Below are 72,089 nucleotides of genomic sequence, written 5' to 3' on the forward strand. Positions count from 1 at the left end.
ATTTTCCCGAATTTTTTTTTATTAAATTTTCTACTGTTATTGGGGACTTCGTCCCCATATAACTTTTTGTAGAAGATAAGATGCACACACATGAAAGCAAGGTCCAAAATTTAGAAAATGACCTTGTTATTTTACCTTGACACCATTATTCTTTAGGTGGACCAATGACCCCAAATCAAAATACCCATAATGCACCATTTGTGTTGATTATGAAAGTAGAGGGCCATAGAATAAATGTGTAAATACAATGGAGTTATTAAATGTATAAAAAATATTAATTTTTCAAAGAACTTATTGTGTGAAAAAGGGACTCTTTACCGCGAGGAACCGCATCACGAAACGATTTTCGGGATGTGGTAATTTACATAAAAAAATAAATCACACTTCGTACCCCGAAAATTTAACCACACATGTGAAAATGTCTCAGCTTCGAAACGAGCTATCATACATATCCAAGTTTACAATATGGACTGAGCTAAAGAAGAAAATGTTAACATTAACGCCGATGGAAAATTCATTAAGCATACTGACCCAGATCTCTATCACTTAGGCTTCATGGGTGTATATACCACTCATCTCAAATACTAAAGGGGAAATAACTGTCATATAGAGTCTCGTTATCGTTTCCACTAAAATTTGATCAAAACATTTTGAAGATTTAACGAACCATTTGTGAAAATAAATTTATCAATTTCTTTAACGGTTGCGGACTTAAACTTCCTTGTTGTTAACAAAACAAAACATGATCATACACCTTCTTTGAATACATGTATCCGACTTTAATTTCTATATGCATTAAAAGAGCATAGTCCAGTCCTTTACCAGTAACACACAATATGTCCTAAAACTTAATATGTCCTAAAACTTAATATGTCCTAAAACTTAATATGTCCTAAAACTTAATTTGTTGATTTAAATTTATGAAAATTATAGCATCTTCATACATATAACTCATATCTTATTTCGTTCATTGCAGGTTTGCCTAATCACCATGACGATAATGAAAAGACAAGAAGAACATATCGTTATAATAAATCTCAAACAAAACTTTATACTTGTAAAGCATTATTTTCTGCCAAATCCCAATTCATCCGAATCTTTGTCTACTGATTTTATCGGGACTAAATAATGAGGAGTTGGACAAAGGTAAGGGAACATGGGAATGACGGGGAAGAATGTAAGAGATTGTAAAGAGGGGATTGGACATTCACAAATATGTCCAATCCTGCATGGTTCGACGTGTGGCTGTGAAAAAAATCCTTAGCATGATTTCATTGATTGCCGTTTTCTTGTTTTGTACTATATTTGCTTTTCGTTTATTTTGTACATAAATCAATAACACGCCGTTGATTTGGTCGTTTGAGATTGTCAGATCCTTTCATAGCTTGTAATGTGATATGCGTTTTTTGTCATAGTGAAATGCCCTTGGTGTGATGTATATTTGCGTCTATGTCATTCATGTCTCTAGTGGATACTTACAACATTCGTTATAATACCATATCTTCTTATTTTGATTGTATAAGTATGTGACTGGCCATTTTCTGGACCATGTCAATCATATTAAATAAAACTACAGTTTTTAATATTCACCAGCACTATTCACATGCATCGACCAACGTTCACTTATATACCATTTTTTTTTCAGAACATTATATATAATAAAATCATTGGTATGAAGCTGTGGTTATTGGTTTTCTCAGATGTTAGTTCCTGTTCATTGACTGAAGGTCACTTTAATTTGTGGATTTTAATATAGCATATGTATGTAATACTTGTGTCTGTCTTTTCAAAACAACCTAAAAAATATGGTGAACACTTTTTAATAACCAGTATTCTAAATGAACTTTTATTAACACACTTTGATGATATTAATGTTTTAATATACTATACGTTTTGCAAATTGCACCCTCACAAGTCATGTTATTTGTTTCCAGATGCGTCTTAGACTCTTTATAGAATCATAGGTGTAACGGCTCAGGAAAAAGTTTAATTTATCAACCACACGCGGAAGGTCAGAAGTGGTTTTCCCAACTAAAAAGCCTAAGACTGATATTCATTATATAAATGAAATACCCTTGAAAGGAACGATAAATACAAAAAATAAAGAATTATATTAAACGGTAAATTATGACGTTGTGATTTGTTTAACGCCGTCACGTGGTGACCCTTTTATGGATCCGTTTGGGGTTAGTAAAGTTCATATATGGTACATTCCGTCGCGTCTACTGTTTATGGTGGCGTCATCTATTGATGCTGGTGTATTTCATAACTTGTTTTCTGCAAATCTCAGCAAAAAAGTCCCTCGTGCGATAAATTAGTTAAATGATTCACTTCTCAACTCATAAGGACCATAGAGGGTAAGTGAAATCCAAATGAGATTTGGCCTTACGCCTCACCCCCTATTGATTTTCATAACCTCTATGGATCAGAACGGGGTCAGTAGCAAACCATAACACTTATAGTAGGTGGTATATTTTTTTTTCTAGTGATGTGTATATAACCATTTTTTTGTATGGCAATCGCCAATGGTAGTCAGCAGGGTTAAAGAACATCAGTTGTTCGACCTGTTAGTCAAATGCGTTTTGTTTAAATATACTTTTTTACTTTTTTGGTCTTTTGGAAAATGTTGTTTGTGCTGTTTTACACCTTTCTACAACGAAATTTGTTTTACATGCACACGTATAAAAATTGCGGTTTTTATCCAACGCAATCATAGGTTTGAACGTAGTTTTCAATTTAAACTCGTTTATATTTTTTCGTTTGGGCTTGTATCATATTTTCTCTCCGGTTTATATGATGCGTTCATCCTATATTGACTTTTAAAATTCAAGAGTCTATTTTAAATGAGGGTACATTTTATATGGCCTTCCAAATACCGTTTCGATCCCTAACATCACTGAAGAGACATTTATTGTCGAAATCCGGATCTGGTGTACAAAAAATATATTGACACCTTATGTTTGTGGCATAACATCGTGGCCACAATTTAATTATTTTCTGTTTAGTATTACATTTACATTAAGATCCATTTTGTTACATCTTGTGATCAATTTTATTTGGCAATCGCCAATGGCAGTCAACAGGGTTAAAGAACATCAGTTGTTCGACCTGTTAGTCAAATGCGTTTTGTTTAAATATACTGTTTTTCACTTTTTTGGTCTTTTGGAAAATGGTGTTTGTGCTGTATTTAGACCCTTCTACAACGAAATTTGTATTACATGCACGCGTATAAAAATTGCGGTTTTTATCCAACGCAATCATAGGTTTGAACGTAGTTTTCAATTTAGACTCGTTTATATTTTTTCGTTTGGGCTTGTATAATATTTTTCCTACGGTTTATATGATCTGTTCATCCTATATTGAATCTTAAAATTCAAGAGTCTATTTAAAATTGAGGGTACATTCTATATGGCCTTCCAAATATCGTTTCGATCCGTAACATCACTGAAGAGACATTTATTGTCGAAATCCGGATCTGGTGTACAAAAAATATATTGACACCTTATCTTTGTGGCATAACATCGTGGCCACAAGTTAATTGTTTTCTGTTTAGTATTAAATTTACATTGAGATCCATTCTGTTACATCTGATCAATTTTATTTGGCAATCGCCAATGGCAGTCAGCAGAGTTAAAGAACATCAGTTGTTCGACCTGTTAGTCAAATGCGTTTTGTTTAAATATACTTTTTTCACTTTTTTGGTCTTTTGGAAAATGTTGTTTGTGCTGTATTTAGACCCTTCTACAACATATACATTGAGCTGCAAAATATTCAAGGCAGCTAAATTAAAATGCAACATAGACATTGAGCCGCAAAATTATCTTATTTTTAAGGCAGCCAAGTGCAACATATACATTGAGCTGCAACAGTTTTTTATCATCTACATCCGATTTCACCTGGATAGATGCACGCTTGATAAAGCTAGTTGGTCTAGAGAAATATTGCGTTTATTTTCATCATTTTGTAAATATTTTTGCATAAAGATATAAGACTGCGAAACATGTCGCTAGTGAGTTGCGACACCGACACATGGTATCGGTCAACCAACTCCGTGATGGTGGCAATCAAACTGATGACTTATCAATTTCATTTATTTTCTTCATTCTATAAACTCTATTAAGGATGTTTGCGTATCATGTTTTGAAATTTTATCAGATTTTTCTAAATCCTGTGCATGCTGTGGGTGTTTTTCCATTTAAATGTCTTAACAAATTTTGCCCATGGACCCCCATATTTTTTATATAAATCTTTTACATGTATAATTATAAGCCATTTGTAAGACCATATAGATAAAAAAAAATGTTTTAAAAACCTATTTATCATTTCTAGAAACAGAAAAAAATGTATCAAAAATTGGTTATATCCTTATTTCCATTTTCAACACAGATTACATGTGTTAAAATTATTAGTTGTCATTATTGAAATCTTAGCTTTGTTCTTCCATAAGACAACACAGTAGTACTTGTCCTTATTAACATGTGATTTATCATTTATACGAATGCGTGATATATATTCTCCTAATTCCTTGATTATTGATGTTGATAATATTTCACGGTCATGTAGCATGGACACATTCTTGTCACAATTCAATGCATATCATCATACACTTAGGAACTTCCATTTGTGGTAATTGATTGTACTTTAGTCGAGATATTTGGTTTTAAACAAAAACATAAAGATGCTATATCTTCGTTTGAATTGTACTCCGGATGAATGTTCTACAAAGAGGACACCTTCTTATTTTTGGTGAGCACTGTGCACAAGTCACCAAATGTCCACACGGGAGGAATGTTACACCTACTTTTTCGTCTAAACATATTTTGCAGGTATAAAGATCTTTCATTTTTTCTATCTCTTTTTGTAGTTCTTCTGGATCATCATCAGCTTAAACAGAAAATTTATAAATGTTATATAATGATATTATAACCGGTTAAGTGAAAGGGTCAGTGAAATTTTTTTGTATAAGCGTAGACCACAACTAAAATAGAAAATGGAGCATGCAAAGAAAATCACTACTAACAGTTTTTCTATGTTATGATGTTATGCTATTGTTTCAGAAAAAGGGAGAAGGTTTGGTACCATTAAAACGTTTAATCCCGCTCCAAATGTTTGCACCTGTCCAAAGTCAGGAATCTGATGTTCAGTAGTTGTCGTTTGTTTATGTAATTTATACGTGTTTCTCGTTTCTCGTTTTTTTTATATAGATTAGACCGTTGGTTTTCCCGTTTTAATTGTTTTACACTGGTAATTTTGGGGCCCTTTATAGCTCGTTGTTCTGTGTGAACCAAGGCTCCGTGTTGAAGGCTGTACATTGACCTATAATGGTTTACTTTTTTTTAATTGTTATTTGGATGGAGAGTTGTCTCATTGGCACTCACACCACATCTTCCTATATCTATATACTCAACATACATTAATCTTGAAATATTCATAATGACATTTATAATTTCTTACATAATGTGAATTCATTTAAATACGTTTTATACTAATTTTCGTAGTAACAGGAGAACAACGATTATAAATTTTCAACGAATTACAAATTTTTCAAAGGAATGTAAGCAGACTTTGCCAAAATAACGTAATTACATATCCACGAATATACAAATTTTCCACAACCACGAAAATCGGTACCCACAAAAATAAATAATTCCTCAGTAATTATTTGATTCATACCTTTCTTTGTATCGTCAGTTTCAACAACTCTTGCAATCGACTCTATAGTTAATGATTTGATCTCTGTTCCACGTGATTCAGGACTATCCATGCAAGGTTTAGACCCATTATATTGACTATTGGCCGCTTTATGGTCGTTTCGAGAGGCTAATTCAGTTGCAGTCATCTCAAGCAAGGAGGTGACAAGATGTTCAATCGTAATGGAATGCCAACCTAAAATATATTTTTATTATTTTACATGTTCTCTTTCGAATCAAAGATTTAAGCCATGCCTAGCTATATCTATTCATGATCAAGGAATTATATTGTATTATCAAAACCCCTCGGTATTTACATTTAATTGACATTGTCTCTATCAATGCTATCGACGTATTTATATTTTGGGATAGAAACAATTCATAATCATTAATCAAAATAAACAAATAAATATTCGAAACTTTAAAACACAATTTGTTTCACTCTTTCTTTTTGTTTGTTTTTTTAACTGTTTCGTATTCTTTATTTCCTATTCTCCTTTGCATAGTGCTTACTGCTATTGTTTAGCTTTAGTGTCTTTAACTATGTTAATTTCATTCGACGAAAACTATATTGAAATTCAAATGTACTGTCCTTTAAATAAATACGTTGCTTTAAGTATTTGGAATAACCGTATTTCTAAAAGTGTTGCGAGGGTCTATTTGTTATTGTCTGCGATATTCATTTCTACCAAATATTTACACAATCCCAATAAACAAAGTTTGCATTGTGTATGGCTTTTACAAGCTCACAATGATATGCATAGAACATACCTTTTGAGAATAAATCTCACTTATACTTATAATAATGTACAATAATTCGAGATATGTTTTAATTCAATATGTTTCGATTTCTGAAGAGGAATATGATGCAACATCCACTAAGAATTAAGAGCAGGTAAATATGTCGACCTGTAAATTAATTACATTATGTGTATTTCATTGCAATAAAATACCTGTTGTTTCTATGAGCGACATCATGCATACTCTGACAAGTTCTTCGTCTTCGAACATCTTTTCTGAAAGAACATACTGTGCAGCTGCATGCTCAAGTGGATTTCGAGTAGATTGTGTTGGGTCTACAAATATAAGATAAATTATAATCGTTGTCAGCACGAGTAGCAATCCGCATCCTCGTCATGCATTTTTAATCATCACAATGCTCTTCAACTGTGTACTTTATTTGTTGTTTTTTTTTACATTTTTTATTCAAGCGTCACTGATGAGTCTTTTGTAGACAGACGCGCTTCTTGCGAAAATATAAAATTTCTTTTCTGGTATCTATAATGAGTTTATTATTAGCAAAGAACAACTTTGTTAGATAAGTTTGTTATCGTGGACGCCAAGTTCTTGATTGCCATGCTATCTTACCACCAGTAAGTTAATAACTGACTTTGACTACGAACAGAGAAGTGTGGCAGTAATGACATATACAAATGAAAAGGGTAAATAGTTATCAAAGGTACCAGGATTATAATTTAGTACACCAGATGTATTTTTAGATTGAAAAAAAAAGTATAAGTGTTAGATATCGCCGGTTCAAATTTTAAATATTTCAACTGAATAGGCATTTACATGCTTAACAGATTGAGACAATCTCAAGTTTTCCTTAAAACTATTTCTTGGTTAAACATAGTTTAAAATGTAGAGAAAAAAATTTGCAAACATGTTTTGTTTTATAAATTTGCCGTTTGTGCATAATTGATTGGTTGTATTTTTATGAAACCTATGCATTGAATATGTAATTAGTATCAAAAGTGACCTCCTGTAGACCACAGAGTGTACATCTAATAAATGTATACATACACACTTTTCATTTAGAATAAATATAGTTTTGTCCCCGTTAAAACCGTGGTCGTGATCCAATGAATTTAAAAGCCTGTGTTTCATAGGATAATCGTTAAAAAGGGAAAACTAAGAACATTAAGTCTATTTTATGAACTTATAGAACTGTTTATAAAATAACTTTCGTAGTAACAAGTAACCATTGAAATAAAGTCCAATCTTCAAAAACAAAAATGAAATTAAAAATACACTTGAGGATGCATTATATCTCTGTTTTAAAAGGGCAAATTGGAGTTACAACTTAGTACATTCTCATGAATGAAACCATTTATAAACTGACTTCCGTATGAATGGTGCATTGTTGATGTAAAACATAAAAGTACCTGTTGGTTCTAGTTGAAGTGGTTCATTTTGCATGTTTTCTCCATCCTGAAAGAGAATAAAAGTTTGATTATGCAAATGTTGAAATCAAAATAGCAATACTTTAACATCTTACACAATATACAGAGTCAATGAACCATGACTGAGTTACATGGCTAAAAAATCTCCATGTAAATGAGATGTACCAATGCTTATACAACTGCATACCTAATACCAACATGACCATTGCCTCATCATAATTAAGTTGTTAAGTAAAATATAAATATAAACATTAGCTAGTAAACTATAGATAAGTTTCAAAGTTCATAAGAGGGGATGGGGCTATATAATCTCCATGTACAGATACTTGCAAATGCCGTCAAGGCGAAACAAAAAACAGCATCTGGATTAAAAAGCAATTCAATTAGTTTTAGAAATTGTAGATGAATCAACAAATATGAGTTAAAGAGTTAAGGTTCATTTTTTTAAAAATATGTATAGATTAACTCATCATAGATACCAGGACTAAATTTAGTATATACGCCAGACGCGCGTTTCGTCTACAAAAGACTCATCAGTGACGCTCGAATCCAAATAAAGTACGAAGTTGAAGAGCATTGAGGACCAAAATAGTGATGTCCAAAGCGCTTTTTGGATTTTTGTTCAGAGAGGACACTCAAAATCATATGAATAAATTATAAGTCAATGATGTCTCAATTGGCGATATGAACAACATCAACATTAAAAGGACAGCCTATATTAATATAAGGTCAACAAAAATTTACAAATGTTATTGGGCACATGCGTTACCTGTGTACTAAAATATGAATTTAAATCAATTTAGAATCAATAGAAAAGTTTAAAAGGACTGTCGATGACTGTGCCAGTTTATTCATCAGTTCATTCGCAGACTCAAAACACGAATGAAATAAAGTTGGAAAATGACATCATTTGCAAAATATTGTAACATGTGTAATTATGGATTATAACCTATCCCTCTCCACATCGTCACAAGCAACATTTAAGATACTTATATAACATGTTTAAGTGTTCGTTCGTACCAAGGGTACAGATATAAACCTATATTGAAGAGAGACATGGGATAATCTTTGTATTACGCAACTAGATTCAACAAGATACACATTTTTATTTGCTATTACGAAGTTCCAGAATCACAGTGTCATCAGTTTCATTTTTTTTCCTGTTAAAACTTTACTTCTTAGCCATTATACTCGATGCTGACAACACGACAATCGTATCTACAATGATCTATCCGTCAAGAACGATATGATGTCTGCCGGATTACGTAAAAAAATGTTTTTTGGAATTTACTTCGACATGGATTTAGCAACATTGAATTCATCATAGCCATACAAGAGCAAAACAGAGAATTGATTTACAAACACAGTAATAATAGTGTGGTTGGTTGAGTTAAAAAATCAAGAATTATTGTAACAGTTAAAACTGTAGGTTTATCAGCACATTATTCGTGTGTATTTTATAACAGTCTTTCGTATACTATTTACCCAAAGGATAGACTTATCCAATCGATCTGTTTTAAAGCAGACTGCAAATCGACTTTCGAATATAACTTGATATATAAAAAAGAAGATTTGGAATGATTGCCAATGACCTAACTCTCCACAACAGACCAAAATGACACAGAAATTACAACTATAGGAGACCGTATGGCCTTCAACAATGAGCAAAGCCCATACCGCATAGTCAGCTATAAAAAAAACGAAATGACAATGTAAAACAATTCAAATGAGAAAACTTACGGCCTTGAGGTTTGATCTACATTGCGAATTGTATGTTTTGAAAAAGTTTGAACTAGAACCTTTATTAATAATCAGTTTGCAAAATATCACATTCATTTCTAATTAGATTTTCAAAAAAAAAATATGAAACATTCCGCATAATGCATTTGCTACATGTACATTTTTGTTTTAGTAATGTAAAAGGTATCCAAAATTATTTATGTTTAGGTATTTGGCATGTTATTTTGCATTGCACTCATGTAAGCATTGCTTTTTATGACATACCTAGTAAACATTTTGTCAAAACACGTCAATCTAAACTTAAAACTCAACTTTATGATATATTATGTACATATCTTTATAATCGCACAAATATTCAATTGAATTGTACTTTATATAATTCAAAAATTAACACTTACGGTGTTTAGTCCTAACATTTGTACAACGGTATCAATGAATTCTTTTCCTTTCCGTAAAATGAGATACTGGCATCGTTGTGACCATCGAGCATGTTCGACCCACACATTATCATTGTCTTCCCAGTTCCTTAAACCTTACAAAATATAAATATCAGTTTTGCTAAACATACACAAGCAGATGAATCGATATCAGGAAATGTAATACTAAAATATATTTAACATTTGCACAACTAAAAATGTAAGTCTCATAATTTTATAGGTTGTGGTTAGTGTTGTTTTTAGCATATCCAGTTTTTTTTATTTTTATTTTTCTTCCAAATTGTACGTGTACTATACTGTAATGCGTTACTGATGGGTCTTTTGTAGACGAAACGCGCGTCTGGCGTGAATATAAAAATCCTATCCTGGTATCTGTGATGAGTTAAATATAGGCTTATATGTTTCCTTACAAATGAAAAACTCTTACACAAACATTTGTTTGGTACAACAATGTTATATAGTTATACAGTGCTTGTACTTGTGAAATTTATTATAGTCGCCGATAGCTGAAATTCGTGGCGGTTATCGGTAAAAATAATCTAAACTATCAACCACGTTCACTCATGATATAGTTTTTCACATTTCATTCATAAATCGTCAAGAGAAAAACCACTACTGACCTATCTTTTAAGTGATTGCACTGTGATAATCCTGACCTTCACATTTTTCAAGACGATTTTGAATGGTGGAATACGCCATTGCTTTTACCGGAAGTGTTTCCGTGGAGTTCAATTTCATAAAATTTGCATAAAGCGCGGGAAATCTTATTACATCAATGAAAAGAACATTTCAGGAAACTGCGTAAATGACGAATGTCATATGTAAACAAATGATCTTCATAGAAACGAAGATGGCGGAATAACAATAGAAAACTTTCTGGAAAATGTGAAGGTCAAGATTATAACAGTGTGATCACTTAAAAGGTAGGTCAGTAGTGGTTTTTCTTTTTGCGATGTACGAATGGAATGTGAAAAACTATATCTCGAGTGAACGCGATTACTAGTTTAGATTATTTTTACTGATAACCGCTACGAATTTCAGCTGACGGCGACTATAGGTAATTCGAATGTACGAAATCAGGTATCAAAAAGGTAAGGAAATCAATGTCTTGACTTTTAATTTGTTCAAATAGGATTTAAAGACTTCTTTGTAATGTAACTGAAAATGGATGGACGTTTGTAATACACTTTAAATTTTATTGCCTTTCTCAAATAAAACATTTTTATCAAAAGCCGAAGGCCTAAGATTCTTATTATTCCATTTCTATCTACGTCAAAGCGGTATGAAAAGATATATCGTAATACTTGGACTGTTCATCACACTTCTCACAGTAGTAGTCGATAGCTTGAGTATTTAAATGACAATTGGTTTTTATTCAAATAGCTAGTACATTAAAATGTGCGTCAAATGAAGATTTTACGGATATCTCAGTCTGTTTTTCCTGATAGTATTGTTCTAATCTAAATAAACCCCAATACGCTGAACATGAATAACATCTAGCACGGTCAACCACAAATAAAAACTGTTGTTTTAAATTCAAGAATATCTCTTCAAGTTATTTTGTTTTAACTTTTAAAATCTTTACAATTCCTAGTTTATTTTTTTCAGGCAACAGTTGCTTAAGGTCAATCAGTACTTACCAATGCCACAATGAAAACATCTCACACAGTCTTCAAAATCTAAAAATAAAAACAATACAAAACTAACATTTGTAAGCTTAAAAATTCCATCGATCGATTGATTAACTTACATGAATAAAAAAGGCATATAGCTACAAATATTATTATCTTACCCCCTATACATTTCTAGGAATTTGATTGGTTAAAAGCGTCTGCGTGAAGACCGTGTATATTTGATATTAGGTTAGTAAGGAGGCGGGGCTTATTTCATACACGATTAGTAGTGGAGTTGCGTCCTTTTGTATTTCATATTAGGTAGAAGGAAGGCGGGGCTTATTTCATACACGGTTAGTAGTGGTGTTACGTCCCTTCATAAAACAATTGGAACTGAGAAAAAATCGTAAAGGTTTCAACAGACGAAGGAATTGATGATTAAGATTGAAATAAATTCATTAAACACATTTAAAACTAACAAGTTGTTATCGTTGGCTATTGTTCTTGTAGGATCAATGAAAGTAGTTTATTAATGCTAACAGTATTGAAGACTGGCTTGCTCATTTTGATAGATCACAAGACTAAATTTTACACGTTAAGATAGTCGGTAAGATAAATTCGTTACATAGTGTGCTAGTGACCTACTACGGTATATATGGGGTCAGTAAATTCCATATGGGATATATGTGGTCAGTAAATTCCATATGGGGATTCGAGCTTCACTCTCACCCCATATGGAATTTACTGACCCCATATATACCGTATTAGCTCACTAGCACACTATGTAACTAATAATGTAAACACATATATAAGAAAGATTTGCGTATATGTATATTTCTGCAAAGCTGTAGGGTTTATATATGTCCGTTGTTTACCGAATGTGTTAGGTGAAATACTATATTAAATGTTCATTAATTTTTCTGAATTAATATTGTAATCGAGCATTTACAAGTATCTAAATTATGAATATACCTTTTTCATCATATTCATTGGAGCATTGTACATTGTAAAATAGGAATACTCACGGGTGAAGAAAAATCCGCATTCAGCGAGATCATAAGGATGAAGGAAATTCCTGTTTGCTGGCCAGTCAGAATAAGAATCTCTCCTTTTTTGCAGTGGCTCGTAATTTGGATATTTCATTTTCACCAGTCTTCCGTCGTATTTAAAAGTTAATTGTTCTTGGTTGCTTTCCAGTAATTCGTTCTGTTTTATCATCGGTTGGTGGCTTACAGAAGGCACATTATTACGTGGATTTTGAGTTATACCAGAGAAGTATGGCATTTGCTCTTCGGATTCTAGAGAGAGAAGGTTTAAACTATCAGTTATGTTTGTATTGCCGTCGACTGATATTTCTCTCGTATAAGTTGGTGGGAACATTTGCCTTCCGTTCATAAGTGATGACTCGTGAGCTCCCGTTCCTTGTGTATCGCTGTTTTGATTGTTTGATACGTCATATTCTCTTCTTACAACATTGTCAGTCTGAGAATAACCTACCCCTCGAGATAAACCATACTTTTCAGAAATGTATGGATATACTTCATTTCTATATGCCTCCGAAGATGTTTCTGTTTGTTTAGCTTGTCCTATGGTTCTTGACTGATTATTAAGGTGTTCTTCGTTGTTATTACTGGACACAATCAAGTTCGCAGTAACTGCATCATGTTTATCATCCGTACACACGATCGACAAATCTGAAGACATCTTCCCGTCGCAGATATGGTCTGTATTCCCATTTGGTTTCCCTATAAAATAATTACATTTTAGCTATTTAAAATTGTTTACAGAAAAGTAAAATCACAAAAATACTGAACTTAGAGGAAGATCAATTGGGAAAGTCCATAATCACATGGCAAAATCAAATAACAAAACGCGTCAAAAACGAATGGACAAAAACTGTCAAATTCCTGACTTGGTACAGGCATTTTCAAATGTAGAAAATGGTGGGTTAAACCTGGTTCTATAGCGCTAACCCTCTCACTTTAATGACTGTCTCATCAATTTCCGATATTTTTTTACGATATTACAAAACATATGTTGTTCGTTGAAATTGGTGCGTTGTTTGTGCATCATTCAAAAATTAATTTTGTATCCTTATGTAATTAGTGGCGTGATCTATACATAATATGACTGTTACGTGTATCAACAAAAGTGCCTCTCGAAAACGGGAACATACAAAAATAACAAGGTATTTGATACATGTCAAAGAGACAGCGAGGAAACGACATTAGCGCCAACATACACTAATATTCTACATTTTAGTACAAAAATAAAGAAGTCGTTTTGCAGAAAATAAGCCATGAAGTTTATATTAACTCTAAACCCAGCTACCAAAACAATGCTACTAGGACTATCACTTGTACGGATAAGAATGGTGAATAAAGTGTATTGGGATTAAGCAAGGTTTTCTTATCTGTGCCTGAAGAAAAACAAATGTGTCATAATAAAAATCATAACATACCGGAAACAAAATAAGATATGAATACAAGTGCACGTGATAGCACCTAAAAATGTAAACAATACCATTTTGACAACCTTTTTGCTCATAATTCATACTCAAAGCTAAAATTATGAAATTAATGTCTATTCTACATTTTCTACAAGCAAACAGTAATATAAAATGTGAGAACTTCAAAAATCATTTTTCTCAAACCAAAAACAAAACCTGGAGCGATGGTAATTCAGTAGATCTTTCATAAGTTATGTAATTTTACTACATGTAAATCAGGATGATGAAAGCAAACCTGATCATAGACCATTTTCTATTTGGTGTGTATGTCTAGTTTAAAATGTCCTTAAACATTCAAAATAATACTTTTTATTCCTAAGTTTTGGTCTCTGAGGTAGAAGATACGAAGTGTGTGTTTACTTAATTTGTGCTTTAATCACAACATCATGCAAAGTTTTATACATGTTATAGCGAATTGTCTTTTTTTTCCTTCTTGTCATGAGCTTCTCAAGTAAAAAAGTAGTTATATACCCTTCGCTTTAACATATTTAGGTTTAAGCAGTCCTCAGAAGTACCAATATATTGAAAGTTGCTTTCATTAACAGGTAGCATCGATTCTTGTAGACTCGAGTATATGACAGAATTATACAGTAATCGACACTTTTGCACTGAGATAATGTAAATGATACATAACCTTAGCTGTATTTGACAAAAAAAAATAGATTTTTTTTTATCCTCAATGATCTTTAACTTCCAATTCAATTTGGTCTTTTTAACTATTTCTTATTCGATCGTCACTGATGAGTCTTTTGTAGACGAATCGCAAGTCTGGCGCAAATACAAAATTTTAATTCTGGTATCTATGATGAGTTTATTACTTTGTTAAGGATTACGATTTTGTAATTTTAAATTAGAAAATCAAAAAGTACATGAATCTACAGAAAAGAACATATATCAGGTTTTTAAAAGACATTTTTTTCTGTCAAGCAATAGCATTTGGATTTTTTAAAATTTTGTCACGCATATCTGCACATTGGTTTCAATATTCCAATAATGTATTTAGCACTGATGCCAATTATGTAATTATTTTTGGATAAGGATGTTGCTCAATTTTTTTCAAATTTTTTGTATGCCAGATATGTTAATTTCAACGTGTGACATCACAAGATCCTTTTTGCACAAAAGTGTCAAAATTATATTAGCCTGCTATTATCAATAAAATAAACATGATATTGTGCGTTTTTTTTTTAATCTATTGAGCTTTTCCTATCTCCACCTTTCAAGATCATCAAGTATTCTGCGATACTGGCATTATTGCGTTTTTGTACTTAAAAAATACTCTTTAAAGCAAGTCGGCTTTGGACGCCTCTATCTCTGATGTATTTGGCTTTTTGGGAGTATGCATTTTTTTGCATTCCGAAGCTGCTTTTAATCATTAAACCGCATTCAATCGTCAATGCAAAAATAATATATGATCGTAAATGTTGTTGTGGATTTCACCAGTATTTAAACGCTGTAATTTATTTGTACTAAAGTAATGGTTATAACACCCTCTGGTTAAGCGTAACATTTTTTATTTGTCTTTACTGTTCAGGGTCTCAATTGAGTATACTTTCATTTGTTTATTGGCTTTTCTTTGTTTTATTCCAAAGCGTACCAGCTGAAAAATAGTTGTTTCCGACCAGAAAACGGCAACATTCCTTATTTGTATTTTGTTTTTATGTCGAACATAATGTATAACATTGTAACTCTTTCTGCTATCACACTTTAAGAATACTTTATGCCTTGAATACATTTATCAAAACAACATTAAATTATGATGTGTTTTTTTCTAAATAAGGAAATTATTAGCATTAATCAAATATTTACATAATCAGAAAACAAAGAAATATTAAGATGATATCAATAATACATATTCATCAAAAGGGTAATGAATTCAGTTCAGTAATGACAGTTATTTAACAAAAAACGAAGAGATATGAAATAGGCATACAAAAACAGCAACTTACATAATGACAAGCATATATATGAATTAATATGAAACTTCTATACATATTGACTAACATAGCAGACGCTCAGTGGGAATTAATATCTATTTGTGTAACATGCACAAGACCAACACAAATTCAATACATTTCCATTAATCGATAATTTCAAATTTTTAAAAAGTAAAATAAATGTTTATAAATAGGAGGGAGTTTTTAAAATTAAGGATTCAGTACAATACTCATTTTCGAGAAATTTAGAGTTCTTTCTACAATAATGTTACATATTATTACTGGATAAATTATTACAAAATGTATTCATGTAATTCAAATATATTAAGGGGGTAGGCCTAGGTTCAGGGAAATAACCCTTTAATTCAGTAAGCGTTTGTAAAAGTCAAGTTCATCAATGTATTTAAAGCATTTACCTGAAACCGATTGAAAATAATCTATGTATCCTAGAAGCTTAGAATATGTTTTTGAAAATGGTTGACACAAACGTACTGATAATTTTAAGAGTTATTTCCCTTAACCTAGGTCTACCTCCTTAAGGTATCATGATCAAATTGTATGCGATAATTTTTTATTTATTTCAAAGAACGAATTTTGATCACAATATTGTAAATTAATGTACAAAACTAGAAATCAGTTCTTATGAATATTTTGCATAGTACCACACTTTATATACACGTTGCACAATCACACCATTCCTCATACATCATTACACATTTCCCCTTACACCATACAACATAACACCATACACCTTCCACCATTGCACCATATGCCATCGACCATTACACCTTACACGTTTTTAGGAAGTTTATACCATCCAAGGGCTGTAGATCTTTAATTGTCTAATTCAAACATGCACTTATAAGACTTGTGTTGTTTTATATGATATTTTTTTAATTCATCATTGTAATAGAATAATTGTGTTTGAAATTTTACAAAAAGTGGAAAACATTAGTTTCTTTCTAGGTATCTGACATGAATTGGTCACATATTTCATTTGTGTTAAAGTTATCTCCCCTTTGAAAATAATATATACTTTTTATTAAAAACAATTGTATAATTGTTTTATGAATAATTAATAAATGACAAATAAGGTTATTGAATCATTTCTATTAGTGGGATAATAAATATGAATTATTAATAAATTCTAAGATTTAATATCCCCTCTAAAAGTACACCCACATATAATTGAAACTTAATTTTATTTACTCGAGCTTACATACTTTTTAAAAACTAACACGATTTCATTTGATCTCAATATAGAATTAAAAAGTAGAACGATTTAATCCACGGTACAATAAGTGGAACATTTTAAATTACGAAACAAAAAGTAGATCTTTCCTGAAAGTATTATGCATCTGTAAAGAACACTTACATTATAAACAAGAACATCAAAATGCGCATAGCACATTTGGTACAACTTAAGTAATTGTGATTTGACATGAATTATCTTGTATAGGATCATAATTGAAATTAACTGTTTGAAAACCTTTAAATTTTCGAAACAGTAAGGAACTTTTAAACCAGAAATGAATAAATTAAGCTGTATTTGGCAAAATGTTTTTTTTTTAATTTTGGTGAGTCTTTAATAGACGAAACCCGCGTCTGCTGTTTAAAGAAAACATCCTAGCATTTTTTTTTCAATTATTCCCGGTCCGGCTGATAAAGATACCATCTTGTCCCGTATTGTACTTTTGGTCGTCGAACTGCCTAGTTGCAATAATACAGCCCCATTTTACACTACTACCCGCAGGTTAATTTGTACATTTCAATACAGATGTTTTGTGAAACAAAGTATGTTAACCTTTCTCTCTTTATTTCTCAGTGTAATAAAATAAAAATGTACGTTAGTTAAGCAATAGTCCTATTTGTATTGTTCGTGGGTACCTTTTAAAAGCCATATATTACGCTCACAAAAATTTCCTTTCAGAGCTTATTTTAGCCCGATGTAAATTTCAAAATAAATTAGATGGATAGAGTTTATGTGGCATTTCATTTCAACGATTCTATAATAAATATACTAATTTAACTATGATACTTGACCGAAAATGGTACGTTCTATACCAAATAATTGAATAATAACATGATAAAAAAAAGTAAAATCACAAAAATACTGAACTTAGAGGAAAATCAATTTGGAAAGTCAACACGGCAATTTCATATAACAAAACGAATCAAAAACGAATCGACAAGAACTGTCATATTCCTGACTTAGTACAGGCATGTAGAAAATGGTGGATTAAACCTGTTTTTATAGCGCTAACCCTCCGACTTTGATGACAGTCTCATCAAATTCCGTTATATTTACATTGATGCGATAACTAAACAGACACAATAAAATCAATAGCCAAAATATGGGTACATCAGTCATCATCGTATAACAATGATAAATAAGCTAAATAATCTATATTCGTTATTATAATGTTTTGGTTTCGTAAAATGGTGTTATTATACTTTATATAACACATCGACATGCTCAAAATATAAACTAACCCATTTGTGTGAAATCTTTTGAATAACCCGAAGCTTCAAGTGGTACCGCAAATTTCTTTTTTCTAACATGTTGGCAGTTTGAATAATGATTATTGACGTCTGAATAGTCGCTGTTGGGGGTCCAGCCTTTAACACGATTACTACAGGAATAACAGACCAATTCATCGTTATTTCCCTCCGAATAAAACCCATATTCCGCTAAGCGTAAAAGGCTTATTCCGAACACAGGGAAATTGCATAAAGTCGACAGTCGCAAAAGCTCGCTTTCCATTTTTTTTTCTGACGCCAAAGTATGACCTTCTTCTTGTCCTCTTGCTGGCGCATTTACTGTTCCCCCATTTTCCATACATCTTGTTGGTATTAGCGAATCGTCTTGATGTTGTCTTATTGTCGCTAGATTGGAAATTTTTCCATAAATAGGAAATACGGTGAAGATTTGTCTTGGCTTCAAAGGCTGTATATTTTGCTTTAAAAGGGACTTTAAACTTATATCTTTTTCAGTATTGATGGTTTGGAACTGTTTTCTAGGAAAATGAGAAATTAAAAGATGTACATGTTTACCTGTTAATTCTGCAAATAATTTAAATACAATACTTGCAAGTATCTGTAATACTTCCATTGATGAAATCGAATATAATAAAACAAGTACAAAAGCGAAAGATTGCTCTGCAATCTTGAAATTAATATTTGTCGGATGGCTACAATGGATTTCGACGTCACGCAAGAACCGATTAAAACGTCGAGATAGGTGGAATATGAAACTATGCAAATGAAATATTTTGACAATGAATAGCAGTACCGAGAGAACATTCACTGAAGCTGCGTCCAAGCACCACATACAATCAATCGGAGAAACACTTAAAAACGGAACTCTTCTGTTCCTTTTCGCGTTCAAAAGAATATCAGTTGTGTGACCTCCAATTATTTGCACTTCTTTAAAACAGGGAGTAAAAGTATGCATCAAATTTGAATAACAAAAACGATTTAAAACAATATTTTTTCTGCGACTTGATATATCCAGCCAATGTTGTTTAGACTTAATAGACGAAAGTGTTATCCATTTATTGAACACAAAATGACTTCCACTTTTACAATGCATTGAAAAACGATTTCCTATTTTCTTCCGGCAAATGAATTGAAATTCACATTTTTCAACACATATCAGAAGAATTGAATTGCTGCATCTACATCCTTCCAAAGAATATGTAAGGTTAACAAGTCTCAGTTGCACGCAGTAAATACGTAGATGCGGGTATTTGCAAATATATAACAAACCCATCATGCTTTTACACTCCTCAGCTATGTTGTTATGTCTGACAGAATAATAATGCCGCTAGTCAATATATAATATGTAACCTTGAATATGATAAGTATAACATACATACATGTAATACAAAATTCCCAGTAATATACAATGACCGACTTCAGATCAGTTTAAAGTAAGTTCTATTTTTATACCGAATCTATTTATATAAAGTGGGAAATCATGAAACCCTAAATACATTGTACTTGTTAAGTCAGGTGTACACGGTTTTTAAAAATAACATTAATTCAATACAAACAAACTCTTCACAGTTTATGTCAAGTCTAAATTGAAAACAACGTTCAAACATATGATTTCAAGAATATCTTGCATTGTTGGGCTGATGTTTAGACGAATAATATATGTATATATTATATAACTGTTGAAACCAATCTAATTTTTTAAACGAATTGTTTTTATTACATATGTTGGGATTTATACAAGACAGTCAGCTTCAAATGTAGCGTCCTATCAAAATATAATTATATAAAATAACATTAATCAACTTTAAACATATTTGTATATTGGAGTTAAGTGTTATTCATTAAAATAAATTCGGAATATAGATCAGTTATTCAGGAAATGCTTCACATTAAAACACTAGGTAAAAACACTTACAAATAATTAAAAAAACAACAGAAATGTCATAGTTTATAATAATTGTAAGCACTACCAATTGTAGTCCTTTAAACATACAGAATATTTAGTTTTGAATAAATTTTCCCCATAGGCAGATTTAATTCAATTCAATTCAATGCAATTTAACATGTTCAAATCTTTTTTGCCATGATAAATGATAAAACTACATATTTTATAGTATGTGACATTACAAAATGAAAATGAAAAATAATAACAAAATCATTAATATACATCAATATACACAATAAAAGTAAATATTTCAAGCGTCCCCTGTCCTCAGCTCGATAGACCATTTTTATTCTGTATTTAGTCAATACTTCGGTTGTATCATGTATTACATTTTATATGTATATTTTTATGTCGTAGTTCTTTTTGCATTACCCTGCCCTTTTCAAGTTGTTGTTAACTGTTATCTGAGATAAATTTAAGCTGTTAACTGTTTTCAACCCACTTTGTTAACTGATATAAACATTTTTGCATTTTTTTTAACTGTTTTTGCTAAAATCGAGGTGTTGTTAATATGTTAACGGACCCCTATTGCCCCCCTTCCCCTTCTTCCATATTTCCAAAGGCGGATTTAGGGGGCGGGACAATTTTAAACGTGTATCACTAAAGAATGCATTTATAGATAGTTCAACGTAGGCCTGTACGGAAATCACAATGTGGTTTGGGAGGGGGGTCAACAATTTCGTGATCATAGTAACGTTATATAAATTAAAGTATCTTTGTTTTATTAAGCGTCCTTAATACCACTGCGATATTGACGCCAACAAAATAAAACGTTATAGTATTAATTGCGTATGTGGCTGGTTGATGTTTACCCTTATCGGTTAATAAACTTTGTCTACAGGTCGAACATGTCTGAAGAACATGCACGTAGAACTTTTTAATGTTATATGATTACTGTCTATAAATAGCAAAATAAATAGTTTTGGGACTTCCCAGTATTTACAATCGATCGGTCTATTTGAATATATATATATATAGTCATATTATTTGGAAAGTTTCATAGATTAAATTTATCTACAAATATATCGTTCTACTTTTAATTCAAGACGACATAATTTAAGTATACTGCTTAATTTTATTTTCTGAATACACATGATACAAGGGTGCTATTGTAGGTGGGGGGGGGGGGGGGGGGGGGGGGGGGGGGGGGGGGGCTAGAGAGGGTCTCATCCCGATTTCCCGGTTTTAATATCAGAAAATCCCGAAATCCCGGACATATTTTGTTAAAATCCCGATCCCGATAAACAAGAAATCACCATTTATTTATTAAAGAGGTCGTCTACTATTTTAGGTAACGAATAGACACATCTGACACAACTTTTAAAGGAGGCCATCCTGGTAAACTTTGAAAATTAAACCCTCTGAGTAATGTTGTTCTTAATTATTTGCTTTCAATTTGTGCATTTTGACCAATATATTCAGTACGTACATTTGAAACACGTCAAGTTGGGGTATTTGTTTTCTTCAAAATTGCAGAATGCAATAAATATTTTTATATGATATTCGATTACAGAGAAGACTGTGTCTGTGAATTATCTGTGTAGTAAGGCCAAGAAAAAAATACATGTGTTTCAGGTAGCATCCCCTAAAAATTATGATCGGTAGGAAAGCAAAATAGTTTTTTTTTCAAACGTTTTTGACTGGTTCATATGGGAGAAAAATTCTGACTTTATAAGTGCTTGTCCGCATAACATCCACAAACCTTTTAAGAGTAGAGTTAGATTATAGGTACTTGAAATTAGGGTAGATATATATAGGGGTACCGGAAACATATGTGTTTTCGTTAAGGTCTTACATAATCTTACTCTAATTGAAAATATCCAAATCAAGTCTAACTTTTGGGAAGAGTTGTAAAGTGGCGTTATGTTCACGGACAAACGCGAAATAAATTCCAATTTCACGATGAACGAAAAATGAAAAAATTGCTTGAACGTTGCCGTTTTTACCAATTTCACAGTGAAGCACGAACTTTTTTCACGGAAGGTTGAAATTAAAAATGTCACAACACGTGTGCACGGAATAAAAAACCTTTACCACCCTGTATACTGATCCTGTAAATGGAGCTTGGACATTTATCATGAATTTTGGTTAGCATTTCATTCTCGTACAGTGGATAATAAATATGGCACTGGCTACGGTTACTTTAAACTAGAGGCTCTTAAGAGCCTGTGTCGCTCACCTTGGTCTATGTGCATACATGTATTAAACAAAGGACACAGATGGATTCATGACAAAATTGTGTTTTGATGATGGTCTAATAAAGCTGACAAATTACTTATAGTATTTTAAAAGAAAAAAATTAAACAAGGAAACTAATGAACCATGCAAATGAGGATAGTAAGGTCAAATGATACCTGCCAAAGATATCTATTCACCTTACAATCATTCCATGCACCAACTATAGATATATATTTCTTACCGATTAAGAAAAGCATACAAAACAACCAGGCTCAAGCTAGCAGCCTACAAAGCATAGAAAAAAAAAATTAAAACTGAGCAATGAACCTTGAAAATGAGTTTAAGGACAAAAGAAACACACTGGCAGACTGACATATTCACCGTAAAATATTTACATATCCAAATATAGTTGACCTATTGCATTTATTATTTTTAAAAAAAAGACACAAAACTGTGTCTTTATTCACTGAACCGTGAAAATGACGTCAAGGTCAGATTACACCAGCCAGGTAGACATGAACACCTTACAATCATTCCATACTCAAATTATAGTAGAACTATTGCTTAGTTTCTGAGCAGCTGTGTTTCATGTGGACTTGCCAACGAATACTTAACCTTGTTCATTGATCCATACAATGAGGTCGAGGTCAGATGAAAACTGCCCGACAGACACGAGGATCTTGCAAGGTATGCACATGCCGAATATTGTTATCCTATTAATCATAATAAGAGAGAAATTAAAAAAAAAAATACTAAAAATCTTAACTTTTTTTTAAGCAGACAAGGACAGACGGAAACTTCCTAACATAAAGCATCTATATACACAATATCAATAATCAGCTATTGAGGAGCTAGTTAACGCCACCGCCGCCGGATCGCAATCCTTATGTCGAGCTTACTGTATAAGATATGATAAAAACAAACCAACGACTTGCTATCATGTTCGTAACAGTTGGCTGGTTTGAACAAGTTTTTCTTAAAATGGCTGCTGTTTTAACTATTAACCAGTAAAGTATGGCTAATCGCACAGTCTTCAACCGTACACGATATTGTGTCTGTACTTAGTATAGTCGTCCGATAGTACAAATGTATGTGCCTTTGTTTATAGTATAATACATGTACGTCTTTCTTTTCGCACGATTTGGTTGGTGTTATTGAAATGGTTGGTAAAATTTGTACGATCCAATAGTTTTTTATTGTAATTTGTGTTTTTTTTAATGTATACGATAAGAACAAACAAATACCAGAGAGTTCAGGAAATACACATATATCTGTTTTTCGTAAATTGTATTGTTATGAATTAGGCAATTACTTTTCTCGTTTGAATGTTCCTCATTTTTCATGTCGCGGCCTTTTCAGCCGACTATATAATATATTGTATGCGTTTTCTCATTGTTGAAAATCACACGGTTGCCTATTATTGCTTACATTTACTTCATGCGAACTGTGGTGAACATCTGTCTCATTTCCAAATATATTCATACCACATATTTTTATTAATAAATTGCTGATATGTGATAACAGCTTCCCCAAATAGTACTATTCTAAATTACAGATGACGAAAAAATGAGAAATATCTTGAGATATTAAGTTATTTATGGTAGTATTATCATTGAAAATATGTAAATACAAATACATCGTATGAAATTGTATTATATTGTGAGATCATGTGAACCAGATAAAAATTACATAACATTTCCGACAACCTCTAAATATAGTTTTGCAAATACACATTACGTAATTGTATTACTCAATGTAATATTAGTAATAGTGTCACGAGTGATTATTTGAATTTATTAATTTTGTTGGTTTAATAATCCAATGGTTTACCACGTGTTATTCTGAACTTTTAGTTTCATTTCATTTTTCTTGAAATTATCATTTGCCAGAAAATAAAATAAACACTTAATCAAGATTATCATAACATGTAAACCACTAAACAATCTATTAGTCAAATATGGGAAGTTTTAATGCCTCCTATTTGTACTGATATGGTAGCTTGGTTCGACTCCAAAACTATGTTTGCCAGTTTCCCAGCCGACGGTCAGTGGTTCTGTGGGGACGCTCCATCTTTCTTCAACATAAAAAAGCTAGTATCCATGAAATAGGAAAGAAATGACTAAAGTGGCGTTTAAGACTGATAATGAATAAATCAATCATTGTATTCAGACGTTTCACACACAGATGTTATTTTTGTTAAACAAGGCTATTTTCATTTGAAATTGAAATGGCAATTTGAGTTTAACAGCACCGTATCATGATGAATCCGGATATGACTGTAATATATGCCGCTAGACATAACTCCTTATTTTTGTTACATTGTAATACCTAAATGAATCGAATGGTCACGCGTAATCGGTTGTCCAGAAATATAGTTCCTGTCATTTTTTTATGTTTGTAAACTTTTAGTACTGTGTTTTTTTACATACACAAATTTATGGCTAAAAGTTTGTTTTTTTTTATAGTGAAATAACAAGTAAGACAATGTTGCAAGCAAGTATACAACCATGCACGAGGTGGACAATATCGTCACCCAATCCTGCAATGTTAGCCAGTAATAGTGGAGATCTATTAGTAAAATTAGTCCACTAGTAACACTAACAACAGTATACTTTTATACTGTACAGTATAGATGTTAGAAGTTATAGAACGTAACAACGTACAATATATATTACTCAGTACAAACACGAATCTTTTCCGGGATAATGTTAACAATGTACTTGTTGTATTACCCGGAACAACGAAGGAAATCACTTCTGTGGTAAATAGTTATCAAAGGTACCAGGATTATAATTTTGTACGCCAGACGCGCGTTTCGTCTACATAAGACTTATCAGTGACGCTCATATCAAAATATTTATAAAGCCAAACAAGTACAAAGTTGAAGAGCATTGAGGATTCAAAATTCCGAAAAGTTGTGCCAAATACGGCTAAGGTAATCTTTGCCTGGAATAAGAAAATCCTTAGTTTTTTCAAAAAATTAAAGTTTGGGAAACAGGAAATTTATAAAAAGCGACTACATAATTTATATGTCGATTTTTGAAATAAAACAAATGTTAATGGAGTAATATTACGATATTGGTCGTTACAAGAGACATCTTTTATCGTTAAAAACTACTCCTTAATTACTTTTTTATTAACGAATGGTTGCTATTCTTAAAAGACTTATTTTGCTTAGAATCATAAAATGTTGATTTATTTTGTAACACCGGCTTTATATATTTTTGTTGGCTTTAGTCTAATAGATATATACCTCAGCCTGAAGCTAGGCAATAGCTCTTTGGCCAATAAACATCAGACCCACAACTGCATGAACTATTTTTTCCTTTTAATACCCTTTTTTAGGGTCAGATTTATTGGATAAAGTTGATGTAACGGAACAGAATAAGCATAAAGGACTTTTACATAACAGTTGGATACCTGCATGATGGATTGGATATAAAATAACCATTATCATATGACATATATTAAAGATCGACATATTAATGTGTACTGTTAAGCATAGACTACTTTTCATTAGCAGTTATTGACAATTATCTGTATGTTGCATGCGCATACTATGTACCTTATTTTGAGAGTATTTTCATGTGCCATTATATTTTGTACTATTTTGAGCGCTGATAAAGAATATCATAAAACAAAAATGTCTGTAAAAAAAGTTCTTTAAGATATAGTTTTTCGTTTACATGAATTAAGACGCATTTTATTGAAAAAGCAGTTACAAATACATATCAAACATAAACCAGGATTTATAAATGTTTAAAGCTATTTATCACTCGATTTATCTTTTAATATTCTATATTATTAGTATTGGTATCTAGGCTATACCTTTCTATCTTTTGGAAATATGCATACCCAGAGTCACGTGTTATTTGTAAGTTTTCAGCCGCCATTTTTTGAATTTTGAAGCGATCAAAGGAAAGAATTCTATGATTTATTTGCCTCAAAAGCATGTATTGGTAAAAATATATAGACAAGCACTTAACAGGGGTCGATACTGACATGGTTTAGCATTACTGTTTTATGATAAACGTTCTAACTTTTCAAACACTCTCAAAAACTGGGAGCAGATCCTGTATTGCCTATTGGCTGTAATGAGCATATATCGCACAGGTACTTGTTTCTATCCAGAGGTAAGTCGACTATCCATAAATAGAAGAAGGTGGCACTGGATAACAATTTTTTTAAGGTCACAACAGTTTCCGCTTCGGACTCGTTTTCCTCCCTTTACATTCTGTATCTGTATAAGACTGGAAATGAACTCAAAATACTTAGTATCCATGAAGTGGGTGTGCGCCACTGATTTTACTAGTCACACGATAGAACTGCATTAAAACTTTCCACAGTTTTACAGTTCACAGATATAGGAAGATGTGGTGTGAGTGCCAATGAGACAACTCTCCATACAAATAACAATTTAAAAAGTAAACCATTATAGGTTAAAGTACGGCCTTCAACACGGAGCCTTAGCTCACACCGAACAACAAGCTATAAAGGGCCCCAAAATTACTAGTGTAAAACCATTCAAACGGGAAAACCAACGGTCTAATCTATATAAACAAAACGAGAAACGAGAAACACGTATATATTACATAAACAAACGACAACTACTGTACATCAGATTCCTGACTTAGGACAGGTGCAAACATTTGCAGCGGGATTAAACGTTTTAATGGATCCAAACCTTCTCCCTTTTTCTGAAACAATAGCATCACGGCAGTATTTGGTAGTAAGTTCCAGTCGATGATAGTTTTGTGGAAAAATTGAATGTTGATACATGTCAGTATTTGCTGATAAGAGTTTTATTTGTTTGACGTTTGAAGTTCTGGATGGTCTAGTATTAAATTATATGTGATGTTCAGTGGGGATGGCTACCAGGTCGTTCACTATTTTGTACAGTAGTACCAGTCGTTGTTCGCGTCTTCTTTCCACAAGAGGTTTCCATCCAAGGTCCTTCATCATGGAGGTGACACTACTCGTACGTCTATAGTCTTTAAAAACAAATCTAGCTGCTCGTCTTTGTATGTTCTCTATGCGGTTTATGTCTTTTTGTAGATATGGGTCCCATACAGTGCCTGAGTAATCTAATACTGAGCGATTAATACAAAAAATCTATTTATATGGATAGTCGACCTTCATGTGGATGAAACCATATAGATAGAAACAAGTGCCTGTGCTCTGAGATTACTTTAACACATAGTGTTATAGTAATCTCAGCTGTGCTGTATCGTCTGTACAATGTCAATGGCCAATGCTAATGTCAAAATTCTCTTTAGCTTAAAATATGCATAAAAATCATTCAATAATAAATACCGTGAATCAGGAACGTATATATATGTTACAGTAAATAGGTGAAATTAGGAATTACATGTAATTACTAAAATTTAGGAATTACATGTAATTCCCGATGCACTTAGTAAATACAAGTAATTCCTAAAACTGCCCAGTAATTACCAGTAATTACTGATTTTTAAATGATTGTTTACACCTATTTACAAACTGTTAAAACAATGTAGTAATATGGTCAACTGATCAAAAGTTATGGTAATACTAATTAGAAAATCAGTGAGTATTCAGCTATCAAAATTTTAAGGGTTTTGCAGAACCCACTGTCTCGCCTACTTTTGCTGTGAGTCGCAGGCCCAACAAAAATAGGAAAAACATATTTATAATTTTCCTCTAGATACTATCTTTTGACTAGTTCTGTAAGAATCTTCTATCAAAATTTGTTAAAAATTCAGAGGATGGTTTATGAAATCTAAACTTTAACTGCAGAGTGTATGTTATGTTAACTGGAACAAAATAGTCCGTTTAAATAAGTAATATACGGATAGTTTTTTTTACAAACTTTATTTCTAAATATTAATAATCTGTTTCTCTAATGATTATAGAAAAAAAATCCAATTTGAGAAACAAAATGTTCCTTCAAGGGCCTCACATTCCTGATTTCTACGTCATACATTAACGAAATTGATGCGCAAACACTTCATTTAGGCATTTTAGGAATAAATGAGTATTAGTATAAATTAAAGAACATTTTTTAAAAATAAAAATTTAATAAGCGGAAACAAAAATTCATATATATGATAGTAGATAACATTCCAATCATATCTCTAGCTAGAACTATTTTTTGGGTAGTAAAGTTCACCAGTTGTAAATTTCAAAATCACATCGACACATGTTCAATGGCAGAATTAAAATTCAAACTGAGTTATTATTCCTGGGAACTGTCACTCTCTATAACGTAACGACAACGTTTGGTTGTTTGAGGTGATGGTGACAACGACGGTAAGTTTGACATTTTAATGTTAAATGTCCCTCCATAGATTGGTCCTCCAATTAGACAACTTAGACCCGTTGGCGCACCCGCTATATTTCCAAAAGAAACTTGATTTTCTGATCTAGACCGCTATTTTCTGTACATTTTGAAATTCGTTTTGCCCAACCGGGTTATTGTTAATTGTGACCGTTCTTGTAGTTTGTGACGATTGCATATTTTCATTTTTATCCGCCAAGATGGTCCTCGAAATTTCATGATGTTTCTTTGAATTTAGTTTGGAATAGGTGGAAATACTCTGGATATTTTTGTGTCCAGATATCTGAAAGAAATGAAAAGATAATCATTAAAGGACAACTATTGAAGGTTCTGCACTTGAAAAACTTAGATGTTCAGGTTTGATTTGTGTTTTGTCATATAAAAATCATTCAAACAGTGTTTTAAAACCTCTCGTACAAAATCAACGCCCACAAAGTTATATATAGGGCACATTCCAAATCTATATCATCAGAGACATGTAAATATTATAGTTTATGAACTATATTGTATAATATGTCTCTGATATCATAAAGGAAACTAGAAGCATGTATGTTAGTGTGTTTTGTCGTTCGAGATTTGTCATATAATTGTTTTGGTAAATTGTTCTACTATATAAATAAGGTCGTAATTTTTTAATTGAATCTTTGCCTATTTTTTATGTTGGCTGTATGGTTTTGATTCTTCTCATCGTTGGAGGCTCTTTGATTGACTATATATAGATTCTTATATTGGTACCAGTGGATTATCGGATTTATCCAATCGAGATAGTTAAATTATTGAATTCTAAAGTCGTAGCTTTGGATTGCTATCTCGTTGATATCATACCACATCTCTTTTTTTGTTTATCCTGCAAACGGCCAACTATTGTACAAATAATAGGTAACGTTACACAGATAAATTTTTGCAATATTTACAACATGTATACATAAAGTCTTCTGTTTGTGTTGCCCGCTTCCAAAAGGACCATGTTGATCAAGCAGTAATATGGGTATTTTTTGTGGGCAACAGTATATTTTGGGGTTCTAACGGTCTGTTTTCAGAGGCGATGAATTAGATTCAATCAATTAACGATCAAGTACTTGTCGGAAACATTCATGACAAAAACAATATCTGCACATGTATTTATACTTTGCTTCGAAACGATGGAAAAGTTTAACCATCCTTGCTTTTTGTCTGTTTTTGAAATGGTATAAATAAATTTTCTATTTACCAACAATGTACATGATGTGTATTGTATATATTTCATGTATTTATGTTACTGAATTTGATTGTATATTGATGTGTAGAAATATTAACTAACTTCAATTTATTTTAATACATATTAAAGAAATATTTCTTAAATAGTAAAAGAAAACCAAAGGGTGTTCCTGTCTGGTATGTCATTTTGTGCTGCGCGTTTTATTTACATGCCAGTACATATGATGTGCTGTTTTGGAGCACTTGCTTTCATCAGAATTTTAACACGCTCTACACTATACATCACAGAATTTGCAGTTCTAAGTACAATGTACATGTATTATATCGTATCATAGACTTGTATCATAGACATATATATATATTTAGTATTAACCTGTTTAATATGATTATGCTCAAATTCTGCGTCGTCAAGTTTTTGTAGCATAAATCTTCTTGCAGAATGGTTTGTAAGGCGTCTATTGCCTGAGTCATTTTCACTTTCATCATTGTCAACGTCTTCTTACTTTGAGTTATCCCTATTATACATGTATGAACAAAAACAATTACAAATTTGAAACAAATTCATGTTCTATACATGTCACAGAAAATAATTGTTTTATTCATTACCTTCACCTGGCTGTTGTTCGTGTGTTTCTTTGTCAATTGTATTCTCCAATTTATTTATATTGTAGTCCTGTGGTGTTGATATTTCACATGGCTATAAAAGGGGAGGTTTGGTATGCCACAAAACCAGGTTCAACCCGCCATTTTGTCCTTTAAAAATGTCCTGTACCAAGTCAGGAATATGGCCATTGTTATATTATAGTTCGTTTCTGTGTGTGTTACATTTTAACGTTGCGTTGTTTGTTTTCTCTTATTTTTTAGTGTAAATTCACATTGCGATAAGACGTGTCACGGTACTTGTCTATCCCAAATTCATGTATTTGGTTTTGATGTTATATTTGTTATTTTCGTAGGATTTTGTCTGATGCTTGGTCCGTTTCTGTGTGTGTTACATTGTAGTGTTGTGTCGTTGTTCTCCTCTTATATTTGATGCGTTTCCCTCAGTTTTAGTTTGTTACCCCGATTTTGTTTTTTGTCCATGGATTGATGAGTTTGAACAGCGGTATTCTACTGTTGCCTTTATTTAATACATAAATGCAAAGAAATTTACCTGCAGCAGTTGCCATATTTTTCATAAATTTCATAATAAGCGAGACATACCCGCACCCGGAGGCGTCCTTCAGCTGGCCCCTTAACAAATATATACTAGATCAGTGATAATGAACGCCATACTAATTTCCAAATTGTACACAAGAAACTAAAATTAAAAAAATACAAGACTAACAAAGGCCAGAGGCTCCTGACTTGGGACAGGCGCAAAAATGCGGTGGGGTTAAACATGTTTATGAGATCTCAACCATCCCCCTATACCTCTAGCTAATGTAGAAAAGTAAATGCATAACAATACAGCCCTTACTGCGGCCAATGTATATTTGGTATATAAAGTTGCACATTGTCTGTTTTTAAAAGAATGGTGTAAAATACTATGTTTAATAAATATGAATTGTTTTCTGTGTTTGTGTTGACCAGTATTGCAAGTACACCTAGAAACTAAAGACTTGGTGTACTCTTAGTTAAATTTTTCCTTATATGGAAGTTTTTGATTAAATACCCTGAAAAGACCACAAAAAGACTTTTTAAAGGCTTTTTTAAGCAGTTTGATACCAAATAAAACAACAATTATGTTGCATTATACTAAATCTGTGTTTTAATTACTTGTAAAGTTCAAAAAATGTCATTGAAAATCACTTTGCAGAAATTTCTGTTACCCCAATCAGGATGGATTCTTCGCCAAAACTAGACAGCCAGAACTAAAGTAGAAAAAAGTGCCAAATATGAATAAATAAGACTAAGTATAACCAAACTTTGCATTTCGAAGATTAAAGTAACAATTTTGAGTATTTGAAAGCAATTATTTAACATAAAAATCCAATTACAAACATTTCAACAATAGTTTCCTAGATGAAGGACATGTACAGTGGAGATCACTTCTTACCTCTCATTAAATCTGTCAGGAGAACTGTTCTAGAACAGTACGGAGAACTGTCAGCCTGACACCTTTTAGTCAGTTCTAGGTTAGAACTGTTCTAGCTATTTATACCATATCTAAAACTTTAGCGCACCCTTATTTTCTCTCTGTATCCATAATAATGAACCGTCACTAGAGTGACTTTTTAAGTCAGTTAGTTTGTGATGTTTTTTTTTTAAACAAAACTATTTTACGGCATCATCCAACACTCACATGACTGATTCATATACTTTATTTTAAAATAAAAAGTACATGTATGGGAAGTTCTCTTCTTGGAATAGTATACTGTTAATCATGTTAATATAATTTGATGACAAATGGAAGAAGGCAAAGAAAAATGCATGATTTTGTTTGTAGCCGAACGTCCAGTGGCAAATGCTTCATTCATGTTCAGCTAAAAAAAATGTCAAAGGGAGGTAATCCATTTTTTTCATATGATTTTATATACATTATGAGGAGAAATATGTGCAAAATGTGATGTAAATGGGGAGAATATTTATGCCTTTCATTGATATCATAACTCTAAAGTGTAATTTCGATTGTTTCTTTCAATCTGCACACAAAAACATAATACCCCATGCTCCCTCTCACAGTACACTTAGTGTATCCTGGATAGCCGCAGCTAAGATAGAAATTTGTGTAAAAAACAATTTCAAATGGTTCCAAAATCCTTCCGTTACATTTAAATTTACAGGAATCGAGTTTGTTGATTATTGTGTGGCCTTGGACAAGTACAGTGAAAGAGTGCATATTTTCCTATAGGGGTAAATTCAGTAAAAAATCTCCCATTGACTTTAAAGCTAATCTATGTATGGAATTAAATTTATACCTGATTTACTTTTGGAAATAGGAAACTTTCATATAACATTCATGAAAGTACAAATGTAGCCCTTTCTTTTGCACTAATAAAAACATAGGGTCATGCGGCATTTTTGGGCATTTACATGGCCTTGTTTACAAACAATGTAGATTCGCACTGAATTCCTATACTGACTCCCATTACTTTTCAACCCTGTAGTAAACAAAATTAGTACATTCGGCATTTTTTTTTTTTTTTCAACTCTAGTTTTGATCCATTTGCCAAAAAATATTTATTACAAACATTATCTACCAATCAGAAGAGCATTACACTTCAGTGTTATAAAGAAAGCTCTCCCCGACATGGGCGGTCCCTGATGACGTATGTGTATTTACTGAATTTACCCCTTCACTCATAGTTTCATTTCAAAGGTGGATCGAGTTCCTATTGCGTTCGTTTTCCGTGTCTAAATGTCTCGTTTTGTACAAAATTAACTCGGTGCGGGGAAATGAAATACTGAGAGTTCGTTCTGACCAAAGAAACAATTGTTGGCAGATAACAAATTGTATCTTCCGAAGCACATGAGTCATCCTCTGGTTTTTTTGTTGATTCATGTTGCCAAGTCCTTCGTTTTCTGTATAATTTTATATTGTGTGGGTTGTTTTTTTTTAATTGTAGTTTGTATTTTTGTCTTTTATCTTTTGATCATGGTTTTGTAACAAATATTTTCTGTCATTTATTATTGAGCCTTTGGTTTGTACTGTTTTTATGTTTAACACCAAACAAAAGAACGCATTTTAAACCTGAATGTTTTCTTCTCCTATTACCACCTGTCGGTTAACTTATGACACTTAATGTCTTATTTTGTCAATTATGTGACACATTCATCGAAGTGTTTAAATGTCAAACGAGTCGGAATAATTCTCCATGCCCAATTCTTCTGTTGTTTAATGTTTCACTTAAGGTCATATCATATGATTGTGATGGTTGTGTTTTGTAAATATCATGTCATGCTGTGATCGTGTTGATCTCCATTGTATATTAATTGTGCATGACCAGCCGAAATAATCTTACGATATATAGTTAAATGTAATCAATCACGTTTTTTATTCATTTTGTCCATCTATTTTAAGCTTAACATTTTAAAACAATATCAAACTATATTTTAGGATCAAACCTTTATTTTTTTATTGCATACGTCATTACAACAGTAAATGACAAAGAAGTTATTGCGTTTAAAACATGTTTTTATATCATACTTACTAAGAGATTGATAAATCAACTAGATTTATACAGAAATACAAATAATTCAGATACATATAACACTTCGTAAAATGTACACAAAAAAAATAATAAAAAAACTTACATATACATAAACATAATATTAAGTACAACAGACCATAGTCAAAGCTTGTTTTGCTGTAGGATATCAAGTCAAGACAAATTTTCATTTATTTAAATTCATGAAATCCCAAAAATAAAGATAAAATGACAAATTCATATCAAATGAATAAGTCACAAAATAATGCAAAGGTTTGGAGACAAATATGTCCATTTAACAACCATTTTAATACATATAGACTTTTAAAGAAAATACTAAGGACGATATGCCTTTACCCCTACAAACACATGAAAATGTACAGGATTAATGTATCCCACTTTATACCAAGCATAGTAATGATAAGAGGCTCCAAGGAGCCTGTACGTGTTGCTCACCTAATATTTTCACTTACAATTAATGTATTAAATAATGCAACAGATATACTTTTGCTTTAGTTTCAGAGATGTCAGTCAAAAACTCAATTTCCCCCTATGTTCTATTTTTAGCTATATCTGTCATTATGTTTGGCAGGCAGAGTCATTGGACACCTGTTTTAAACTAGATACAATAATGCTGTGTGTGGCTACGGTTTGTTGAATTTGTCAGTTGTTTCAGGAGAAGACTTTTGTAAAAGATTACAAAAATTTACAAAAAATTGTTATAATTTACTATAAAGGACAATAACGCCTTAAGGGGTCAATAGACATGGTCATGATGACTTTTTTGGATAAGTATCTTACTTTGCGGAACAGTATTGCTGTGTACAGTTTATTTCTATTCAAAAATTCAAGATGATAGCCAAAAACTTTTAAATTTCCTTAAATTACAAATTTAGCAGCAACCCAACAACGGGTTGTCTGAATTGTCTGAAAATTTCAGACTAGATAGATCTTGAACTATTAAACAATTTGACCCCCATGTTAAATTTGCTTTAAATGCTTTGGTTTGAAGAGATATAAGCCAAAATCAGCATTTTACCCCTATGTTCTATGTTTAGCCATGGGGCCATCTTAATTGGTTGCCTGGGTAATCGGACACAGTTTTTAAACTAGATACCCAGATAATGATTGTGGCCAGGTTTGGTTAAATTTTGCCCAGTAGTTTCAGAGGAGAAGATTTTTGTAAAAGTTTACGAACGAAGGACGACGACAGATGATGGATACCAATTGATGAGAACAGCTCATTTGGCCCATTGGACCAGGTGAGCTAAAAAGTAAACTCACAAAAATACTGAACTCCGAGGAAAATTCAAAAGGAAAATTTCTAATGGCAAAATCAAAAGCTCAAACACATCAAACGAATGGATAACAACTGTCATAATCTTGACTTGGTACAGGCATTTTCTGCTTAAAATTGTGGATTGAATCTGGTGTTAAAGCTAGCTAAAACCTCTCACTTGTATGACAGTAGCATCAAATATTATGTTATTGACAACGATGCATGCGTAACAAAACAAACAGATGTAATAGGTAAAAATGTCAAAAATACAGCAGTCAACATTGTGTTATAATCTTATCACTAAAAAGACCAAACAAAATTAATACAAATGTATGTAACAAAAAGGCACAAAATGGCATAGACTAAGCGTAATAGCAAATTGAAAGACAAGAATAAACAAATTTACCACAATACAATAACACAATGATGGGATGTATAAGTACATAGCCACGTCATATGTGTTACGAAGAAACAAAAATTGGCATATAGACAAAGCACAATACATGTAGCAAAAATGAAAGACAAAAATACGAGAATATCATAAACAATAATGACAGGATGCTGTCTTTCATTGTCTTTTTTGAGCATTTAAGCTCTTTCGCAGTTCAATTAACAAATAAATTGGAATATCAATATGCATACATTAACCATAAACATACTAATATTTACAACAAATGAGAGACAAACTAATAGCGTCTTTTGCTATATATATATAATTAAAACAAAAGATTTTACTATGCTTTTTTTTTTAAGTAATAAAAAGTATGGGTCACCGCTATTTTTCATGGTGCGAGTCGTTCAAAATTGCCAAAATTTGCTTACATTGTTGATGAAAAAACCATATTTGTGTTCATAAAAAAATCTATAGGACATAATTTTGAAATAAAATATGAGAAGATAGGTTTTATAATATATTTTAAAGAAGTTCGCTACTCAGATTCAATTAACAAGCTTTTCATAGCACTAGTATATATTGTTAGGGGATTAATAAAGGAACCAAAGGAGCCAAACAAAATATATACTAGGTCAATGTGCTTGTTTTCGAGATATAAGCCATTGAAATTTTGGCGGGAAAATAATCTTTCTTGATTTTTCAAAGATTTATCATTGACAAGTGTAAGCTCTCAAAAACTTATAAAAATAACAAGGATTGTATAACACGCTTACAGAAGGCTTATCATTATACATAAAAGATTTCTAAAAAGAAAAATCGGGGTCAATGGGCAATTTTTTTTTTAAGGCCTTCGAATTCAAAAACCAGAGGATTACAAAAATCTGACAAAAATTCCAGAAGATGACAAGCAAACATCCTTAAGAAAATGGACAGAATAATTGGTGTCACCGAACTTGTTTTCTTGCTACAAGATGAAATGGTCCTTATATTTCCAGCATAAATTTTTTGCTAAAAGAGTTATCTCCCCTTAAATGGCCTATTTGAATAAAAATTATGAAAGCACAAATATTTGGTATTTGTTAAAACTTTTTCGATAATGTAATGAATCGCTAAGTATTCTTTGTATAAATAAACATTGAACCAATATATTGCAAATCTGTCTTTGAGAACTTAAACTTGACAATGATAAATCTATGAAAAATCAAGAGAGGGTATTTTTCCTTTAAAATTTCAATGGCTATGGTTAGGGATCTACCATTTAATTTTTATGGAAAAGGGGGGGGATAGGCAGGACAGGGATCGAGTTTTGACTAAAAAAACGGCACACTGAAACACTTTGATAAAAAAAAATGCTGGACCAAATAGAGTGAAAAATAAACAAGCAAGACAGAGCATACTACTAAAAAAAAATGCAGGACAACATGTTTCATCCTCCGTAAAAATCAAATGAGAGCTCTTTTAATGTAAACAGTATATCTTTATTTTCCAACACAAACAATGGTATAAATCGTCATCTAATAAGGGATTTATCAACTTTTGTATTTGTATTTTTGTATTTATCGCCTCCTTACAATTTTTATTCATCTTCTAATGTTTTTTGCGAAAAGTAAACATAATTTGTACATATGTTTTTATTTTGAGATTATTTAAAGAATCTAATGTTGATTTATATGTTTGTTTAATTTACTGGTGGATAACAGTTAAATATATCATATACTGTAGATTCAATTATTTTCGTGGGTATTATTTGACTTGGTTTGAGAAAAATTACCTATTCGTGGATATTTGATTTTAATGGTTTTAGCAAAGTCTTCACTCATTCCTAAATAAAAGGAGTAGGTTCAGTAAGACCCATTTTTGCCCCAAAATATAGCAGTTTTAGAAAATTGTGAATATGTAATCGTTAAGATATTTATTGAAAAGTAGAATGCTTCTGCTACATAAATATGGGCTGTTTTTGACAATACAATGCATATATATCGATTACTAGCATCATTAAGTCGTGCTAAGTTACTGAAATCTTCACAATTTGATCATTTTAGTTAAATTTTAGACGGTTTCCGTCTGAAATGAAAGTGGCCGCATTCGTGTTCATCCATAATATTGAAATGTAAGTTGTATTTTATGATAATACATAATATATATAAAAGTTGAGGATGAACACGGATGCGGCCACATTCATTTTTGACAAAAACCATCTGAAAAGTGACGATTTTTGGCATATTTGATAGATTTTTCATATTTAAGCTTGAATCGGAGCGTTTTTAATGACGTAATCAGTTAAAATCTTTCCCATAAACTATTTGAATCAATTGAAATAGACACTTAAGTGTTTAAAAAGCGTCTTAAATTTTTCGTTAGATGAACTTGAAAATTGAGGCCGAAATCAGGCCTTACCGGACCTACTCCTTTGCAATTTGTTGAATATTTAAATTCATAGTTCCCCTGTACCAACGAAATCCACAAAAAATGGTATCCAACGAATATTAATGAATCCATAGTACTTAAGATACCTCTTCAAGTTTAAAACTGCATCATATTCTCTAGTTGCCTTTTTATTGCTTTATCTACTTATTGACCTACTCCAAAATCTCATATAATTCATATGTTTAGTTCCCATAGCACAGCTTCTTTATTAACCACTTATTTAAGGAAACATAGACATTCTGAATTTATAGTTTTTAAACATTTTCTCACTCTTATATCTGTAGTCGTAATGGATGTCAATCTTTTGTCGGTACGCAATCCAAGATCATTATAAGCAGAACAACCGAAACCAGCACTGCTATCCCGACACTTCCAATGAACATCGATGATTTTCTGGGATCTGAAGCACTCTGATGTTTTCTTTTGTATGAGGATAGTTTCTTTGTATCCACTTTGTATGTATATCCGGCGCTTCTTGATGTACTATTTGATAGGTTTGAACAGATAGACACGTAAATGTGAGTGCAATGCTGTGTGCTGTTTGTTGAAATAACGGATGACAGAGTTGATAGCACTTTAGGAGCATGCGATCTGGACGAGACTGAATACGCAGTCAATGACTCAACAGATGTTTCCGTGTTGGTCGATGAATGTGCACTGGTTGTATCAGATAGCTCTGGTTCAGTGGTTGTGTGGTCTTCCACTGTAATTTGGGTTGTCGTTGTGAGCTCCGGTGATGACGAAATGGCCATGATAGACGTTGTTTCTAAACAAAATAAGTATACAATTCATATGTATTGCCGGTGAAACAAAACTAAATTTGAAAATAGGTCCTAATAAATGACGTTAAACACATTATTATATTTGAAATGTAAAATCTATTTCATTCTTAGCATTTTTTTTCAAAACACTTCATAAAACAGTCCTATACAGACCAAATATATACATGGACGAATAAGTTTGAGATATGTTCGATACATTTAACATAATAATCCTATTAACATTACAATGAATTGCATATCGTCAAATATTTATTGTTTATCTGGCACAAAAAAGACTTCGCCTGTCACCAATGATTTAAACAGATAATCTTATAATAAAGAACTGAGCAACACGAACCCCACTAGAAACCTGGGGCCTGTTTATCGAAACTGTCCTAAGATCGGTCCTAAGAAATTCTTAGAACAGAAATTAGGATAAAATTAGGACCGACTATCGACATGTCTCAGCATACACATCAAAGCTATCTTAGGATTAATATAGCTAGGATGTCCTAACTGCAGTTCTTAGTTTTGGCGTAAAAGAAAATAACAAATTTAAATAAAAAAAAAAAGAAAATATTGTATCATATTTAACCAATAACTATAATTTGAAAAAAGATTGATAATCAGAAAATTATTATTAATTATGTAAAATAGGCAATAGATATTTTTATATTATAATTGTACATTTAGACTATGAAACAAATCATAGGCAAAAAATAAGTCTGACCAAACTAAGTGTAAATAACTATAATTGAATATATAATGGGTAAAATCATTATATGCTTTGAGTGAGCTGAATTCGAAGCGTCACGATTTCATACTTGAAAGTCCAAAGGCAATTCTCGTGTATCTTCATATTAATACTGAGTATATAACTATTTTATTACTGCAAATAACATACGTGGGCATATAAGAGACGAAATTCGAGTTTTACTTATGCAAAATCACAGAATCTCTTCAGTAGATGACGTGGAAAAGAGTGACACTTTGCTTTTTGGTAAATTGGCAAGAATAAAATTTGAAAGATAAACTAATAACAAAAATAGGCAGGCCCGCATAGAGTGAAAAAAAGGCAGAAATTACAAAAAAAGGAGGACAATATTTTTATCCTAGCGCCACCACTCAAACCCTCCTTTCAAAAATATTAAATGATAGCTAGCTTCCTAAAGTTAATTCAGGCCATATTTGTTCATAAAATAGCCATTCTTGATATATCCTAAAGTTAGTATCATCCTAAGATCATCTTAAGACACTTACATTGGTATCCTAAAGTTAGGACAATTCCTAGGATTTTCCTAAGTTGCGATATGTTTGATAAACCCACTTAGGACTAAGATATGTCCTAAGCTTGTCTTAGAACACGTCCAAATCCTAAGACTGCTTCAATAAACAGGCCCCTATATTGGTCTGGCAGATAAATTCACCAACGGACTTCTATAGGACGTTGAACGGATAAAACGGATGTTGAACGAATGTGAAAAGGACTCCTACCGGACGTATAACGGATAAAACGGATGATGAACGGATCTGAAACGGACAAATGGCAATTGAAAATTTTGCGTCAGGAATGCCAATTTTGGTATGTCAGATTTCTTGAGATTCATGATTTCTTATTATTCATAATCGATCTTAGAGTAAGGACACGTCTTCACTATCAAGCAGCTCTTATTCAGCCCAGACACTGACCTTTGGCGGCATTTTGAAGAACACACTAAAACCAGTTACACAGAAACATTTTGAATACTTATGCTATTTAGATGTATTATAATTGTCGCCTTTAATTTTTCCGTATATCTTGTTCATCCGTTTTATCCGGTACGCTTCCGTTAGGTGTCCGTTTTATGCGGTACTCGTGTGTTGGATGTACGTTCAACATCCGTTCTGTTCGGTACGTTTCCGTTTCTCGTACGTTGCATATCCGGTGTGTGTCCGTTATGCATTCGTTACGAGTCCGTTCTATTTGGTCAGTACATCAACGGACTCCCAACGGATAACAATTTTGTCAACGGACAACCTTTATTTTCATCCGTCAGTCGTCCGTTCGTGCTATCCGGTAAGGTGTGACCACAGCTTTACGGATAGCTCAAACGGATGACTAACGGATAACTTTTTTTCAATTCGTTCATGTCCGTTAGACGTCCGTTCTTATCCGTTAGATGTCCGTCTATATCCGTTGCATATCAGTTTAGTGTACGTTTTATTTTTCGTCATCCGTTCTGTCCGTTGGAAAACTTGGAGCATGTTCAAAATTTTGAACGAACGTCCAACGGATGAAATGTCCGTTGAACGTCTGGTAGTCGTCCGTTTTATACGGTACTCGTCCGTTTCATTTTCGTTTCGTATCCGTTACGTGTCCGTTATACATCAGTGGGAGGTCTGGCCGATAAATTATTCAACGGACTTCTAACGGACGTATAACGGATACAATGGATGTTAAACGAATGTGAAACGGACTTCTATCAGACGTATCACAGATAAAACGGATGATGAACGGATCTGAAACGAAAAAATGCCATTTGAAAATTTCTCGTCAGAAATTGCCAATTAGATTTTTAAGGTTAATAAATTCTTATTATTCATGTTATTTATAATCGATTTTAGAGATAGGGCACGTCTTCACAATCAAACAGCTCTTATTCAGGCCAGACACTGTCCTTTGGCGGCATTTTGAAGAACAAACCGTAACCAGTTACACAGACACATTTTTAATATTTTTGCAATTGAAGTATTATTATTGTCGCCTTTAATTTTTCTGTTCATCCGTTTCTCCAGTACGCTTCCGTTAGTTGTCCGTTTATGCGGTACACGTCCCTTGAGTGTATGTTCGTCATCCGTTCTATCCGGTACGTTCCCGTTTCTCGTACGTTGCATATCCGGTGTGTGTCTGTTATGCATTCGTTACGCGTCCGTTTAATTTGGTCATTACACCAACGGACTCCCAATGGATTACAATTTTGCTAACGGACAACTTTTATTTTCATCCGTTAGGCGCCTGTTCGTGCTATCCGGTAAGGTGTGACCGAGGCTTAAAACAAAAGAATAAAAAAATCTAAATATGTGTGCAACAATACAGATAACAGAAATGTACACACATATTATTGCGTGTAGAGATACACATATTTTGGCACTACAAAAAGAGTTCGCCTGTTGGCAAATTCTGTAAGCAGTTATTTTTAAAAGAAAGAACCCAGCAACGTAAACCCCACTAGGAACCTGGGGTGATCTCAGGATTTGTGCATACGGTGACATGGAAAAAAATCACATCCTAATTTTATGTTCATTTTAAATTTTGTAAACTCCCTCTTGTTTTAAAATCTATTATACCTGGTAATTGCATTTTATACGAAGTCGATGACTCAACAGATGTGTCAGTGTTGGTCGATAAATGTGCACTGGTTGTTCGGAACAGATCTGCTTCAATAGTAGTGGGATCTTCCGACGTCTTTTGGTTTGTCGTAATGATTTCTGCAGATGACGTCATGTCAATTATAGATGTTGTTTCTAAAAAAAGATAAAGTATCAAATCGTTAAAAACATAGGAAAAACATAACTTCATTTAACAAGAAGTCCTAATGAAATCAAGAACAATCATCAATCATATTTGAAATGTAATATTCATGTTATTCCATGCCGTTTAAAACATAAAAAAAACTTGATTAAACAGTCACATTCAGACTAAAAATGTACATCATAGAACAAATTTGAATATGTTCGGTACATTAAACGTTTAATGCCTTCAACCATACAATCTATACTGCATACAGTTAAACTTGTATTGAACACTAAGAGCGTTTAATCAATATATCAAGCAGAAGACACATTGTTAAGTCATGTGTTTTAATAGTAATAAAATTGAGAATGGAAATGGGCAATGTGTCAAAGAGATAACAACCCGACCATAGAGCAGACAACAGCCGAAGGTCACCAATGGGTCTCCAATACATCGAGAAACTTACGCAACCGGAAGCGTCATCCAGCTGGCCCCTAAACAAATATGTATGCTAGTTCAGTGCTAATGGACGGCATACTAAACTTCGAATAATACACAAGAACTTAAAATAAAATGTCATACAAGACTAGCAAAGGCCGGATGCTCCTGACTTGGGACAGGCACAAAAATGCGACTGGGTTAAAAATGTTTAACAAAAGCAGATATAAAATCAAAACACTCGGCCAAAATTGTCAATTGACTTTTAAAATTAATTGACTTTAACCATTTATTTTTTAGATTATGGCGGAAAACATCACAGATACAAAAAAGGTATTTAACATGGGATTTACACATAGTTCAAATTTTCGAAATTGTCACATGACATAATTTATGAATTATTGGCCCTGGATGATAATGTTACCCTTTTTCAGATACAAAGATATATATAGAGTAACAATACATGACAACCATGTTCCACATAATAAGATAGATCCACACATTAGTAAATGTAATTAAAATCGAATCTTAACCTTCTGGGGCATCTGAGATCACTCCCAGTTTTTTTGGTGGGGTCCGTGTTGCTAAGTCTTTAGTTGTCTAAGTTTTGTCATGTGTTTCATTGTTTGTCTGTCTTTTTTTTCTCTTTTTAGCAATGGCTTCGTCAGTTTATTTTCGTTCAATGAGTTTGAATGTCTAATTGGTATCTTTCGCCCCTCTTTTACAAATGATGTAAATAGACATAAACTGTAATGCTGTTTTGCAAATAAGTCTTCATGGCAGACGTTTTCCTTCTTTTTTTACCAAAAATGTAGGAACTAGAGAAACTACAAAAAGCAAACCATATTAGCAAATTATGATCTACAGATAGGCGCAGCATGGCCAACTGTCCCTTAATTTATATGATTTGTTTTGCCTTTAAACATGTTAAATGAACTTTGTTTTTCAAACGCGAAAAGATACATGTAGGGATAACAATTTAGCTGAATAAGATGCAAGTAAGCAAATAATGGAAATAATGACATGTGTGGAATATGATGAGCAAATAAGGACTCTTGTCGCAAGTATTCATTTCTCATTTCTCATTTATCAACATCAGATACCGTGGCTGCTTACCTAGATCTGCATCTCGTTGGCATATAGTCACATATATATTGGAACAGACTGTATCATATACTAATCCAGATGTGTGAAGTCTTACACAGTCCTCCTCAACAAAAGAACCTTCAACTAAACACAAACACATTTATTATGCACAAACAAAATCCATATAATTGTTTACTTAAGTTGGCTTAAAAATAACTTTTCTGGTTAAATATCAGTTTGTCTTTGGTAAGTTTGGATAAACATACCATTGTACTTTGTTCTTAAACTGTAGTAATATTGCAGCAGAGGGAATTGAATAAACAGGACTGAGAAGAGAAAAATTGTGAAACAATCCAGTGTCTACTGTTAGTTTGAAATTTCACAGATCAAGGTCCGAAAATAATTTCACTTATCATATATAAATCACATTACAAATTAGTGCATGTAATAAAGAATACAACGGCGTAAACTATTTGCTTTATATTTCAGAGAGTTGTGGAGTTGGATAATTCATCCTTTTTATATATAGAAACATTGTGTTTATAAGAAATCGTCTGTCATACAATATGAATGTCTCACATATTTACTATATTCGATGTTATCCTTGGAAGGTCTACTTGTCTGTCAGGCTTGGGTTATAATCTAACCGCGAATTCATTTCATGGTCAAGTCCATATCTTAGATACTTTAAATAGAATGTCAAATATTTCATGTTGATGGCACTGTGTAAATGTCTTTTTTTGCAGTTTAATTGACACTACCTCATTTACATTGATCATTGATAATGTTAATTCTATTAAATACTTGTTATATAACCCATTAATGATGTTTATGATAATACTGTTATAATGCATTGAAGGCGTCCTTTATATGTACCTCTCAGTAAAAGACTTGATTTTCTAGGAGAGTGTAAGTTCTTTATGTGAACCTTTAATGTATTGTGTTGCCAACATTTTCTGGAAAAATATAGTACACTTCTATGTCTAAGATATGGGTTCTGACATTTCAATGGACTATATTACATTTACTAATTTTTTAGATTTAATTATCTTCATTTGTTTTAAACGGTGTTCTGATTCTGAACTCTATACCCCTTACCCATTAGTTTTCTGTTTTTGTCCTAATAATAATTTACTATTAAACCTTTTCAAATTATCTACTAGATTATTATGGATAATCTATCAAGCAATTTTGATTTAAAACAAATGTATTATATTTTATCATATACCTAGAGCAAATCACATGTAATTTTTACCGTATGGTAATAGCATAAAAGGAGTATGGCCGGTAAGGAGCGATTTTGGCCTTAAATTTCATGTTCATCTGACGAAATATTTTGACCATTTTTTAAACATTTAAGTATCTATTTCATTTGAATCAATTAGTTTATGTGAAAGATTTGAACTGATTTAGTCATTAAAAACGACCCGATTCAAGCTCAAATATGAAAAATTTACCAAATATGCCGAAAAATGTCACTTTTTAGATGGTTTTTGTGAAAAATGACAGTGGCCGCATCCGTGTTCATCCTCAACCTTTATATATGTTATGTATTATCATAAAATACAACTTACATTTCAATATTAAGGATGAACACGAATGCGGCCACTTCGTTTTACACGAAAACCGTCTAAAATTTAACAGAAGCATTCTACTGTCCAATAAATAACTAAAAGTTTACATTTTAACCATTTTGTAAAACTGCTATATTTTGGGGCCAAAAGGGGATCTTACTGGATCTACTCCTTTACGTGAAATCCATATTTTTCCCAAAATGGTGTTTATCGTGCTGGTATGAAATACTTATCACATGCTTCAAATATTCTCACATGCCTTTTTTAACAATATAGCATGGCATTCCAGCAATACTCGGCAAATTCAGGAAAATACACCTAAATATTACATTTTCACCGAGAATCAATACAATCATAGTAGGGGACAAATCAAGTATTACGATACAATATAACATATAATGAAAATGCAAAATAAATAAAGGCAACAGTAGTATACCGCTGTTCAAAACTCATAAATCCATGGACAAAAAACAAAATCGAGGTAACAAACTAAAACTGAGGGAAACGCATTAAATATAAGAGGAGAACACCTACACATTATTAAAATGTAACACACACACACACACACACAGAGAGAGAAACGGACTAAGCATTAGACAAAATCCTATGAGAATAACAAATATAACATCAAAACCAAATACATGAATTTGGGATAGATAGGTACCGTAACACGTCTTATAGTTATGTGAATTCACACTAAAAAAATAATAGAAAACAAACGACACAACGGAAACACAGTGTTAAAATGTAACACACACAGAAACGAACTATAATATAACAATGGCCTTATTCCTGACTTGGTACAGGACATTTTTAAAGGAAAAAATGGTTGGTTATCCGCCTGGGACAAAAACATCATTATTACCAAGAATAATACATATCAAGTCATACTTATATCATACTCTTATGCCCGCGTCACACTGTCCCGATTTTTACGCCGATGGCAACACGATTATGGAAATTTTCAAAATCGGGACTGATCGTATCCAGATCGGGCTATTCGTAGTGCCATCTTTAACCATCGTAGAACCATCGGCCACTTTTTCTAACCTTCGGGGACAACTTCGGGAAGGGTTCTAAATTTTTTAACATGTTAAAAAATCCCCGAAGGTGCGTCCGATGTTTAGGGTTCGTATTGAGTTCGTATCACCATCCCCACCATCGTAATGTCACCGGGAATGCATCTTTAAACATCGTATTGCATTCGTGTTTCCATCGTTTCCATCGGGCAGTTTTGACATTACGATGTCTACACGACTGAATCACGAAGCTAACCGAAGGTCTTACGATGGCAACACGACTTCGTTAAGACCTCGTAATCCCGTCGTGATGCCATCGAATAAAAGTACGAAGGTGACAAGATGGAACTACGACGGCAATAAATCCAGCTAAATGTAAGTTAATTTTCGCGCTTAAATACATTTAAAGTGCCATGCGCGATATGCACTGGTCAGTCTAATACGACAGTTAAGAAAGACGTTCACAAAACATGGACCTCATATCGTATGATTCTATGAAAACAAGAAAGGCGACAGCGTTGTTTCTATTAATTCAAATGGAACAAGAAGAGCAGGTATTACAGGCTCAGGATTTACTTTTACAAATAAAATATTATTTTTTGTCAATTTTTTAATTTAAATAACATAATAAAAATCATTAACGCGCCTCGTATACCAACACTGCAGGTACACGTATATAGGGAAACCAACTTTTTCTTCATTATTCTGATTTTTTATGTATCGTCTGAGTTGTTAACTCCATAAACATTTTGTTTTCTTTCTATATGTCATATTTTGCCGCATTAGTTGCTTTCCCCACATCCTTCCTTTAGTCTATATTATTATGATATTCTCCTGGAAAGAGCTCTTTTTCAATAAAAGGGATCAACGAACCCATTACCTTACCTTTAAGATAGATCAGTAAACATGGGCATAATTATGGGTGATTATTCAGACTAGTGCACACATTTTACAGTTCAAACAAGGCAATGCCGAGCGTGGCATCCCCTCGTATGTAACATATTGGGGACAAATATGGACACTATATTTGTATATGACATATGCAGAAAATGGTAAATTGAATACGCATATTTGATACATAAACAATTTTTTAGAAATCAACTAAATTATTCAGTAACTGGAAATACCCACGATCTTCCGTCTTATGATTAAACAAAAAATTAAATGTACAATATAATATATATTCAATATTGATCAAACAATTTAAAACGCGTGATGCCTTCGGCATATAATTTAAATGCATCGTAAGCTGTACACGGACGTCTTTAAGACATCGTATGGCCATCGCGCCATCATCGTAATCCATTGTGTAGCCTTCGTGATCCATCTTGTAGGCTTCGGCTGAGATATGAAGCTTAAATACCGTCTTCGGTTAACCTTCGTATGTCCATCTTTTGTTATCGTATATACTTACGGTACCCTCGTATAGACTTCGTTATTCATCGTACTTGCTTCGGTCACTTTTGGGTATTTTAACGAGATCGGGACCAACTTCGTACGAACTTACAATTTTCGCATTCGGGTGTCCATCGTATATAAAAATCGGGACAGTGTGACGCGGGCATTAAGATTTGTCAGTTAAAAGAATGCAAAACAGTATCTAGCCAACGGGGCGACTGATTCCGGTGGCGATGATATACGCTGATTACGTTAGAAAGCATGTTACAAATATATGAATATGTCAGTTTACTCTGCTTTTTTAGTTCACATCTAAACTGTATTTTTGTAAAAACCTTGATCTTTACATTTTGTTTCATTCAATTCTTGAAAAAATATATAGTAGAAAAAAGAAAAAAAAAGTCCTATACATTTTTTTTGACACAACTGGTGAACTAACATAAAATACTTGAGTAAGTTTTAAAAAGTAATGACAGAGTCTTCTGGAGAGTAATTAAAAGATGACATGACCATTGAGTGGAGTTGCATTCCATGGAATTACATGTGCCTGTTTAATACGAAACGAAATTGCTAGTCAAGACACTTTTAGTTAGTTTTAATAGAAGTATAATACCAGGCATACTATTGATAAATCTGACTTTTGAAAACATATTTCTGTTTGAAAAGTGTATCGTGATTCTAAACCAAACACTATCAGCAAAAACTGATATCAGTAAATATTGAAATATGGTACAATGCAAACTCTTTGGTCTTCTTGTTCAAATTTTTTATTGAGATTGTTACTACATTCAGATGAGAATTTTTGCAACATCGTTTAAAGCTCAAAACTTGCATATCCTCAAAGTATTGTCTATTTCGACCGAAATGAACAAAAGATTGAAAAAAAATGAAATGCACTTAATAGAAAAGAGTAAAAGTACAGGAATGACTTGTGTGCTGACAGCCAATGATTAATTAAGCTTACTTCCGATTACAATACGCTGAAATAGATGCATTAGGGATCAATGGTTAGATGATAAATTTTCGATAATAATCTAAATTTACAGGTATTGAGTAGTAATTACATAATGGCTTAAGGGTGGAATGCTTTTAACTTTATCTGGCTTAAATGTCTGTCTAGGCTAGTTTAGTTTGTTTATACATAAATAGTCATCAAATGTAAACACAGCTTATAGTTCAGTGGATGTCGTTGGATAATGGCTGTCATATTTGTTTTTCGTAAATTATTTTGTAATAAATTTAAAAACGGTGTTTTTTTTTTAATTGAATTGAATTTTTGAAAGTTTCTAGCATAATTTAGATTGTTACTTTACAAACTTTATCTTTTCCAGACAATGCGGATAACATTTTGTTATTATTTTTATCGTCAATATAAAAATACATCATGTTATTGTTCTTTTCCTCTGTATAGGCATATGATAGATAGATTTTATATCGGATGCACTTTATTTGGCGTCTGTAAACTTTTCACTGTTTGCACTTCTACGTGAAAACCACTAACAAGGATATATTAAACAGTTTTTTTCCCTTGTTGAAGCGTATAATGAAAAGATCATAACATGTCATTTTTCATATCAGATGTATTATCAGACCTCGAGCCTTCGGTTCTTGGGCTGATACTATGACATTGGCCTGATTCTACATCTGATATGAAAAATGCCATGTAATGAAGGCATTTTCTGATAAAACATCCATATGCAATTTATAAACTACAAACATTTTAGGACTGAATTATGAATTCTGCAAATATATACGGATGCTTATTAGGAACATAGAAAAAATAAGATTGGTAATGAAATGTTTTTCAAACTTGAAATTTCGACTTATTTTAAACTTTAATTTTCGACCTTTTGTTAACGCAAAATTTCGACTGTTTTCAAGCTAGAAATTTTGACTTTGAACTCTATTTTTAAAACTTTTTTGTTAGTATTCAAAAACAGTTATTAAGTAATGGATAAGTATTTGATTTTGAAGAGTTTCATTCGGAAAGAACATGCATGTTGATAGAACAAAATGTTTTCCCATATTCCATGTTTAAGTTTCTACGACACTGTCATAGGTTCGTCAAATCTGAGGACATTTAGCATCCCATGTTTTATAGTTAGTTTTAAAGGCCTGTTTGGTTTCCCAATAGCAAGTCACTGTCTTTGCCTTGTGTAAACAATGGAAAATCAAGTGGCAAATATGCCATACATATTCAGGACGGACTCATGAGCTACTCAGTTTTCTAGTTTTGGAATTTTGAAATGTTAGTTCTTTTTTCCTGAACATTGTTTAAACTCTACATGTTGGCATTCTTATGACACAACTATTAACCCTTGTCTTTATATATTAGACTGGTGAATAAAAGTATGGCGTAATATAGGTGTGTCCGAATATCGAGATTGTCTTGATACACATATCTGAAATCCAGACTTGAAATATATTTTTGTACGTGACACATATTCCATTTGTTTTTCCGCAAAACCAAGATTTTCTATCTAAAATAACCTCTTTAAAATGGTTTAATTATTAAAATAGGCTTATCAAGTTTATGATGTATATGGTTTGTCGCTTGCTGGTATAAATGGTTATGGATGTGATTATAAAAAAGTCGAAATTTTAAGTTTAACAGAAGTTTAAATTTCAAGTTTAGAAAAAGTCAAACTTTTGAGTTTAAGGGGGTAGACCTGATATATGGGAGACAACTTTTACACATGTATTGAAAGTAAATAGTGCGTTTTAACATAGCAGTAAATTAAACAGTGATCAAGCATCTGTGTTGTTTACATTTGGCTGTGAGAATGATGCAGATGAATAAGCTGTACATGTAATTGTTTGACACCACCAAACATTAAACTAAAGAACATCTTCTGAGAATGAGGAATTCTGGAGCAACTATACTGACTAAAGTGTTTTGTGGCATCATTTAGAAAAAAATCTTGGAAGTTTTGGGAAATTCGATTTGAACATATGAAATACATAATGAAGTAATATGGTTTTAGTGCTAAGTCATTGATACATTGTTTGTACTTACTGTTTGTGTTTGTTTAATATAAAAGGCACTATTCTAGAAGATATGATCTGATCACCAATCCTAGTACAAGCATATGCTAATAGATAATCTACATTAACACAAAGATAGTACTTAGATAGTGACAGACTGTCAAAAACGCTGAATTCTGAAAGCGTCTGCTATTGATGCAAGGGGTATTTTGTAGTCTGGGGAGAGAAACTAATAAAAAGTTGTGATAAATAGTTATGTGAACTCGTCCCAAGGATACTCGTCCCATACTGAATACTACTGTTTTTCCTTAGATTTATTTAGAATTATTATAGGGACAGTACTCCTTTGACTATTACACATTACAAGAATGCAAAGACAGTCTGTAGGAGGTTTTTTTTAAGAGAAAAATGAATTTTCATCCAAAATTTTACTTTTTTCGTGTACCTTGTTAGCCAACTTGTTGAAAAAAATTTCAAAATTTCAAACTGTCAAATTCGATTAAATTTTGTGATTTTCAAGATTAAAACAACCAAAAAATTTTTAAACTATTTTTGCAGGAATTAAACGACAACAAATTTTTCTGGCTAAATTTGAGAAAAATAATGTGTTATCTAAGCTTGCAAGACTTTTCGCCGTATTAAAAGCCTTTTTTTTACATTCAGGCTATTTTTATTATCATGATGTTTGATATTTACTTTAAAACATGTTTCTTCTATGCAATTTAACAGTCAAGGGTATTTCTAATGACAAAATGTGCAGAAACACTCAATGATGTTTACCAACTAGTGTTTTCAACCGTTTTTCAGGGTACCCCAAAACTGGTCATATTCAATATACCCTACACATTAAATGAAACGGGGAATATCCTTAAGACTTTGGCAGATCATCAAAAAGAAATTATTATTCTTTCTGTAATGCATATTTTGATATGTCAAAAGAGAAAACATGGATTGCTTTAATTTTATATAAATAAAGTCATTAAGATAATCTTGAAACATTTGTGAAGAAAGTTTAAATGGAGATCGCTACTCCTAGTCTTGACAATGTCAATTAGACAAATAATGCTAGAAACATGTTATCAATAAAAAAAAAAGGTAGACATTATAATATCTATAGAAATTTATTTCTGTAATTTGCAATATATTAGAAGATGAGATTCATTAATTTTAAATTTGTCATTATATACTAGGAACATGTTTCAAATAATTTGAAGCAAAACAAAAATTTAGATTGTATAACAGCAAAACAAACAGCCATGGCAGTATCAGCTTCATATAAAAACTAACGACATTAGACAATTGTTTTCTCAAAATATATTATTATATGTGTTCAATTAGTTTTGTCATTCTATTTCATTATTGAAATTTTGTCATTATCACAGTAATCCAATTTAATAAACACATATAATTTAGCTGAGTCATATCATACATATGTATATTCAAAATGTACCTGAGACACTAAAGCTATTCAATTTAATCACTTAAATCGTTCATGATTTCATTTTACCCTTGACAAGGTTTTGATTTATACACTGTATATTAAGGGCATACGATACAGTTTTTATCCAATATTTAAATTTTGATAACATTTTCCATATAGACTATTTTCTACCTAATTAAATCAAATGTGTAATAAAAAATATACCTTCATGTGCTACCTTTTGAGTTCAATGAGGTCGAAATTTTGTATATTTGCTCAAAATTCGGATCTGTGGCCGTATTTTCCGTTCCGAAAGAAAGACATAACTTCTTTGTTTTAAAAGATAAACACTTTTTTTTATTAAATAATTTGTAATATCTGTATTTTATAACTATCCTAAATATTTATTCATTTTTTTTTCAGAAATAACTCATATTTATCAAATGTTCATGAATGTAGAAAAAAAACATAATTTTTTTGCTGCATATTTATCAAATTTTAAAAAATTGCACTATTTACGTTTTTTACGAAAATTAACACACATGATCTTCTCGCGTAATCAAACCAAATGGCATTTTAAAAAAGAGGGGTCCATGAACTCGTCTTCAAGTTAAAAAAAGAGGGACGAAAGATACCAAAGGGACAGTCAAACTCATAAATCTAAAACAAACTGACAACGCCATGGCTAAAAATAAAAAAGACAAACAGAAAAACAATAATACACACGACACAACATAGAAAACTAAAGAATAAACAACACGAACCCAACCAAAAACTAGTGGGTGATCTCAGGTGCTCCGGAAGGGTAAGCAGATCCTGCTCCACATGTGGCACCCGTCGTGTTGCTTAAGTGATTACAAATCCGGTAAATAGTCTAATTCGGTAGGTCATATTCATGAAAGGGAAGGGGATTGTAGTTACGACGTAAGGAACATATCCGATATCATTTGTGAAACGGTTATTCCATAACGGTCAACCAACTCGTGATGGCGTCCGTAAAATTTACGAAGGGATGATTTCAACTTCACCATTTGGAACTCTTGGTTTAATAGCTTCCTTGTGAGCAGCAAACCTCTATCAAGAAAATCATGATAGGAAATGCAAGCACGGGAATATCGTATCAATTGGGAGATATATACCCCGTATGCAGGTGCTGCTGGAATGTTGCTACTTAGAAATGGAAAGTTCACAATTGGAAAGCTGAAATCATCTCTTTTGTCGTAAAGTTTTGTTTTCAACCGACCCTCATTGTCAATTTCTAGATGTAAGTCAAGATATGAAGCCGACTTAACTGTATCTGTAGTATCCTTTATCTCTAGTTCGATTGGATAGATGCGTTCCACATAGTCACCAAATTTTGAATTGTTTAGTGAAAGAACATCATCTATATAGCGGAAAGTAGAGTTAAAGGATATTGCTAACTTCTTATCTTTCTTCCTAAGAAGTTCCTGCATGAAGTCAGCCTCATAATAATAAAGAAACAAGTCGGCGAGTAGAGGGGCACAGTTTGTTCCCATTGGAATGCCGACAGTCTGTTGAAAAAGACGTCCTCCGAACGTAACAAATATGTTGTCAATCAAGAAATCAAGCATCTTGATAATATCAGTTTCAGAGAATTTTTTGTTTGAATCAGAGTGATTATTTACAAAGTAGGATTTATCCCTCCCTAAGACAAGATACTTGTATCTACGTTGGCCATTCTTTTTTATGAAGCAAAGTAATATCAACTCTTTCAATTTGTCTTTTAGTTTGGAATGTGGAATACTTGTGTACAGGGTAGAAAAGTCAAATGTTTTAATACTGTTACAAGATGAAAGAGAGTTAGAGTGTATGTACTTTAAAAGATCTTTTGAATTTTTAAGTATCCACATCTGATTCACGCCACCTCTAGAATAGGCAGTTTCACAATAACTTTGAAGCCCGTCTTTGATTGCTGATAAAATAGATGTTAATAATTTAGAAAGAGGTTTCGTGGAGCACTTGGAAGACCCAGCAATATACCGTTGTTTGTAAGGACACTTATGTAGTTTAGGTATCCAATACAGTGATGGAAGATCCAGTTCTTCATCTTTGGTTGAAATTCCAAAGGAACATAGAACAGACCTATGATTATCCAGGATTTCCTCTTTGGTAAGTGTCGTGAGGGTATATGTTGAGTTACCAAGTGAATTGTCAATACCTAATTCGTTTATCAAGCAGTTGATATAGTGACTTTTACACACAAACACGATGTTATTTGGGGCTTTATCTGCAGGGACAACATCATATTTGTCATGGAGGTCGGATAGGTGTTTTGCAACATTTGGGTCTTTAAAGATTGACGTAGCATGGGCATTGATGGACCCATTCAGTTTCTTAATTCTGATTTGTATCAACGACCTCACTGCCTTAATCCATTCGGAAAGAGTGTCTACGTCTTCCTTCTCGCGCTTAGCCCATTGCCTGGCATAATCCTCGACTGAATCCATCAAAATTTTAAAGTTGTATTTCCAATTGATGGATTTAGGCTCACGATATTTGGGACCTTTCGATAACACATTTCGTAGAGAAGTGTTACTAACAATGTTAAGGTCACCGGTAATAACGTGGCCAGCAGGATTATATGTAAATTTGGAGGCAAGTGCAATCAGGAGGTTTAGACTTGAAGTCGTCAATATCGAGATCCTGCAAAACGCGTTTGTAATTGAAAATTTTAGTTGCAATAGGTTTGGTATAGGTATAAGAAATTATTGGTACAGACTGGTCTTTGAAATAAGGAGGTATTTTCGATTGCACTAATTTATGATGAAGGATATTGCCTAGGTTGACGCCATCGAGACCTTTGTTGGCAAAGGAAAGATTAAATCAGTTTGAATGATAAAATTCAGTCGAAAACTGAATCTCTCCCGATAAGTCATAGTTTGACGTCGCGAAAATAATAATTTACGTTAGCAACGGCATTACCTCCACTGTAACTGTATTGTATGCCCTTAACTACAATTTGGCGCAGACCAAGCATTACATAAAGTGAACGCATGTTAACGCCATGCTCAGTTAACTTCAATGTTCGCGATTACTAGTAAACGCGCGTTGGCTAAAATGGAAATTTCTTATGTCTATGCGAGTAAACGGGCGTTTCTTACGATTTCGCAAGTTTAATTTTACGTGCACTTAAAAGAAACGGGAGTTTACTACATACTTAGCAAGTGTATTTTACGTGCACTTGAAAGTAAACACGCATTCTTTTTCTCGATAACTACTTGTGTAAATTATAAAACGTCATGTAAATTTTGACATTGTTTTGGTATTTTGTTTTATTTTAATATTTTACGTATATGTGCTTCAAACGGTAACAATTTCAAAAAATAATTTCAATTCGAAATATTAACTTGTATTCATCGAAAATATCAACTTCTAAAGATATTTGATAAAATCATGCCAAAATTAAATACTGCAAAACCATTTGTACATGACAAATTATGTTATATACAGTACCATGAGTAATTTGTCAATATTCTTTACGGTAGATTAAACTACGTTATGCTTCAAGAAATAAAATAAAAGACATATCGTACCAAAATGTGGTCCCATGCCGTCGCACATTATTGAGTTTTTTTATCAAGGATAAGTTGAAAATCTGCATGAAAGCGCGTTTACTACAAACAGTAAAAGTGCTTTACCTTTTACATAAAACAGAGGACTCGCCTTTTTTCGCGTTAACGTACAAGTTAACACGAAAGCAAAAGCCCGTTTACACTTTTCTTTATTAGAAGACGCGCCGTTTTCGCCTTAACGCGAAAGTAAACGCCTGTTTTCCTTTCATGTCTACTGAAGTTTCGGATTTAACGAAGAGTTTACGTGGCGTTTACTCAAATTGCAGCGAGTAAACACCCCATTCACTTTTGCCGCCAGTTTACATGTAATGCTTGGCTTGCAACCAACTGTAAACAAGATGGGGCATACTGACATGTCCGGCAATCCTGGTGAAAATCGTTGTTATGACCGCATTAATAGGAGTATGTTTCAGGTAATATTGTAGATAATTTGAACAGCAAATTCAGCTTTATATTACTGAAGTTGTTTCTGTAATAATTCATAACAAGGACGGTGGAACATTTTTGTTGTCATATAAGGATATTTTAAGTCAAAAACATCTTGAAAAACCATAAAATACTATACTTTGTGTGCCATGTTTCAGTTGTTTAACCAAGCAATTTAATTATAGCTCTTATTACTATAACAAAAATATGTTCAATAAAAAACTTAAATTTAAAAAAAACCGACACCAAACGTTTTCCTCTGAACAAAATAGCAAGCTATAAAATTAGCTTGCCATTTACTACATGTAGAACGCCATTTTCGATTTTTTGACACGGATTGTGGTTTTCAAGTGAAAAAAAGAACGATCAAGGTAAGTAAAAGTATATATAATAATATATTAAACGGAATTAATTCTTTATGTCCATTACACAGAAGCAATGATCCGTATTCTCAATGATAATAATGATAAAAGTATACTGTTTTTTCAATAACTTATAATCAGATTCAGTCGAATCTTAAAAATTAAATTCGTTACCTAGATGAATTTTTGGTCATTATGAACGTACTATGGTTTAAGATGACAACTGCGAATTGTAAATAGGAGCATCACAATACATTATACATATTGCACTACTGTGCACTTGCTTGGGAAGTCTTTTAAATTGCATTTTCATAAGAAATATATTGCGAATATATCACGACAGACAAATATATCATAAATAATGTTATTGTTAACTGTTGGAAGGAATGAGGTGTTGCTTACCAATCATTTGGTTTGATGCTGAACCGTCCGCCCATTTCCAAATACCATCCGAATGATTTTCCTTTAATCCTATCCATACCTCTTCAATTGTACCGTGACTTGAATAAATAATAAACAATTAACAGATGAGATAATAAGAAGTGTACTGTTGGATGCATTTGAGTTTTATATACTTTTACTTACAAGCGTGCAAATGTCAGCACACTACCATGCAGTGCTAGGTATCTCATACAGAAAGGAGAGCAATCGTATATCAATCAAAATCCAAATCAAACCTTAGAAAAAGTAATTACTCAATAAATCTTGCCATGAATTCAAATGCCGAAAAAATCAAAATATGCAATAACAATAACGATGACCGACTTAATCATGGCAAACAAAAGCAAAAGACATGCGTTGCCAAAAGAAAATATAAATTAATAGTGATGCTATATATGTTTTATCAAAAGGCCAGTGTTGTTAATAGTTACTAATATTGCTATATGATTCCAATATAATTTTGTACTCAAAAGTTGGTAAAAACTTCCTTGAAAAATCTCTACGATATTATTTCCATATAAGAGCAGTAATACATATTTAAAAGCAAGTCTGGCAAAATCAGTTCATTAACCCTCTCCTTAAGATTATTTTGATATTCTAATTGATAATGCAATCTTAATTCAGCGGAAGTCCATGTTACGAAAACAAGTCGTGGAGCGGGGAAAAAATACATCCAAAACAAACGGGTGCAGGTTATGGAACAAGACCCGCTGTAAAATAAAATAAAATAAGAAACGAAAATTATTGGCTACATGTTCGATAAACAAAAAATAAATGCATCAGCCCCGTTTGATAAAGTGAAGGCAAGTTCCTTCTTTACAACAAATACATGAATCTCGCACAGACCGATTCTTGGTAACCAATAAATTGTTGCTGAATGTTTGTGTCCTTTGATTTGAAATAATTCACTGTGAATCGAATAAGATAATAATGATTTTAAAATGCCTTTATTAAAAAGAAATAAAAATTTGTAATTTTATGATTGTTTACACAAGTTGATTGAAAGCCATGCTGAATTGTCGTGAATAGAAAAGTATATATATACTGCTACTATATGAAATTACATGTAATGTTTGGCTGTTTTAACTATGTCTTTGGGAGTGTACGTCATTTTTTGTATTGCAAATCTTAGTTTCTATAAACCTGACAATTTCACAAATCATTCGCAGTAGAAATATTTAACACTTCAAGTGCTCTATACACTGGATGCATTTATTTTATCTATAACATCATTTCGTTTCCTTAATGCTTTTGATTATTCTACTAATCGTTATTAAAGCTGCCTGACCTAATTGTTGATGTTGTATAGTTAAATATAAAGTCCAATTTTTATATTCAGTGAAACCCTCTTGTACGAAGGTCGCGCATATTTTCTTGAGAATAATGGTGATGAACCTAACAGTTCATTTGTGTCACCTCATGTATACTTACAATTATGTTGATTCCATGAAACATCTTAAATTAAATAAACAATTTTCTTCAAAATCATTTTTTTCTGTAGAATATTTGAATTGATAAATGAAACATAAGGGTATCATTATTAAGCTTTATTAACAAAAGTTTTCTGAACATGATAAATACCTGTACATACTCTCAAAAGATCAAATTCATATAAAACTGTATAATTTTAGTCATTTCTCAATTAATATTTTATACTGTGTTCTTTTACGTCGTATTGTTACACCACTGTCCCAGTTTAGGGTGACTGTTGGCGCAAAAGACTACGTTCAAACCCGCTGCATTTGTTTGGACCTGTCCTTAGTTATTATAACCCTTGTATATTTCAAATCCCCAAAACACCGTTTCGTAGTGTACTTGACAGAGGCGAAATGTGCAGACTAACTAACAGGTAAATAGGATATATTATTGGTATCGGTATCTGATTCCACCGGTTACTTGCTACTTTGACATTGGTAATTTCAATCATGTGGGGGAAAGGGCATGGAATACATATACTTTTAATCAACAACATTAGTTCTTTAGAAAATTGAAATAATCTATAAGTAGTTTTTACGTCATGCCGGCAAACAAATTCGAATTTTCATAGTATATTTTGAATCTTCAATACTATTTTACTTTGTACCTTTTGGCTTTATCATGTTTATAACTATTTTAATCTGAGCGTCTTTGATGAGTCTTATGTTGACGAAACGCGCGTATTAAATAATAAGCCTGGTACCTTTGATAAAGTTAACTCACATGTTCTGCAAACTTTTTGCAAACTCCATCTCTTCTGTTGTCTTTGGCATCATTATGTATCCATCTAAATCGTTACATGCACTGGTTGCGGCTTGATAATCTAAAGTGTCTCCAATTCTATAACAGCTAGTTCCAAATAATAACCAGTTTTGACCCGAACAAATGATTTTTCCTGATGGCAGAATATTAAGATTAAATAAGTACGTGGTCATTTAAATACATATCATAGAGTTTACAAAAAGCGATGACAAAATGCGTAAATGATCTTTTGCGAGAACTTACTCAAACTGCTACCTGATATTTAATTTGTTCTTATTTTACTGGTACATATGTTTTAGTCAAGTTCATGACACAGTATATTCTGTTCATATGCAAATCAGGATATTATTGTATTGAAGCAATTATAGGAAATCGTACGTACGGCTGATATCAATGAGAAAAATATATAATCAGCTGTAAAAGACCCCAACATTAAAAGATGTAATGTTTAAGATTAATAAAGTTATAATAATTGTTTATTTATTGATGAGAAGTCTTGATAAATAAACTTAAATGAAGGAATGAAGGTTAGATGATAACAGTTTGATGATGATAATTCAAAAATATCTATTGGCGTTCCATGCTATGCAAGTATGATTTCCTTCCTAACAGTCCTTCAAAAAAGAACATAGACAATGAAAGAGTTATAAGATCTATAGTTTTTCTTTTTTATATCGACCATATTCTAAATAGAATGTATTTCATTTGTAACGGATATCTATTTGGACACTCATTGCCGTCTTAGCTCATGTTCTTTAAATACATATGATTATCTTCAAAACATAATGGGGAATGAGGGCGTAAGATAAAAACATGTGTATAACTAGTATATAGTATCAATCAATTCCCCCCCCCCCAAAAAAAACAAACTTTCCGACAAAAACATTTCATTGTAAATAATCATATATTATTTTGCTTAGTCATTTCTGCCAAAGTTGAATGCAACAACATCTAAATTATACGAGTCAAATTAGTTAAATTTATACTGTAAACATTCTTTGAAAATTAAATGAAACTAGTCGTAGTACATGTCTTTCTGTTTTGATAGAAATAAGAAGTATTCTTTTTCATATCACAGCTGCCGTAAGTGTAAATTGTACCTGTGAGTGTACTGTCATTGAAAAATATGATGGCCTGAAACACTGGTCATTATTTGTTCAACTCCATGATAAGAGAAGATTCTCTTTCATGATATAACATGTATAATTCTTTTTGAAATCTTTAAGAGATATATAGATATCTAAATTCAAGTACGTTGGTATGATTGGGATTTTTTACATTCTTCAAATTAATCAAGTTACAGACACACGAAATGAGTTTGTCACTGTGATACGGAACCGTCTCTAGTATTAGGAAATGGTTTTATTATAAGAATAGCAAGTCGATAGTATTCATGTATAATCAGTTAGTCTATGCAATGGGGTTTTCGACGTAGCAGAATTTGTTTTCTTTAACATAAAAAAGGGCGAATCAACCAAACGGTTTTCGCATTTATTTGTAGCATTAACGGGACATTCACTTAATTCGCAGTTATGTTTAAAAGCGATACCAGTGCCTTGTATGTTTGAAATTTCAAGTAAACAAAAGGGAAAAAAATAACCTCCTGATAAATGACGATAAGTAATAGTTATCCTATGAGGACGTGATGTGTCATTGTAAGATCATCCCAATGGCCGGAGGCCAGATAGTGAAGTTACACTGACACACCAAGTCCGAAAGGGATAGCTATTTTATATACCCGCAGTTCTAGGTTATATATAGAACCATTTACGCTTCCAAAAAATCTTGGTAAGAACGCCTCACAATCATTACAATATACTATATTTTTTACTTTATCTAGCATATACCCTTTTTGATCCCTAAATCTTAATGGTGTGTTTCACAATAGGTTAAAGAGAATTCAATTGTAAAGTCATATTTACAGGTATAGTTTAGCTGTGATTTCTATACATTCGAGTTTATTTTCATATTTTAGTTTCATTTTAATTTTTGCAAATAAATGGATAAGAAATCATTCAATTTTAATAGTTCGTTGTCAATGCAATTGATTTATCTAAAATACAAGTGCAAGTAGTAACAAACATATGGCATTCATTTGGAAAAGAGTCTTAATAATTCATAATTAAAGTTTATCCGTGATTATAATACAAATACACCATGCAATGTATTATAAAGTTGTCTTTTATTACAAACATAAATTGTAAACTGAATAAAGGACATTGATGCATGTATTGCAAAGAAGTAATGAATTAAGCACCATATAATGTATAGACAGGTAAATTGACGCACCATATGTACAAAATGTATAATGTTGAAAATTTCAATATTATTTATCTAAACTGAAGAATACATTTATCAATTTTTGTTATGTTTACAAATTAATTACGATATTTTAGAAAGTCATATAGCTTAGTATATGAATTGCTGCTCTTGAGTTCTTGTTGGTATCTTTCTTTCAGTAAATGAATTATGGTGTCAGCTACTCTGTTTCATTGTTATTTTTTATGGAAAGACGCATTTTGCTGCATACTGGATACTTTTGCATTCTGGTAATGCTTAGGTTCAACTTTGCACGTTGTTTATATTGTTGTCCCTCTCATGTTTTTTTTTGTTGAAGTGGGCTCATTAGATTAATTGATGGTTTCATAAAAGAGGTATCCTCAACCAAAACGTGTGTCACGTAGTTTCTTAATGTTGATCTCGCGAGGACATTGTGAGCCTCCTAATGTTTTCTTGAGTTGAAATAGGTGTGATGGAACAGGAAGAAATGAGTCTGTAATACTATGGCTCTTCGTATAAGTTAAGTGATCTTTTCGTTTTCTTTATATTATGAAAATAAACCACATTGCTGTGTTTTTTTCTCCAAACACAATGGGAGTGTTACCATTTTAGAGGCCCTTTAACGGTACCACAATGAAAAAATACCGTGCTTCATATTTTGTTACTATGACTTTATGGACAAATACCGTTTCTGATTAAAGTTGCAACTGGTGTTGTTTGGAGTGAATCAGATGTGGATACTAAATATTTCCAAAAATCTTTTAGAGTACATACAATCTAAATAAAGGCAACAGTAGTATACCGCTGTTTAAAATTTATAAATCGATTGAGAAAAAAACAAACCCGGGTTACAACCTAAATCTCAGGGAAATACATCAAATATAAGAAAAGAACTACGACACAACACTCAGAATCACAATCCTAAAATGTAACACACAGAAACAAAATATAATATAACAATGGTCATATACTCTTTCATCTTGCAATAGTATTAAAACATTAGACTTTTCTTCACTTTACACAAGTATTCCCCATTCCACAGTAAAAGACAAATTGAAAGAGTTGGTTTTGCTCCGTTTCATGAAAAAAGAATGGCCAACGTATATACAAGTATCTTGTCTAAGGGAGGGATAAATTCTACTTTGTAAAGGATCACACTGATTCAACCAACATGTTATCTGAAACTGACACTACGAAGATGCTTGATTTATTGATAGACTAAATATTTGTTACGTTTTGAGGACGTGTTTTTCAACAGATTGCCAATCCTTCCAATGGTACCCATTTGTGCCCTCGTCTTGCCGACTGGTTTTTTTTTATTATGAGGCTGACTTCATATAAGAACTTCTAAGGATGAAAAATAAGAAGTTGGCAAAATCCTTTAACTTTACTTTCCACTATATAGATGATGATCTCTCCCTAAATAATTCTAAATTTTGTGACTATATTGAACGCATCTATCCCATAGAACAATAGATAAAGGATACAACAGATACTGTTAAGTCTGCGTCATATATTGACTTACATCTAGAAATGACAATGAGAATCGGTTGAAACTACATTTTACGACAAACGAGATGATTTCAGCTTCCCAATTGTGATTTTTCCATTTCTATGTAGCAACATTCCAGCAGCGCCTACATACGGAGTATATATCTTCCAATTGATACGATATTCTTGCGCTTGTTTTTCATATCATGATTGCCTTGATAGAGGGTTGCTGCTAACAAGGAAATCATCCCTTCATACAGTTTACGGACGCCATCACGGGTTGATTGAATGTTATGGAATAACCGTTTCACAGATGATATCGGATATGTTTCTTACGTCGTAACTACAATCCTCTTCCTTTTTTAAGAATGTGACCTACCGAATAAGCCTATTTACCGGATTTATAATAATATGAGCAACATGACGGGTGCCACATGTGGAGCAGGATCTGCTTACCCTTCCAGAGCACCCCACGTTTTTGGTGGGGTTCGTGTTGCTCAGTCTTTAGTGTTCTATGTTGTTTCTTGTGTACTATTATTTGTCTTTTTTTTTTTCATTTTCTGCCATGGCGTTATCAGTTTATTTTCGATTTATGAGTTTAACTGTTCCTCTCGTATCTTTCGCCCCTCCTCGATGTTACATAAATACCTATATAATATTGAGTAGATGATGTCGCTTTATTCTGCAGGACGTAGAGCAATACATTAGTTATGAAATAGAACCATCTACTATAGTATAATTCTTGATTGCAACATCAAAATGTTTGCTTAGATGCAGATCATTGTTCACTTTATGTCAATTGTAAAGCTTGGATATTAAACAAAATTTTAAAAAAATCTATGAAGTGAACAAATTACAAAAAAAACCGACTTATTTCTATATGTGTCATTATCTATCTTTTATACTATATTATGAATTAAATGGTACATTAAGCTTGTGTTTAAGTGCCCCAAACTTTTAATATGAACAGCCCTTAACTGAATGTTACATGTACGTACATTATTATAAATTAAAAGAAGCATCTTGCTCTAGTGTAAGTGTATCACACCTTTAATATGAACAATTTAAAATTATCTATTATGTTAAGTAAATTTTCCAGACTTTTCTAACAAAATATAAACATTCACGTGAAAATAACATGTTTCAATTCTGACTTTCGAAAACAAATGTAAGACAAATTATAATAATTCACGTGAAACAAAGATGGGTCAATTTTACCTCTAGAATAAACGACGAAGACAGTCTATCGCCAAGAAACTTATTTTAAACTAAAAAAAAGAAGAAAAATGCAATTGAGAAAACAATATGTTTTCAATTTGACATGAAGCGTCATAAAATTCACTTTAGTTGGTATTACTTTGCTTCATAAAAAAGAATGGCCAACGTAGATACAAGTATCTTGTCTTAGGGAGGGATAAGACAAATTAAAAGAGTTGGTATTACTTTGCTTCATAAAAAAGAATGGCCAACGTAGATACAAGTATCTTGTCTTAGGGAGGGATAAGACAAATTAAAAGAGTTGGTATTACTTTGCTTCATAAAAAAGAATGGCCAACGTAGATACAAGTATCTTGTCTTAGGGAGGGATAAGACAAATTAAAAGAGTTGGTATTACTTTGCTTCATAAAAAAGAATGGCCAACGTAGATACAAGTATCTTGTCTTAGGGAGGGATAAGACAAATTAAAAGAGTTGGTATTACTTTGCTTCATAAAAAAGAATGGCCAACGTAGATACAAGTATCTTGTCTTAGGGAGGGATAAGACAAATTAAAAGAGTTGGTATTACTTTGCTTCATAAAAAAGAATGGCCAACGTAGATACAAGTATCTTGTCTTAGGGAGGGATAAGACAAATTAAAAGAGTTGGTATTACTTTGCTTCATAAAAAAGAATGGCCAACGTAGATACAAGTATCTTGTCTTAGGGAGGGATAAGACAAATTAAAAGAGTTGGTATTACTTTGCTTCATAAAAAAGAATGGCCAACGTAGATACAAGTATCTTGTCTTAGGGAGGGATAAGACAAATTAAAAGAGTTGGTATTACTTTGCTTCATAAAAAAGAATGGCCAACGTAGATACAAGTATCTTGTCTTAGGGAGGGATAAGACAAATTAAAAGAGTTGGTATTACTTTGCTTCATAAAAAAGAATGGCCAACGTAGATACAAGTATCTTGTCTTAGGGAGGGATAAATCCTACTTTGTAAAGAATCACTCTGATTCAAACAAAAAATTCTCTGAAACCGATATTATCAAGATGCTTGATTTCTTGATTGACAACATATTTGTTACGTTCGGAGGACGTGTTTTTCAACATACTGTCGGCATACCAATGGGAACAAACTGTGCCCCTCTACTTGCTGACTTGTTTCTTTATTATTATGAGGCTGACTTCATGCAGGAACTTCTTAGGAAGAAAGATAAGAAGTTAGCAATATCCTTTAACTCTACTTTCCGCTATATAGATGACGTTCTTTCACTAAACAATTCAAAATTTGGTGACTATGTGGAACGCATCTATCCCATCGAATTGGAGATAAAGGATACTACAGATACAGTTAAGTCAGCTTCATATCTTGACTTACATCTAGAAATTGACAATGAGGGTCGGTTGAAGACAAAACTTTACGACAAAAGAGATGATTTCAGCTTCCCAATTGTGAACTTTCCATTTCTAAGTAGCAACATTCCAGCAGCACCTGCATACGGGGTATATATCTCTCAATTGATACGATATTCCCGTGCTTGCATTTCCTATCATGATTTTCTTGATAGAGGGTTACTGCTCACAAGGAAGCTATTAAATCAAGAGTTCCAAATGGTGAAGTTGAAATCATCCCTTCGTAAATTTTACGGACGCCATCACGAGTTGGTTGACCGTTATGGAATAACCATTTCACAAATGATATCGGATATGTTCCTCACGTCGTAACTACAATCCCCTTCCCTTTCATGAATTTGACCTACCGAATTAGACTATTTACCGGATTTGTAATCACATAAGCAACACGACGGGTGCCGCATGTGGAGCAGGATCTGCTTACCCTTCGGGAGCACCTGAGATCACCCCTAGTTTTTGGTGGGGTTCGTGTTGTTTATTCTTTAGTTTTCTATATGTGTCATGTGTACTATTGTTTTTCTGTTTGTCTTTTTCATTTTTAGCCATGGCGTTGTCAGTTTGTTTTAGATTTATGAGTTTGACTGTCCCTTTGGTATCTTTCGTCCCTCTTTTAAGATGACAGTTTTAGTTTTTTACATGCTGGATTTCCCGGACTGAATATTACCGAAATATATTAAAATGTAAACATGTAAAATCAGGCAGATGGAATTTTGACTGAATATTTTCAAATGTTGTCATGCATAACCATTTTGAGTAAACTCACCGGTATCAGTTTTCTAATATCATGTTAACATCTCTGAGGTATTGTTGTTTCTTTTGTCAATCAAAAGTCTTCAACGCAGCGACAAAATCACGCACTCGAAGGCGTGATTCAGCTGGCCCCTAATACAAAAATGTTACTAGTTCAGTGATAATGGACGTCATACTAAACTCTCAAATATATAAAGAAACTTAAATTAAAAAGCATAAAAGATAAACAAAGACCATGGGATATTCACTCGGGACCGGCGCAACAATTCGGCGGTGTTAAATATGTTTTTTTGATATTTCAACTCTCCTACTATACCTAAAGCCAATGTAGAATTAAACACACACAAAAACACTATCTACTAAATGATATTTATAGACAACAGCTATATATACGGAGGCTAACATATTTTTTTAGAACATCAATAATGATGACGAGTTGTACAAAAACAATTTTCAACTGTGTTAGTTTTTATAAAAGTAGTTAAATATAAAAAAAAAAACAGTTACTTTTTTTCTTATAGGAAGAAGTGTATATACGTTGGTTTACATTAGGGGAAAGATATTCTCATATTGTTTATTGCAAAAAAAAGTGCATGAATATAAATTGTTCATTTAAATTAAGCTCAATTTGATAGCGAAATATATTAAAAAGTGTAAATACAACTATAACATACCTGTCACAAGTATTGGTCCAAAAAGGCTCATTAGAACCAAGGATTGATACATTTTGCAACACAATGTGCGGATTCACTGACACTGGAAAATCGTTTCAAAAGTTTAAATGTAAGGCCTTTCACAAAAAAGGCGGTATTAACTTGCCAATCAAATGTTCATGAATTGTGCATAAAATTGGAAAACCTTTTTTTTGTGTCTGAAATTGAATTTGCTGCATATGTTTATTGCGAGCCATAATATAAACATAAAACAAAATTTAATGGGTATTGTAACTTGTTATTTAAATAATCTGTTTAGTTAATTAAACTTATGTTGTATCATCTTATGCTTTGATAATAAGTTTTGTGTATGATCCTTATATGCATGTTTCACTTAATTAATTCAATACATAATGTAATGATGAATCTCAGTATTTGAAACAAAAAACAGCTGATATGATTTATAGTGTTTCCTATATATGAAATATCCACTTATTCCCAACCAACATGACCTTAACAAAATTGAAGTAGTAAGTAATGCTATAATTAATTTAAGAACTTTAATGATGATCTAGATGTTCGTTTGCAATTTTAGGTGCCATATTAAAAAAAATATCCTTACTTGCTGGGTCTGATAAATACAATCCTTTCATTCCAATAAAAGATTGTTCAATCTTTCTCTGGTCTTTTTGGAATTTTTAGGTCCTCAATGCTCTTCAACTTTGTACCTGTTTGGCTTTTTAACGGTTTTGATAATGAGCGTCACTGATCAGTCTTATGTAGAAGAAATAACTACTTTTTTAACGAACATATTTTCAAGTATGCAGAATTCGTTCTTCAAAAAACAATCGGAATTTCTAAGGGAACCATAACCACTGCGCATCTTTTTAAATGTTGACCTGTTCTCTCATATATGAGAATGACTTCATAAAAGAGATAAAAATCTAGCATTGTTCCTGCACTTAACGTCCTGTTATATGGATTATGTCCTCTCATTTAATAATTCAAAATTTGATGAATATAAAACAAAAGATGTGGTATGATTGCCAATAAGATAACTCTCCACAAGAGACCAAAATGACACAACAATAAACAAATATAGGTCTTCGTACAGCCTTAAACAATGAGCAAAGCCCACATATTTATTATAGCCTGAATATGCATTTTTAATGTAAATATGTGGCATGGCCTAAATTGACCCTAAATAATTTCCAGTCTTACTTGGCCTAAGACCCTTTTATACTAATATGATATGTTATTTGTAACTTTTCTTTCCATTCAAAGTACATTCAATACATATGTAAGGATTATTTATAACCAAAAAGCTTCACAAATTTAAAATTGCTGGAAAATATTACATCTTCATGTAAGCCCCCTCCCCTTTCATTGTAAAACTTAAATTTTTAGGTGCAGGCTCATATAAATTTGACTTTTGAATAATTATGCTAAGTCTGACTAATCAAATGAGTACTCTATTGCATTTAGTACATGATATATTGAGGCATTTACAAAGTATTTTTTTGCAATATTTAAATTTTTAAAGCCCCAAATGTTGATAGTTGAAATATGTCAATTTTAACGTCAAATTTAACACGCTAAGTTGAGTATAGAATTTAAGATACTGTCTATAATATATCTCCTTTTGTTATGAAACTTAGTAAGCAGTGTAATAATTTATTAAGCTTTAGTCATATCAAGTTTTATTAAGATTGGTCAACTTTTTCTATCCTAAGAGGTGAAATCTGTAAATATAGAATCTGTACTTTGGCAACTTCCCTTAATTATTTGATGGTGATACTTTGTCAAATAGCATGAAACTAAAGGATTTAAACTTTAAATCTATAGAATTTCTGCAAAAATGACCAATTTTGGTATTTTATGGTCAAAATAGGCATGTTATAGCTTTTTCAATGTTGATGCTTAAATGGCATCATGACCTTCTATCTGACAGGTTTTTATGTGTCAATATTTGTGTTTCTTTGCCTTTATCCAGTTCTATTACTTATTTTATGAACTCTGAATCTACAGAAAAGAAGGTTATCTCAGACAATATGTGCAAAATATGTTGTATAAATGACCCTTGTCTAACGCCCTGTTTGGAAAAAGTCAAATGTGGGGAGCTTGTGGTAGATAACAGTTGAAGTCCATAATAAAGACCTCACTATATTTGTATAAAAAGCACTTTATTATGTCTATTGTACCTGTTTCATTTCACATAATATCTGTATTTTCTTCTGTAGAATAGCAAGTGGTTCCAATATAAGCCTGTTGAGACTAAAATTGCATGCAAGTTTTTCACTAAAAAGGCAAAAATCTTTGTATCAGGCCATACTGTCTGCAAGAAAAGCTAAATGTCTTTTTGTGCTCAGATTTGTTGCATTATGTCACATGAGTATAGAAATGATAAAAAAAGAGACACAATTTTTTATTTCTTATAGCCTCAATATGCATTTTTTAATGTAAATATGTGGCATGGCCTAAATTGACCCTAAATTATTTGCAGCTCTTCTTGGTCTTAGACCCTTTTATACTAATATGATATGTTATTTGTAATTTTTCTTTCCATTTAAAGTACATTCAATACATATGTAAGGATTATTTATAACCAAAAAGCTTCACAAAGGAGTAGTTCCAGTAAGACCCCTTTTTGGCCCCAAAATAAAGCAGTTTTACAAAATTGTTCAAATGTAAACTTTTAGTAATTTATTGGACAGAAGAATGCTTCTGTTACATAAATATGGGCTGTTTTGACAATACAATGAAAATATATCGGGTACTAGCACCACAAAGTCATGCTAAATTACTGAAATCTTCACAATTCTAGCATTTTAGTTGAATTTTAGACGCTTTTTGTGTAAAACGAAAGTGGCCGCATTCGTGTTCATCCTTAATATTAAAATGTAAGTTGCATTTTATGATAATACATAACATATATAAAGGTTGAGGATGAACACGGATGCGGCCACTTTCATTTTTGACAAAAACCATCTGAAAAGTGACATTTTTCGACATATTTGGTAGATTTTTCATATTTCAGCTTGAATCGGTGCGTTTTTTATGATTAAATCAGTTAAAATCTTTTACAAAAACTAATTGATTCAAATAAAATAGACACTTAAGTGTTTAAAAAGTGGTCAAAATCATTCGTCAGATGAACCTGAAATTTGAGGCCAAAATCGGTCCTTACCGGACCTTCTCCTTTAAAATTGCTGGAAAATATTACATCTTCAGGTAAGGCCCCCCCTTCATTGTAAAGCCTCAATTTTTAGGTGCAGACTCATATAAATTTGACTTTTGAATAATTATGCTAAGTCTGACTAATCAAATGAGTACTCTATTGCATTTAGTACATGATATATTGAGGCATTTACAAAGTATTTTTTTGCAATATTTAAATTTTTAAAGCCCCAAATGTTGATAGTTGAAATATGTCAATTTTAACGTCAAATTTAACACGCTAAGTTGAGTATAGAATTTAAGATACTGTCTATAATATATCTCCTTTTGTTATGAAACTTAGTAAGCAGTGTAATAATTTATTAAGCTTTAGTCATATCAAGTTTTATTAAGATTGGTCAACTTTTTCTATCCTAAGAGGTGAAATCTGTAAATATAGAATCTGTACTTTGGCAACTTCCCTTAATTATTTGATGGTGATACTTTGTCAAATAGCATGAAACTAAAGGATTTAAACTTTAAATCTATAGAATTTCTGCAAAAATGACCAATTTTGGTATTTTATGGTCAAAATAGGCATGTTATAGCTTTTTCAATGTTGATGCTTAAATGGCATCATGACCTTCTATCTGACAGGTTTTTATGTGTCAATATTTGTGTTTCTTTGCCTTTATCCAGTTCTATTACTTATTTTATGAACTCTGAATCTACAGAAAAGAAGGTTATCTCAGACAATATGTGCAAAATATGTTGTATAAATGACCCTTGTCTAACGCCCTGTTTGGAAAAAGTCAAATGTGGGGAGCTTGTGGTAGATAACAGTTGAAGTCCATAATAAAGACCTCACTATATTTGTATAAAAAGCACTTTATTATGTCTATTGTACCTGTTTCATTTCACATAATATCTGTATTTTCTTCTGTAGAATAGCAAGTGGTTCCAATATAAGCCTGTTGAGACTAAAATTGCATGCAAGTTTTTCACTAAAAAGGCAAAAATCTTTGTATCAGGCCATACTGTCTGCAAGAAAAGCTAAATGTCTTTTTGTGCTCAGATTTGTTGCATTATGTCACATGAGTATAGAAATGATAAAAAAAGAGACACAATTTTTTATTTCTTATAGCCTCAATATGCATTTTTTAATGTAAATATGTGGCATGGCCTAAATTGACCCTAAATTATTTGCAGCTCTTCTTGGTCTTAGACCCTTTTATACTAATATGATATGTTATTTGTAATTTTTCTTTCCATTTAAAGTACATTCAATACATATGTAAGGATTATTTATAACCAAAAAGCTTCACAAAGGAGTAGTTCCAGTAAGACCCCTTTTTGGCCCCAAAATAAAGCAGTTTTACAAAATTGTTCAAATGTAAACTTTTAGTAATTTATTGGACAGAAGAATGCTTCT

General features: G+C 32.2%; 3 protein-coding genes and 1 long non-coding RNA gene across 4 annotated transcripts in view; 1 reads left to right on the forward strand and 3 right to left on the reverse strand.

The window, feature by feature from the left end:
- LOC139491559 (uncharacterized) overlaps positions 1-1,050 on the forward strand; it is a 6,667-nt gene extending 5,617 nt beyond the window's left edge. Inside the window, exon 7 of the mRNA XM_071279309.1 lies at positions 977-1,050. The gene's annotated coding sequence lies outside the window, so the exon portion shown is untranslated. The remainder of the gene's footprint in view (positions 1-976) is intronic.
- A 3,020-nt stretch (positions 1,051-4,070) lies between these two features.
- Positions 4,071-20,032, reverse strand: LOC139491558 (E3 ubiquitin-protein ligase XIAP-like). The gene is made up of 8 exons (XM_071279308.1): positions 18,603-20,032; positions 12,689-13,408; positions 11,691-11,729; positions 10,012-10,145; positions 7,856-7,901; positions 6,644-6,766; positions 5,674-5,886; positions 4,071-4,884 (listed from the first exon to the last, which is right to left on the reverse strand). The coding sequence occupies exons 1-8, from the start codon at positions 19,882-19,884 to the stop codon at positions 4,682-4,684; spliced, it is 2,760 nt and encodes a 919-aa protein (XP_071135409.1). The 5' UTR covers positions 19,885-20,032; the 3' UTR covers positions 4,071-4,681.
- A 14,321-nt stretch (positions 20,033-34,353) lies between these two features.
- LOC139492862 (uncharacterized) lies at positions 34,354-44,412 on the reverse strand. The gene is made up of 3 exons (XM_071281013.1): positions 44,283-44,412; positions 42,563-42,739; positions 34,354-39,240 (listed from the first exon to the last, which is right to left on the reverse strand). Exons 1-3 carry the CDS (start codon positions 44,410-44,412, stop codon positions 38,771-38,773), a joined length of 777 nt encoding a protein of 258 aa, XP_071137114.1. The 3' UTR covers positions 34,354-38,770.
- Positions 44,413-57,431: 13,019 nt separating this feature from the next.
- LOC139492509 (uncharacterized) lies at positions 57,432-67,599 on the reverse strand. The gene is made up of 4 exons (XR_011656870.1): positions 67,523-67,599; positions 66,862-66,980; positions 59,670-59,841; positions 57,432-57,529 (listed from the first exon to the last, which is right to left on the reverse strand). It is a non-coding gene; the product is annotated as an uncharacterized lncRNA (long non-coding RNA).
- Positions 67,600-72,089: the final 4,490 nt, after the last annotated feature.

This window comes from Mytilus edulis, chromosome 10 (assembly GCF_963676685.1).
Source record: "Mytilus edulis chromosome 10, xbMytEdul2.2, whole genome shotgun sequence".
Classification (NCBI taxonomy): domain Eukaryota; kingdom Metazoa; phylum Mollusca; class Bivalvia; order Mytilida; family Mytilidae; genus Mytilus; species Mytilus edulis.

Coding starts and splice junctions, on each gene's coding strand:
- LOC139491558 (XM_071279308.1), bottom strand. CDS start 19,884: ATGATGGGTTTGTTATATATTTGCAAATACCCGCATCTACGTATTTAC. Junction 6,767..7,855: donor ACTTCAACTAGAACCAACAG/GTACTTTTATGT, acceptor TTATATTTGTAG/ACCCAACACAATCTACTCGA. Junction 4,885..5,673: donor AACTGACGATACAAAGAAAG/GTATGAATCAAA, acceptor TTTCTGTTTAAG/CTGATGATGATCCAGAAGAA.
- LOC139492862 (XM_071281013.1), bottom strand. CDS start 44,412: ATGTGTTTGTGTTTAGTTGAAGGTTCTTTTGTTGAGGAGGACTGTGTA. Junction 42,740..44,282: donor CCAACGAGATGCAGATCTAG/GTAAGCAGCCAC, acceptor ATCTTTTTTTAG/AAACAACATCTATAATTGAC. Junction 39,241..42,562: donor GTATAAAATGCAATTACCAG/GTATAATAGATT, acceptor TATTTTGTTTAG/AAACAACGTCTATCATGGCC.